This window comes from Parasteatoda tepidariorum, chromosome 10 (genome assembly GCF_043381705.1).
Source record: "Parasteatoda tepidariorum isolate YZ-2023 chromosome 10, CAS_Ptep_4.0, whole genome shotgun sequence".
Lineage (NCBI taxonomy): Eukaryota > Metazoa > Arthropoda > Arachnida > Araneae > Theridiidae > Parasteatoda > Parasteatoda tepidariorum.
In genome coordinates this window covers 34752162-34824250 of record NC_092213.1, presented here as the reverse complement: position 1 = coordinate 34824250, position 72089 = coordinate 34752162, and the positions used below count along the sequence as shown (strand labels likewise).

General features: G+C 29.2%; 1 protein-coding gene across 1 annotated transcript; it reads right to left on the bottom strand.

Annotated features, from left to right (window-relative positions):
• Positions 1-26777: 26777 nt before the first annotated feature.
• LOC107457420 (GTP-binding protein REM 2) lies at positions 26778-32844 on the bottom strand. Its single transcript, XM_043044284.2, has 4 exons — positions 31950-32844; positions 30540-30628; positions 29400-29589; positions 26778-27930 (listed from the first exon to the last, which is right to left on the bottom strand). The coding sequence occupies exons 1-4, from the start codon at positions 32677-32679 to the stop codon at positions 27659-27661; spliced, it is 1281 nt and encodes a 426-aa protein (XP_042900218.1). The 5' UTR covers positions 32680-32844; the 3' UTR covers positions 26778-27658.
• Positions 32845-72089: the final 39245 nt, after the last annotated feature.

The window sequence follows — 72089 nt, the reverse complement described above, 5'->3', positions numbered from 1 at the left end:
TAAATTTGCTGTGACTTACTAATTTTAATTTAAAAAAATAAACTTATTAATAAAAGTTATAAGTTTTCTGAAATCACTTTTAAAGTATTTTTGCAATTGTTTTTAAACTAATTTTTTTAAAGAAAACAATAAAGTTAGAATGTATTGAAAAAAAAAAATTCATTTAACACTTAATTTTTTTAAATTTAATTATAATTTTCATAAAAATATAAAGAAATAATTTTTAGAATGCTGACCAATATTATTATAAATCTAAACAACCTAATAATGATTAAAAAATGCTAAGGATTTATCCTTTTAAAATAATTACAATTAAAAGAATAAAAACAAATTTGAACATTTTCAGATCGCAAAACTATTTTTCAAGTATTTATCATTCTTTTTTATTTTCCACTGTATTACTAAACTATTATTATGCAATTAACAACTTAAATAAATTCAACATATAAATGTAACTTACTATAGGAAAAGAAAACCACATCGACTTTCTAAATAGTTTGTAAATAATTTAAGCTTCTGGAGCTTAATATACTATAAAATGACTACTCGTGATTCTTAACTTATCTGGCTTAGCAACTTTAAATAGATTATTTACGTGATAAAAAAATTGGCTGATATTGCTGATTTATGTGACAAGAAAAATTAATAATTTTTTTCATTTTTTGAAAATAAACTATTTTATAAGAACGTGCAAAATCAAGTTACATTCAATAGATAATATAGATGTAAATGATTATATAGATATAAATTATAATATGTTATAAATTGTTTTATAATATAATGGGGATGCGTTAGTTATATCCGTGTGGTAATAACGTTATGTACCACACGGAGTAAATGTATGAGATGTATGTATATTTTTAATGTATGAGATTCCTTAACAGATCTTAGATACTTTTGCATCGCTGATTTTTTAATCTGCAATCAGAAATTAAAAAGAAGTTTCTTAATACTTCCTGAAGCATTACTTTTAAGTTAATAAAAAACATTGCTGGACTATTTTAAACGTAAAATTGTTGCTTCAAATATATTTAAAATTATAATATTGACAAATTTTAATAAACCCATACAATTTAAGTTCTAAATTTCTATTTTGAATTTTATACATTTAAAATACTTACCATTTTAAAATTGCAATAATCATAATAAAAATGCCATTATCATTAATAATTTATGCATTAATAATAATAGAATTATTATTACTATATTAGGAAAAATATACATCTGAGCTATTCAAAATAAGGGAGGAAGTAATATAATTAGAAAATAATTAATATTTTCGAAAATAATTATTTAATTTTCAGTAGTAATAAGGACTGTAAAATTACAGAAAAACCTGCCGATAAAAAAAAAACGATTTGAAATATGCGCATTAACTATATTATGTTTCACAAAATCTTTTCTTTCAGCGTTTTTTTATAAAATATTTTAAAATTTACAATGTGTTCGAATTGAACTGTATTTCAATTTTAACAAGGATTTATTACCTTAAGTTCAATATGAATAATTTTAATTTACATATAAGGATATTTATATACCATCTTTTGTTCAGCAAAAATGTTGAGGGATTACGCTTCTTTTAATTCTCTGTAACAGAATTTATCCTTTTTTTATTTAACAGGTGTTGAAAAAATTAACAGATTCTTCTTTAATTTATTTAATATTTGGGGTCATATCGTTTCCCTAAATTATCGACTGATAATTATGTAATTTGACGGCTAAAACTAAATAAATTTCCTTACTTAGATGCATTTATCATATAAAAGATTTATGAGCAATATACTGTGATTATTCTAATATAGATTGTATAATACAAAGGCCTTGAAACAGCAAACTTTTATCTATGTCGAGCTTTGTTTTCTTAATGTCAATAAAAACTGTATTAATTAACTATCAGTGTGAAATTAATAAATTTGGTATTTTTTCATTTCCCCTGCACAAGTAAATTCAGCTATTTTATTTATCTGTTTGTTTATATTTTAAGGTACCCGAATACTTTTTGAGACAAAATATTAAAATTTTTCATTTATGAAAAAAACTGTTTAGAAATTAAGGGGGAAAACTGATAGACAAGTCCGTAAATCAACCTTGTTTAAAAATCAAATAGCTTTGTTGAAGTTTATTAGTTCTTCTTTATTAAAGCTTTAAAACACTCTTTAAAACTTCATTTACGGAAAAGAAACAAACTACGCATCGTACATAATAATAATTCTTAGATACTTTACAACAAATATCAAAACTAATCTGACAAAAAAGGCTAAAAATTGCAATTAGTTCTTTTTATTCTAGTTGTAAAATAATTTAATCGACTAGTCTGTAGTCTATTCCCTAGACCAGTGATTCTCAACCTTTTTTTTTTGCGGCGGCACACTTTTAACGATTACGAAATTTGACGGCACACAATGAAAAAAATTAGTTTTAAAATTGTTTACCTACCTATAATACATTGCGTTAAATAATTTGTGATAATAATTTTGAATGCGAAATAAAATAATATGTACTACAAGAGCACATTTATTAAGGGATTAATTATTTCTTTCGACTAATTTTTTATTAGTTAGTAACAGTTATTTATTTTTTTGCTAGTTATCAATTGTTAGCTTGTTTTCTATTGTTATTAACTGTTAGTTTTTTACATTAATTATTATTTTTTTGTGATTTCTTGTTAATTAGTTTTATTGCTAATTATTAATTGTTAGCTTATTTTTTGTTAGTTATCCTTTGTTAATTTGTTTTTAGAATTATAAATTGCATAGCTTACTTTAATGATTAGCTTTTATTTCCGTTTGAAAGTTAATACTCAGCTTGCTTGCTTTTGTTAATTAATAATTTTAATAGTCATTAAGTTTTCTACTTATTTCAAAATTTTTTGTCAAAGACAATTTAAACTCTTCCTTCTTATTTTAAGATTGTCAGAGACAAGACAGTCGCCTACAAAGATGTTCACGTAGTTAAGGCGTGGAAAAATTATAAAAAAGTATATATATAATAGCATTATATATACATTTTTCTTAAATTTAAACTTTACTCGCAATGAAAAAAAGCATTATAATTTTTAATGTATCATTTCTAATATTTGGCGGCACATTTTAAGAATTTGGCGGCACACAAAAGTGCCGCGACACAGTGGTTGAGAATCACTGCCCTAGCCTAATATATTTAAAACATTCAGAAAATCTAAATTCGAAATATAATATCTTGATTTATTCCATTTAAAACGAAGGAAAATAACTGAATAACTAGTTTTGAGGAAAAAGACAAAAAATTCATAATTATCATTGTAATAGCCAAAATAAATAATTTTTTAAATTTTCGATTGAAATAAAAGAAAATAAATAATTTTTTAAGTCTAACTACTGTTTGATTTGACGTAGAAACAAAACTCCAAGAACTTTAGAAAAAGAAAATTTTAGATTTATTTTATATGAAAAGCAGAAAAATGATTTTTCTGTCAAAATCGTCTTAAAAAAGTTAGTCGGGTACCTAATAAATGATCTTGAACTTAAAAATAAAAAATAAATAAATAAATAATAATGAATATAATAGTAATAGTAATAACAAATGGTAAAAAATTTAATATAAAGCAGCTGAATTTATTTACACTCGATGACTTTACAATCTCTACTTAATCACCTGCATCAGAGAAATGGAAAAGTATCATATATTTATTCTCTTTAAATGCATTCCTTTTTATTATGTAAACAACACAGCAAATTGTGCAGCTATGTTAACAGCACCGGTGCTGCAGGTTCAGTAGCATAAATATTCAACTCTGACTCCGAACTTTCTTCAGATATCAACTCCAACTCTATTGAAACTTTCACAGAATTCTTGGAAAATATTAACATTATTAAACTAAATGTTAATTTCAAATGAAGTAATTTCAATAAGCTTTACTTAGCATAACATTTTATATTACATCATTAATAGCTGAAAAATAAACATTTTAAAACAATGAGTTTTTTTTCAAAACATTGAAATTTTGCAAAATCATTATAAGAAAAGAACGAGATAATATTTATTTAACACATTTACACATTTATGAACTTCTTTTAACAGGAAGATTCTTTGTAGAACATAGAAGTCCTCTACGTATATTTTTAATTCACTCTTCAACTGCTTTAAATCAATTTATTTTTTAAATTTATTTACTTTTTCAAAACCTCTTTCTCACGTATTTTCAAGAAAGTTCATAAATTAAATTTGAAATAAGCTGTGATTAAAACAGTCACAATATTAATTTGAATAATATTATTTGTTCACGTACTAAATTTTAAATATTTTTCAGAATTATTTTCAGAAGTTCAAAAAATGTATCCTTTCTTTTAGTCTTTAACTAGCCGGAGTATTATTCTTTACTTCATTTACATCACATTAGAGTTGCACAATGGGCTATTGGCGACGGTCTGGGAAACATCCCTAAGGGTAATCCGAAGGCATGCCATATCACTATTTTGAGAAGATGACTCCCCCCCCTTAAGTAGCCCAACGACCTGCGCTCGAAGTCGAGCACTTTACGGTAGAACAGTTTCACGAGGACTGATACCACACACCCACGGTCCCAACGCAGGAAAAGTGGTCACACACCTGCTTACTGACAGCAGTCAGTGATGCTTAACTTCAGTATTTTACTGGGAACCGTGTCTTTACTATCAGTCCAATGCGGGACCAGCCAGAGTCAGAGTCGAGCAAATATTTCCCACTTCGACTCCTGAAAAATTTTCACAGACATGGTAAACATTCATAAAATAAATTTGAACTCATGAATTTTTGTTTCAATATTTATTTTTCTAATAATAATAACTCATGAATGACTGGCTTTTTTAAGTATGTTCCAAAATATTTTAACCCCTTCCTTCTCGCTCCCGTGATATTGACGGGCTGGAGTGTTCAGTAGTAAAGCGCCAATAAGAATAAAACTAATTGATTTCTTTTGCCCGGAAAAAATTTTATTTCTCACTTTACACACCTGATGGCAAACCCAGAATATTTTTAAGATAATTGTAGATAGTTAGTTTATTTTAAACTAGTTGCCGCACTATTTAAATACGTAATACAAATACAAAAGCCAAAAAATAGGCACTTTTATGACCGTTTTCTTGAAAATTAACTGATAGTTAAGGGGTTAAAGCTCATAGAATACACGACTCCTTCCACGGCCTAAGCCAGGGTTCAATTTTCTGCGATAGAGGCTGGGTGTTTGATAGGATTATATTTTCTTCGATCAAAACTGGATAATTTCTNGGGGTGACACAATGCGCCAAGTGCGCCTAAACGATCGCCAAACAGTTGCCAAACATTACAATATATATATATATAATATATATATACCGAGTATCGAACCTACTACCTCCTCATTTCATAGCAGTATTTTTCAACAACACAGTTTCCGGAATGCATTATTTTAATCCGTTAAAATCCGTTAATGCGTCCATAATCCTTAGTTGCAAACTAATAATTAATGAAATTTGTGGTACCGGTTCTTCTATTTGACGAGTGTTAAAAATTCGTTCGTTGTATTGAGTATACAAGAGCGTATATGTGTGTCAATAATTGAACAATGGGGGTTCCGTGGCATCCTCTGATAATGTGGAAGTAGTGGGATTGAATACCGCTGTAGCCCTAAATGTATATTTCCTCTGTTCTATTCTAAGATGCACTATCTGCCTTTAACTCAACAAGCGGTTTATAAGCCTTTTCTGTATTGAGCTCACAAGCCGGCTTATGTTTGTTAAGTAGATTTAAGTAGTAGTAGATGTTAAGTTTATTAAGTTAATTGAATGTCTAGTAGCGGCTTCTTGACTGTGTTGTCCGAATGTCAATAAATAAATAACATAGAGCTATAACGGACATCCCTTGCAGCACGCTATATTCCGCCAAACGTTTTTCAGCGTGGAGGTAGCGGGTTGGAATCCCGCCGCAATCCTGGATGCGTCCTTGTGCTGCTCTTCTCTGAACTGTGCTATGTTTCTATTTGACAAAGCCTTATAAGTCGTATTAGTATAATTGAGTACACAATCATCCATATATGTGCATAAAAAAATGAAAGAAAAGAATACAATAAAATAAAAACAAATATAATTGGAGAAACATCTCTGACCGGGTGGTATCACCCACCAAATACTTTGTTAAGTGTGTAGGTAGCAGGTTCGATTCCCGACGTAACCTTGGATGCATTCTTTATGATGTCCTTCTCTGCATTGTACCAACTGTCCTTCTACTTGACAAAGGCTTATGAGTCTTAATTGAACACACAAGACTGCAAATGTATATTGTACCAATAAATAAATAAATAAAATATAATTGTTAAAGTTAGGTGTAAAGTTTTCAGAATAGTTGTGAAAGTTAAAATCTTTTATTTTAACAAAATATTCGTGAATAAAAATTTTCGCATGAGAATAACCACTCTTCTTAAAAATTAATTGATGAAGTTACGAACAATCCTTGGATACCTCAGCTATATGAAATTGCGTATCAGCAACTGGAATTTCGAATTACGCTACTTAATAACGATGACAATATGCTGGTAAAATTTTGTTTTTATTTACTTTTTATTGCTTATTTTGTTGATTCAATCCCAAAAAATAGTTTGGCATGATAAACTAAATGTGAAATAGGTTTAAGTCAAATATTATAGCAAAGTTTTTTTGGAGAATTTTCATAAATAAAATGAAATTCAATTTTGCGATTTTTCACGTAGTTAAAACAAGTGACTCTATTAATCTAAAACTGTTACAAGTGAATTTTATACATTGACTCTGCTACAAAATAATAATCGTTATGCGTGAAATTGGACAGGAAAAAAAAATTCTACTAATACCAAGAAACTTCTTAAAACTTTTCAACGTTGTTTTCATATTTAGATCGTGTCGCCATCTGTTATATCTTATGGAAAAGTATAAATGCTTGACTTGCAGCAATTAATTACAGAAAAATGAAATTTCTAATTGTGCCAGTTTTACTGAATTGGTCAATTGTATCTCATTTTTATCGACTAATATCCTGGCTATTCATTGAAACTCAGGAAATAGCTTGATTTTTTTTGGAATAGCTATGTTTTTTTTCCCTACACTTTTAAATATTTTATCGAAACATAGTTAAATGTTATATGCAATTTTGAAGGAAAAAGAGAGAACCAACGTTTTGAATGTGCTTTCTGATAACGGCAAAATGCATCAAGTTTTTTCGTGCTTTAAAACGCTTTTTTTTTCTAAAATATAGTTAAATTAGGTAACTTTTTTTAATGTTAGTTTTAAACAAAAGAAAGATTCATTTTTTAAGTCTTACCATTTGAACGCATATTTTATTAAAACTATATAAATTTCAAAAGTTCTTCCTACCAACGCTAAAATCTTTGTCCCAGAAATGTTTTTTTCTCTTGTTTTTCATGTTCACGGATTTAATGTCACCCATGAATTTCCAATATCAATAATGTTAAAGATCGGAATTTAGAACATTCTCTCAAACTAAGGTTCCCAAATAATATAAGCAGTATAAAATAAAGTGTATAAGACCAATTGCGAGCGTATTAACCAATAAAAGATGATTTTGAAAGTATTTAATACAAAGAATGGAATTTTTTCATAGTTTTTTACATTAGTACTCTTAAATTAGACAGTTGGATTCGCGCTGCTGGAGTTGCATTAAATTTAGTTTTAAGTTTGTTTTTGGTATAAATACATAAACTAAAAATGAAGTAAATAAGCCGAATTATGGTTTTCGTTAAAATAGAAAGCTAAAAGAACTATTAAACGTTGAAAATGGTTACCCAGTTAAGCATATTTCTTTATTGACGTTATTTAATATTTATTATAAAAGCGCGATAGGAAATACTAATGCAGTTTTTCATAAATGTAGATGTCCCGCAGTGGACATTTTCATAAGTGTAGATGTCCCGCATAAATGTAGATGTCCCCCATCGTTAAGACACGGTTCCCGGCAGATCACCGAAGTCAAGCATCACTGACTACGGTCAGAGTGCGGATGGGTGACCACTTGGATCAGTCTGCGTAGGGACCGAGGGTGTGCGGTATTGGTCCTCGTTAAACTGTTCTACCGTAGAGTGCTCGACTTCGCGTGCAGGTCGTTGGGATACCGAAGCGGGGGTGCCATCCCCTCTGCAGAGGATCAAAATTGTGATGGCATGTCTTCGGATCATCCTCAGGGGTGTTTCCCAGACCGTCGCCAATAGCCCATCATGCAGCTCTAGTGCGACGTAAATTAACTACAATAACAACATAAATGTAGATCTTTGTCATAATGTATTCAAGATTTTGTTATTTGTAAAATAATGATTTAATTATTTTTAGCATTTATTTGTTATCAGATTTTTATTTGAATTTCATAAAGAGTTCTGAAATAATAAATAGAGTTTTTAATTATATATAATTATAAATACAGATTTCAAATATCATAACCGTGAAGTAAAAACAAGCTTTCTCGAAACCTCTTTTATCCTTTTACGAAACCCTAGCGTTCCGTGGAACAACATTTGGGAACCCCTGCTAAGGAAAAGTAATCCCTACTAACTATCTGTTACCGATTTTATGTAGTATTCACAATATGATACCGATTTTATAACGTGTGACTAAGGGCCGGGGTATCCTAGTTGGTAGGGTACTGTGCCCATATCCAACTGGTCGTGGGTTCGATCCCTACCGGCCGAAGATTCCCTGAGTAGTAAATGGTGACTGATGCACGTTGAATCCGTCGAGTCTCAAAGTCCTCCATGTTCCCATAACAAATCATACCTCTAGGGGTACTGAATCAGGAATTTCCTTGTCTTCTGGATTAAGGCTACCGAGTTGAACATTAGTAGTCGTAAACCCAAAATTGGACCGGTTGTTCAAAGACAGTTATAAAAAAATTAATAAAAAATAAACTCGTGACTAAAAAATAACCCCTATTTTGAAACTCCTACTAACTATACCGACTGTATGAAGTATCCACAATGTGAACACGAACTGTTGTGACTGAAAAATAACCCTTTTTCTAAAACCTCTACTAACTAACGAATACCAATTACATGAACTATTCACAATGTGGTAACGATATGAAAATTTGACTGAAAAGTGTCCTCCATTTTGAAACATCTACTTACTGTCTGATACCGACTTTATGGAATATTCGCAATATGATAACGATTTGATAACTTGTGACTGAAAAGTAACTCCTGTTTTGAAACCCCTACTAACTATCTGATACCGACTCTATGAAGTATCCACAATGTGATAACGATCTGATAACTTTTGACTGAAAAATAACCGTTATTTTAAAACCCCTACTAACTAACTGATACCAACTACATGAAGTATTCACAATGTGGTAACGATGTGAAAATTTTACTGAAAAGTATCCTCTATTTTGTAACCCCTTCTTACTATCTAATACCGACTCTACGAAGCATTCGCAATGTGGTAACGATTTGATAACTTGTGAATTAGAAGCAATTTCAATAGCTGAAATTATGGAATCTTGGAGTAATGAAAAAGACTGCGATTATACGTAGCCACCATAATTTAATGAAGCAGCAGTTCTGTTGCAGAGATTGAAAATTTTCTTGGATGAAAATTTTCAATCTCTGAAATGATGAACGAGATGGAGATGGATGCTTTGGAATTACCGGAAAATACATTGAGTTCTGTAGAACAAAAAATGGTAAACAAACAAAATTCTTTTTCGTTAAAATAATGCAAGTTTTTCGTATTTATTACATAATAATACAAGTTTCAGATTAAATTTAGGTATAGTATACCAAAACATTATTTGCTGCGTACGCATTTAAGTTGAAATGTTCATACGAAATATCATGTCCCTGATATACTGACGTCTCAGCATTTACATTTTTTTTCTTAGTCCCAAAGAGCGTCATTAAATAGAGATTCAACTGATTTAAAAAATTAAAAAAAATTTTAAGTTTCAAATATCCAAATTTGTACATTTTTATAATAATAATAAGATTCGTTTCTTCCTGACTTAGAAGCATTATTTGAATGGTCAGTAAAATTCATAATTTTGAGTTTTTCTGAATTAATCGAGATTTGAATGTCGAATTTTTTATAAAATATACATATTTAAAATATGCATGCTTTATAAAATATTAGAGTAAAAAATCAAATAAGATGGAAGAAAACTAATCTCAAATAATAGTATTCATTTTTTTTTTAAATTGAAAAATAAAGTTTAAATTCTCAGCAATAACAGTCGGACATCAAAATTTTATTATTTTTTTAAGGAAGGGGCATTTTTTTAAAAATATTTTTAACAAATGTAAGTTTTCAAGTAAAAAAGAAAAACGTCATCAATATTATGTTTAACGCATGTGCTCAAAGTGTATACTGTTCCTAAAATCAAAGACTTTTTGGTGCTTACAAATAATCAACCAAGACCACGCTTTGGTATGCAGTAGACAAAGGAATAAGAGGGTTTGTTGCAAAATAAAATTTAAAAAAATATAATTTGCAAGTCGCAACCAGTTTTATAGTACTGTGAAAAGGTTACATACACTCTGGAACTAAGCCTTTTAATTATTTACAGATTATGGTAGTTGGATTTCTAATTTGTTGTTGGCAACTCCTTTAAACATAAATATTATAGCAGTTTAACTAATTTTTTGAATATGTGCACTTCAAACCCTACAAATTTTGGACAAAACGAGTTTCTACGCATGTCATTTGGCTTAATATTAAAAGCATAAAACTCTATTTTCATTGTTTTATTACAATTATTCAGTATACATAAAAATCAGATAAAAACGAAGGTTTAGTGCATTTTTATTGGACAGATAAATGGCTTGGCATGATCAAGTGCTTCCGCATGAAGATTCAGATTGCTTTGGTTGTCATCAGGTAAATATTAATATAAGTTATAAATATATTGTTTAATTGTAAATTAAATTTTATCCTTTATTTAGAAATATTTGAGTGTAATATTTTTTAATCCTTAAACTTTAATTATAAAACTTCGTAATCATAATATTTTAGTATAAAACTCTATCTTCATTCTTTTATTACATTTATTCAATATACATAAAAATCAGGTGAAAACGAAGGTTTAGTGCATTTTTATTGGACAGATAAGTGGCTTGGCATGATCAAGTGTTTTCGCATGAAGATTCAGATTGCTTTGGTTGTCATCAGGTAAATATTAATATAAGCTATAAATATATTGTTTAACTGTAAAATAAATTTTCCCCTTTATTTGAAAATATTTTAGTGTAATAATTTTTAATCATCTTTTCTTAGTATTATTCTCTAATATTACGTTTCTGCTTTTGAATATTGTTCCAAGTTAGAGTATTATAACCAAACACGGTATTTATTGTAAAATGTTCTTATAATATTACTTTATTGTGCAACAATTTATGATAAACACATTTAAATCGATATTTTAAATTATTAATATTTACAATTAATTAACGGCAAACGTTTTACGATTGCTTAGCGGCAATTTTTGCGAAAAACTGTTTCTATTCAACCAATGCAATGAATTGATGAATACAAAACTCTTCGTGCAAATAGTAGAGGTTGGTAAGCAAAACGTAAAGGGGTAAAGCACCCTTGAAAAAAAATTCATAGAAAATAGTTTAACAGCGAATTAAAAATATATTTAGTTCAAAGCTTTTGTCTCTTCTTTTGAGGAATAGCAAAAGTCTGATTTTATATTTTATGTAAGGAGCTCGCTATAATCATCTAATATTTTTTTTCTTATTTGTTTCTTTCTCGATTATTGCAAAAAGTTTATAGACCTAAGTGCGCATGCTTTATCACTTTTTATATTTTTTAAGGGCATATTTTTAAAATCGAAAATTTAAAATTGAGGCTGCAGAATCACTGGCTGCTAGATTGTTTTCTTATTGTTTTCTTAAAGTATTTAATCGTATTTTATTTAAAATAGAAAATTGATTTGAAATTGAAAATTTAAAAAGAAGCATTTCCGAATAGTCCCTATTTGCGAAATCGTCTTCTTAAAATGTATGTTCCTAAAATATTAATTCTTTATTTAATTCTTAACTCATTTTATTTAGTAATATATGTTCGTAATTAAAATGCTTGCTTAAAAAAATGCTTCCGAAATATTAATATTTGCGGATTGTCTTCTTAAAATAATATGGTTTTAAAATGTTTCGTCTCATTTTATATAAGAACATCTGTCTGAAATTAATAATTTAATTTCAAGGAATTTCGCTTTCTACAAAATCGTTTTATTTCAAGTATTATGTTAAGTTCTTTATTCTAAAAATCTTTTTTGGAATAAAACAAAATCTTATTTAAACACCTTTTGGTGGACTTATGATTCTAGTCTGCAAAATTTGATTTTAATATATCATTTTTCACAAAAAATGTTAAAGCTTTCTGCACTTTATCATTAAGAAACATCAATATTTTAACTACCAAAATTTTTTTAGATTTTTATTTTTTTTTTATACTTCCAAACGTAATGTTTCTTTTCACACTTTAACATTTGAGTACACGATTTATCACAACTATTAAGAATTATTTTCATTGCTTAATATTTTCATCAAAATAATAAATAATATCAGTGAACTGTCTGGATTAAAAACTATTCTACAGCAAAAGATTGCAGTCAGCGCAAAATTCAGAGTCTTATTTTAAAATATTACTTACAAAAAAACTCTCTTTTTTAGACTATTTAACACTAGAAAAGAGCATTATCGCAGTCGCTCAGATTTATTAAATGATAATTATTCTCTCAAAAAATTGACAATTGCAAATAGGCAAGGAGAAAGAAACGAAACAAACCCTTCATCAGGTACAATAGTTTAATTAAGTATATTAAATCGCAACCGAGGAATTTCGATAGTTTCAGCTCTTCAATATCGATCTCATTTCCATCGTTCCCAGGGTTCATCCCGAAAACTTTCGTGAACTTTGCCATTTCGCGCCAAAATTGAGTTTCGTCTAGGTAATAAGTGCGTTATAACGAACGTTTGAATGCTCTTTATGTTAGAATGAAAGATTAAAATTTGCGCAAAGTTCACAGAGCATTTTTGTGCATAATTTTCATGACCTTCTAAGTGGATGATATTTTTAGAAGATGTTATTTATCTCCTGCCAGTCTCCGTAATTCAATTAGATCCAAAGATGATTCAATTATATATTTAAATTATTTAATTGTTTAATTCAATATGGAAGGGAGTTGTTGGTTAGTAATAAAATTTCAAGTTACTTTTAATGAAGTTCGGGCCTAATTTGGTTGCTACTTGCCCTGATTGCATTTGCATGTCAAAATAAAAAATAAGATTCAGGATAACTAAATGTTTTTTGCATAAATATATATAGCACAATAAAAAATATAAAAAAAATACAAAAAGAAAAGAGAGAAAAGCGAAGAAAATTAAGAAAATCAATATCTATCTGTCTGTCCTGTCCTGTCAGTGTTGAGATCACGTGACTATTCATTAAGCAAATTTTCTAATTGGAGCTAACGGTATGCAAAATTATGAAATCACACGTAAAAATTTTTTTCTGAATAAATAACCTATTTTTTCAGTGGATTTGGATATCAGACCACTAAATAGGAGATGTAACTGTTGTCTAGAAATTATAGTGCAAATAATTTCAGCTTGCGAGTATTTGAAAGCTTGCCCCATTTAAAGTCTTTTCTAATTTCATAACGGTTAAAAGCAACTAGTGTACTATAAATGCATTGTACTGCGCACAAAATAAATAAATACATAAACGGATCACCTTAAATAACAATTGATCTAATGATCTGATCTTCCCGCTCTAGGACTCTTAAAGGGTTCAACCTCAAATATGCATATTAATTAGTGTATACGATATTTTAAGTTACGAAATCCAACACAAAAACGTGCTTTCTCTGAAAAAACTTCTTTTTTCGATAGATGCGGATTTCTAATTAACAAAACATAGGAAAAAGTCCCAATCTGAGAATAATCCCAACAGTTTGATCTAGAGAGCGGTCTTAAGTTTTAGCCCCTTAAAGTTAATTTTACTTTCTGCGTACTTAAGCGAATACTACTTTTAATTACTGTAAGTGAATTGAAAAATTTTTGCTCATAATTGCAAAATTCTTCTATTCAAAGGTTATTCTATGCAGAAAAAAAAGTTTTTTTAATTGTATTTATCAATAACAGAGAAAACTTTAAATTGAAAGATATGAATTTTTCACGTCAGTTTGAAGAATCTAATTTTATTTTGCAAAATACAAAATTTGAGAGAAATCGGTCGAATTGTTTCTGAGTAGTCGAATTTTATAAAAGTTGCTTTTGTTATTTGTCATACGTTTTTGTATCTAATTTTGTAACTCAAAATAAGTCTGCTCTAATTAGTTAGCATACATGAAGTCGCCCTCTCAAACCAGAATGTGAAGATCGAATCCTTAGATCAAAAGTTATTTGGGGTGATCTGTTTATCTATTTATATATATAAATTTGCTCTCAGTGCACCACAAATTATCATTTGTAATGCACAATATAAAAAAATACATCAACGCATCACATAAAAAATTACAACTTACGTCCTCGCTGCCAAATGATATCTTTTTTCCTTGAAATCTCAAATGATTTTCCAATAAAATTTTATGCAATTTATTCCCATGTTTATCATTTATTACTTCCATGTTTAATATTAAGAAATATTAAACTAATATAATAAATATAATTTTATGGAATATTCCAAATTCCTTTTTGATTATACTTAAAATTCACAAAATTTAATTTTTCTTTTTGCAATGTGAAACTAAAGGCATCGTTACAGATGCAAATGTTATATTCACATTATTTTTCACATTAATTATGCTGAATTATGAATATAATATATTTATATTAGTAATTCAAAAAAATTTTTTGATTGAGCATAAAATTGGACGAAAGTTCATTTTTCTTTTTGCAATGTGAAATTAAATGGAGCATTAAAAATTCAAATGTTATATTCACGTTATTTTTCATACTAATTATAAATAATTATGAATACAATATATTCTTATTAGTAATTCAAAATTCCATTTTGATTAAGTCTAAAATTCACAAAAGCTTAATTTTCTTTTTAATATGAAACTAAATGCAGCCTTATAGATGCAAAAGCTATATTTACATTAGTTCCATATTTATTAAGAAATATGAAAAAATGTATTTATATTGGTAAGTGAAAGTTCCATTTTGATTAAACATAAAAATGCATAAAAGCTTATTTTTATTTTATAACTATAAAGTTAAATACAGCGACGTGGCCTGGTAATGTTACTCGTATGAAAGTGAACTTTCTACTTTCTGTATTTTACTTACGTCTGATCAATGTAACATTTTACGGTTCAGCGTAAGATATTCGGTTCAGAATGGTTTCTATGGAAACGGTGCGTACTTGTGACGTAATAGTGACGTAAAAGAACTTCCTCGCCGGACCCCCAGTTGCCGAAACTAGAGTAAAATGATTATATTCTGGGAAAGTTCGATTTCAAAAATAAACCAATGCTCAAAACAGACGTCCTGAAAGCAAATTATAGATAAACTGAAGACGAATTATGTATTTTAAAAAAGAATATCTACTTTTGGTTTACATAGCCAAAGGTTTATTTGGATAAATATATCGCGTATTCTTTCAATAGATCCGGTTTTAAATTGGGAAATTTGCTATTATGAGATTAACTTGGATATTTATTCTTAATATAGAACAGTAGTTTATTTATATAACAAAACTGAAATAAAGGAAATTTAGTTTGGTGTATCTTATATATTTTTAATTTTAGAACTTGCGTTAAAAAAAGGAAAAAAATTCGAATCCAAAATAATTCGCTATATTTATATTCTTTGAAAAGTGCACAGTTACTAAAGGTTGCAAATATTACTGTAAAAATAGCCCATACAGTACTATTTAAATTTTACTGTAAATTAAATGGAAAAAGTAGTCCAGATCAGAGGTTCCCAAATGGTGTTCCGCGGAACACTAGGGTTCTGCGAAAGAGTTCTAAATAGTAAAACAGTTTTCCTTACATTTTAGAAACCTGTAATTATATTTAGATCCAATGCATTATTTACTTAATATTTTGGTTGCCTTACGATATTTTAAGTGGAACGCCAATAAAAAAAGAAATACCACCTTTTGCAAAAAATACATACTTTTGCAAATGACAAATGTAATAAACAAACTATGAAAATGGCATGCATTTATAAAATATTGCATAACTATTTCCCAAAGCACTTTTCAAACCAAAATAAAGTCACTAGATTGCTAATAAAGAGATATGTTTTCTTACTAGCCCTTACTTTAGTTATATATTCTTGGTGACGTTGAAGAAATGTTAATCAAAAAGGGATTCATATTCGAAAAAATTGGGAACCACTGCTCTACTTTAATGTTTACAGACGGCCGTAGTATTTCATTTCATACCAAATTTGACGTCATGATATCGCATTTCATCTGATTTTTAAAACGTCTAGACTGGGTGATGGGACGATACAGAGAGTGTGTCGGCTTTTTCGGTTTTGAATCTTAGTGATAACTGTTCGTTGCTTTACTTGCTTTTTTCCCATTTTCCTCTACAGTAAATTTTTTCGATAGCTACTGAATTTATGGTAAAAATTATCCTGCTTGATGCTTCATGATACCCTAACTTTTCAAGGCTTTTATTGTTATTTTTTTGACAGTGTTAGTAAAATTATTTAACATTCCAGTTAGTTTAGTAGTTTGAAAAAAATTCTATTATGCGTCAACAGTAGTTGTTACACTATACCCAGGGAATAATATCAATTAAAAAGAACACGAAGACACCTGCACAAAATATAGAGTTTTTATCGTTTTAATTTTTAATGTGCAATTTTGTGAACCTGTATAAATAAAAAACCTATTATGTGATCAGAGGGTTTTCTTTCTCTGTATTAAAACTAGGGGAGAGTAGGGTCAATTGTAACATTTTTACTTAGCTATTTTTAACTAACAAAAATTCCAATATATTATTAGTATTAATTGACAGAGGAGTAAAGTAGAATATCCTCCACTAGAAAAAAAATAAATACCTGACTTTAAATATTATTATATTAGTTATTAAAAATTTTTGACAGTCGTGCACTTGTTACAATTGTCCCCACTTACGGGGTCAATTGTAACAGTTCATAAATTCAACTAAAACATAGTTAATTATACATATTATCATAGTTGTGATATATTTTTTTATTGATCAAAATAGTAGTGATATTTTAGGAGTAAAAATAATAATGAGCAGAGACCTAAAGGGTTAAACTTTTAACTTTAAGGGGTTAAAAATTTTAATTTATGCTGTGAAAGGTGACAAATAAAATAATGCACATGCAACATAATATAAATGATATAGGAAACTATTGGTGGTTCTTAAAGAGTTAAGTAATGGTTTGTAAACATAAGATTATTTATTTTCAGCTGTTACAATCGTCTCTTTACTTATTGTTGCAATCATCCCCAAGACGCCATTTCAGCTTCATTTGTTAAAAACAATGCTAGTTAATTAAAACAAAACTAATATTTTTTCATTGAAATGTTAATTAAGGTGTCCACTTACATATTCGGTTAATGATTTTTGTTTGTTTAAACAAAATTACTTTATTACAATATAATATTCTAATACCAAAAAAAGTACTTACGTAGCGTGAAAATATCTTTTGTGATGTAACTCTTTCAAAAGTACATAAAAATGGTTGCCAGCAAGAGTGTACATGTAAATTTATTAAATACACCTGTGCGCCACCTAGAAACCAAATCTAGAACCCGACACTCGAAATTTTTGTTCTGTTACAATCGTACCCTGTTACAATTGACTCCACTCTCCCCTATTATTTAGTTATAGTTAAGTTAATTAAAACTAATGCTTCTTCAAATTTATATAGTTAATATAGCTAATAAAGTTACAATAGATCTACATTGTTATAATATAGTTTATATAATTTTAAGTTTTATATAGTTCATATTAGTTTTCATACTAGTTAATTGTAACAATACGAATACATCAATACAATGCATCAATATAATAATACATCAATTCAAATTAATGTTGTTATTATTAAAAATTATAATAAAGCACTGGTGTGTTTGGGGAGCTGTTAATTTGAATTGTCTTTTTGTAAAAGCTTACTTAATTTATATCAGCACCTAATTAAAATTTAGTTAAGTATCGTAAATATATGTTGTAATGAGTTAGCGACTAATTTCTTGATATCAAATTCAAAACAAATCATTGCATAAAAAGATTATAACATTCATCTCTAAATGATACCAATCAATGATTGTCTGATTCATGAATCGCTTCCTCGTCGAAGTTTATAAATAAAAATAGTTAAATCATATAGTTAAAAATTGTTAAAACCATATAAACAATAACTTAAATTGAAATTTTAGAAGTAAGTATAAAGTTTAATAGTTGTAGAGTTTTAAAGTTCAGTAATTGATATGTAAAGAGTTTAGTAAAATATGTGTATGCAAGTCAGCAACTGATGCGTAAAAAAACTGGCATGTAGGTAGCAGTTAAGTAATTAATAATTTTTGGGGTTCGGTTATTCATTTGTAATATATTCAGTAAATGATCTTTAATGAGTTCAGTAGTTATTATGTAATAAGTTTAGCAATTGATATGCAAGAAATTCAGTAATTGGTAAGTAAGGAGTTTTGTAAAATATGTGTACGCAAATCAGTAACTGATGCATAAAAAAACTCGCATGTGAGCAGCAGTAAAGTAATTAATATTTTTCGAGTTCCGTTATTCATTTGTAATAAATTCAGTAATTTATCTGCAATGAGTTCAGTAGCTAATATGTAATAAGTTCAGCGATTGATATGTAAGAAATTCAGTAATTGATGTACTTGACTATCAATAGCTCGTAGATAAAAATTTCGTAACCGATATTTGGAAAGTTCAGTAATGGATAAGTAAGGAGTTCAGTAATTGATATCTAAGAAATTCAGAAATATGTCTGTAGTTTAGTAATTCATTTATAAAGTGTTAAGGAATTGATGTGTTATAAAACTAGAAATTGATGTGTAAAGTGTCCGGAATTGAGATGTAAAGAATTCATTAAGTGATATTTAAGAAGTTCTGTGACTGGCATGTAACTGATTCGTGGGCTATACCTTTAATTTAAAGAGTTCAGTGATTAATGTGTAATAAGTCTGGTAACTCATGTGTTATTCAGTAATTGATATGTAAGAGGTAATAACTCATAAGTAAGCAGTTTTGTAAACGATATCTAAAAAGCTCACAAATTGATAGGTTTTGTTTTATTAATTGATATGTAAAGTATTTAGACGTTGATATGTATTAAGTACAATGATTGTTTTGTGCGAAGTAATAATTGTAACTTTTACGGACTTAATTTACATTCAATTAAATAAAACTATTTCACTCAAAATACATAACACAAAACCATTTTGCATCATTACTCGTGACTGTTGTTGACTGACCTGTGCAAATTTCTGCTTAGTCCAGGAGCATACAAAAAAGGCTAAATTTTTAGCTGACAAAACAAGAGGACTAGTGGAGATTTTTCAAGCAAATTAATGAATAAATAAGAAAAAAATGAAATTTCACTTTATTATATTTCACTCAACTCAAGCAGAATGAAATGTGTTTTTTTTTCTTAATTAATTTCGGAATAGCACAAAAGATATTACAGTGTTTAGTAAATTATTTTTTGTCCGAAATTTGAAATTTGTCATTTTAAGTTTGGAATTTGTTAATTTAAGTCCGAAATTTGAAATAAATATAGTTTAATAGTTTTCGAAAAAATGAGAATTTAAAAATACTATGCTCATTAAAATTTTCCCATTGATCTTTAAAATTAATTTCGAAATTTCTCTAGAATAAATTATAATTCTCCTATATGTGGGAGCACAATCTTTTTGCATCGCCTACATTCGACCAAAAATAGAATCATTTTATCAATTTGTTAAAACTTTCCCAGAAAAACCAAATTCTAAACCAGAAAAAAATCATCCTTTACTGAAAAATTTCCATATAAATAGAACAGATTTATAAAAGTCAAAGAAAATTTCTGTGTAAAATAATTTAACATTTTTAAAAAAGAGGGAAATGGCATGCTTTGTTGATTATATTTGTAAATCTAGTAAAGCTTGAAGGTAGTTCAATAGAACGTTCCTTAGTTTTATTTTGGTGAAAAGACGTTAATTTAATCATTTATTGTCTGATATTTACTCCCACGTTAAGATAAGAATATGAACTATTTACAGTTAGTTTTCAGTGAAGCTCTTCAGTTGAATTCCGCCAACAAAACTTTTAAAAAATATTTTTTAATGCCTACGCAACGGTTTAAAGGGCCTAAAGTATATCACGTGGTTTATTAATAAATGAAATATTTTATTTGTTCTCTAGAGAAAACGACTTGTACTTCCAAATTATTTATGCGGAAACGATTGTTAAACTATTTCATTTTATTTTATATTACAACTGGCGTTGAACAGCCACTTAATTCAGAGTTTACGACTTTTAATGTTCAATTCCTTAGCTTTGCAATTTTGAATCTAAACCAAAAAAAAAGGTAGCTCCTGCATCAAGCATTGGGACAAATTAGCCTTCTGGGAGGAGTTTTGATGGAACTAACCGGAATTTGAGTTACGTGGAGGGGAAAACCTCCAACGGTAAGCCTGAAGCCCATGGTTCGTCTACTGTTAAGATATTTTAAGTTAGCACAGTGGTCGGTGATCACCGGATCAAAGTTCATATCAACCACCGCTATGCTCCGAACCTGGGTCACCTTATTGAGAGGCGATTGCTCCCTTCCCTGGCCACAGTGGCTCGAAAATTGTTTNTTCCAGCAAATTAATGAATAAATAAGCAAAAAATGAAATTTCATTTTATTATATTTCCCTCAACTCAAGTAGAGTGAATTTTTTTTTATTTTGGAATAGCCCAAAAGATATTACAGTATTTAGCAAAATATTTTTCGCACTAAAGTCCGAAATTTAAAATAAATTAGTTTAATAGTTTCCAAAAAATAAAAATCTAAAAAATACTATGCTCATTAAAAAATTTTCCATTCATCTTTGAAATTAATTTCGAAATTTCTCTAGAATAAACTATTATTCTCCTATATGTGGGAGTGCAATCTTTTTGCATCGCCTACATTCTACCTAAAATAGAATCATTTTATCAATTTGTTAAAACTTCCCCAGAAAAACCAAATTTTAAACCAGAAAAAAAATCATCTTTTACTGAAAAATTTCCGTATAAATAGAACAGATTTATAACAGTCAAAGAAAATTTCTGTGTAAAATACTATAACATTCTAAAAAAAAGGAAAATGGTATGTTTTGTTGATTATATGTGTAAATCTAGTAGAGCTTGAAGCTAGTTCAATAGAACGTTCCTTAGTTTTATTTCGTTGAAAAGACGTTAATTTAATCATTTATTGTCTGATATTTACTCCCACGTTGAAATAAGAATATGCACTATTTACTGTTAATTTTCAGTGAAGCTCTTCAGTTGAATTCCGCCAACAAAACTTTAAAAAAATATATTTTAATGCCTACGCAACGGTTTAAAGAGCCTAAAGTATATCACGTGATTTATTAATAAATGAAATATTTTATTTGTTCTCTAGAGAAAACGACTTGTACTTCCAAATTATTTATGCGGAAACGATTGTTAAACTATTTCATTTTATTTTATATTACAACTGGCGTTGAACAGCCACTTAATTCAGAGTTTACGACTTTTAATGTTCAATTCCTTAGCTTTGCAATTTTGAATCTAAACCAAAAAAAAAGGTAGCTCCTGCATCAAGCATTGGGACAAATTAGCCTTCTGGGAGGAGTTTTGATGGAACTAACCGGAATTTGAGTTACGTGGAGGGGAAAACCTCCAACGGTAAGCCTGAAGCCCATGGTTCGTCTACTGTTAAGATATTTTAAGTTAGCACAGTGGTCGGTGATCACCGGATCAAAGTTCATATCAACCACCGCTATGCTCCGAACCTGGGTCACCTTATTGAGAGGCGATTGCTCCCTTCCCTGGCCACAGTGGCTCGAAAATTGTTTCATTTAATAAAACTACTGAGATTTAACTAAAATTCTTCATAATACTTACTTACTTCACAGTTCTACTATCTAGGAGGAATCTTGACCTTCTCTACAATGCAGCTTCACTTTTTCCTACTATTTTTTGATGATAAAAATCTTTTTTCTTTTTTGAAGCGTTAAAAATATGTAATTTTTTTGCTATATAATTTTTTTAATGGACCTAAAAAAAACTTTAAAAATTTTTTGGGAGGGGGATTTTGCGAAAAACACATGCAAGTTATTGTTAAATAGCATTTTTCAGTTTGCTACATTATAATAAATAATTTCAATTTTATTTTTGCTTTATTTAAAGTTATTCTCTTTTGATTTAATATGAAGGTTAATAAATGTTTAGTATTTTTGTTCGAGTTTCTGTTTTAACTCTATTCTTTCTTGAACATTTTTAGAGTTATTGGTTTCAAGCTCTCTTTTTACTTTCAGACTAAAAAATTTCATTGAATTTGTTGAGTGAAAATTGCTTGATAAAATTAATTTAATGAGAAATACGGTTTTTAATAATTATTTTATTAAATTATTTTGAATAACTTAAAAAATGAAGTAAAAAATATATTATAATCCGATTATAGGAACAGTGATTAATTTAATCAGGGAATCTTTTTGCTATTTATTTTTGATTTATTTTTTATCCCATATTAATTACATAAAATTCTATTAGTATCTAATATATTCAACTGTCTTTAAAAGAAAACGAACATTCGTGTAAAAGTAATAAGCAATTCTACTGATATAATAACAGAATTAATAATGAGATTTACTTTACCCAAGTTAAGCCAATTTTTCAGCTGCCTAACATCGAAGAAATGATCACAATAATTAAAAATTTGATAAATACTAGAGTTTACTTGTAAGGTATCTTGGTGATTTTTCAGAAATTTATGACAAGAAAATAGTTAAGATTAATGCCAATGATTTTTGCAAAAAATCCTTTTCACAAGGCATATATTATTTCTTCTAAAGTACATAGATTTTTGTTCAAACATTTTCCGATAGTTCAAGTTTTCCCGGTCATTCCATTTCATTTTGATGCATGAAAATTCAGTTCTTTTTTCTCCGATTTCGAAATCTTTGCACTTATTATATTACTAGCCGCCTAAGGCGGCCAGCTGTCCGCCACGCTGAAGGTTTTCACAAATAAAGTTTTTTAAAANCTATTAGTATCTAATATATTCAACTGTCTTTAAAAGAAAATAAACATTCGTGTAAAAATATTAAGCAATTCTACTGATATAATGACTGAATTAATAATGAGATTTACTTTATCCAAGTTAAGCCAATTTTTCAGCTGCCTAACATCAAAGAAATGATCACAATAGTTATAAATTTGGTAAATACTAAGGCTTACTTGTAAGGTATCTTGGTGATTTTTCAGAAATTTATGACAAGAAAATAGTTAAGATTAATGCCAATGATTTTTGCAAAAAATCCTTTTCACAAGGCATATATTATTTTTTCTAAAGTACATAGATTTTTGTTCAAACATTTTCCGATAGTTCAAGTAGAACATTTTTTTCCCGGTCATTCCATTTAATTTTGATGCATGAAAATTCAGTTCTTTTTTCTCCGATTTCGAAATTTTTGCACTTAGTATATTATAAATTTCATCCACTAATTTTTTACGATTGTTTTAAAGATTTGAACTCATCTTTTGAAAACTTTTTGAACTAAAAATATGAACTCTGAGGATGAAAACTGTATGCCTTTAACAAAAAACTTAGATCATTATTATTTTTTAATTAAGACGTTTCCATGTTATAAATTTTTTGGAAACCATCAGTCCAATTTAGAACGTCCTATATCATACTTATAGAATAATTTTTAGCTCAATTATTAAAAGTATTTAGTTCTTTAAGTGAGGAGAAGAAAGAGATTTTCTGAGGAAATTATTCTATTAGGTTTTGATTTCAGAATTTCCTGCGTATCTTTTTTTTCTCATTTTAGTTTGTTATATTGCAACCCATTTTGAGTAATAAATTGCAGTACTATGATAGTTTGTAAGTTCTGCAATAGATAAAAACTAACTTAACGGTTTAATCATGAATTTAATTACAATTTTTCTTATATGTTAACACATTTCATATCAATTACATGTTTTACACATGTTTTGTTGCTGTATTAAGACGTAACATCTATTTACTCGTATTAAACTGAAAATTTGTTTTTAAAAAAAAACTATAATATATAAATGTTCACAATCTCATATCTTTAAAATCAAATTTTTTAGATATGTAATGGAATATATGTTTATTCATTTATTGAAGTAATTCTATTATTCATCACGAAATTGAAATAAAGAAGGAACTTAATTCTAATTGTTCCAAGAGAAAATGCTGTCTTAATTAAGATAATTTTAATTTTTAATTTTATTGAAAATAAAAATGCTGTACATATTAAGCTGTAAACTCTCAACAAATTTCAAGCTTAAACTCTCAACTTGCTGAAGCATTGTAAATATTACGTTGGATTAGACTAATGACAAAATATTTTTCAACCACTACTTTTGCTTCCCCTTAATTGTTGTTATCGCTTTTTAAATTTTTTAAAAAAACTAAATAATCTGTTTAATAAAAAAAAGGAGGAGTAGTTATACATTGTTTTTTATTTTTCAAAATCATACAAATGATAAATTCTAATAAATTCTATGTTTATTTACACATCTGTGACTTATTAAAATACTATTTACATTTGATGGATCGTACATCGCACTTATATATATATAATTATAAGGTGGTTATCTGATCAACAGATGAATCACAAAATTCACGATACATCACAAAATTAAATTTAAAAAACATCATTGGCACAAATCGAAAAAACACGTTACATAAGTTCTGTTTTTATCATAATAAGTCAAAATAATTTTATATTGATGTCTTTGTAAATTGAATCTGTAAGAGGTGACTTCCAATAGTATTAATTTTTCATTCATAAAGTCGACCAAAAAAGAGTACCGCAATAAATTTCAAATTGGAGGGATTGGAGGACTTCATACAGTTTCAGTTTAGAAAGACACCCTTTCTAACATAAAAGAGTTTACAATATATTCACTATAATGTCACACAAGCTTATTACATTTGTTAAAATCTAATTGTTGAAAACTTGTTCGAAATGGCTAAATTAACATTAATTTTTACATCTCATTTTGTATTGTAATATGCACTTATAGTAGTAAAGTTTCACAATTTCAATCTATTTGGTCATGCTAAATCTAAATTATAGATATTTTATTTATTTGACAGGTTTATTGCTTCATTTCCCCGTCATTCAAAAACCTTTAAATTGCAGTTGCTGTTTGCTTAATTGAAAAGTATATCATTCAATAAAGACTATTCTTTTCATTATAAAGCATTAATTATATTCATAGTTCAATTAAAAATTCCACTTTTTTCCTTTTAAAAAAATTATATTATCAATACAATTCTTAGAAAAATGCATTTCTAAAAAAGTATATGATTAAACAGAAAATCATACAAGTTGACATTGTTTTGCTTACAGTATACTATTTTAGAGAATAATGACTTAATAACTTAAATTCTTTTTTACTTCACTTACATCTTAAAAACTTCACTTTAAATATCTCTTAAGAAACATAAGCAACTTAAATTTTCACTCCATATCTGTTTTAAACAATTTAAACCAGTCTTTCATATAAGTTCTTAGAAACTTAACCTACCTCAAATATCGTTTAAACAAGTTCAAACTTTAATTCGTATGAATCGCAAACAACTTGAACTACTCAGAACTTTACTTCAAATATATTTTAAACAACTTAAGCTACTTAAACCCTTAGTTCATATGTCTTTACATCTACTTAATTTTCCCCAACAATTAAGCACTTTGTTAAGATTAAGCACTTGGTTTCGATATTCAAGTATAAGATAAAGGCATTCTGAAGGCTATACTTTACTTTGGTCCTTTAAAATCATTAATATTAGCACCTATTAAGCTATTCAATAGACATTCTGTAGATTTAAAAAGTCTTACAAAGAATTTTAGTATGAAAATTTTATTTCGGAGTTATTGAAAAATTTCTAAAGGATCATACTTATTTATACAAATATTTTTTGTAATGTTCGTTGGAATTTTTTTTTACTTTGAAACATTAAAACACCTATCTCTATTTAATTAGACTATGTGCTACAAAACTTTAAGTAGGAAATAGAAATCTCAGTCGGTTTTTTTAAATTTAAAATACTATAATTATATAATTAATAGTAAAATGAAATAAAATTATATTTTCCAATAAAATATTCATGAATTTGTTGACAGTAATATAGTAAGGGTCTTTTTTCGACTAAAGATGTTAGATGTTGTAAAGATGTTAGTATCAATGGGTATTTTAAATATACCTGCAAATATTCTACATCATAAAAGTATCGAAAACATTATTTTTAGAAAATTATTTTTCTTTAAAAAAATTGTTAATTTCATACTATTATATGTTAAAACTTATTAAACAATTAATGTAAATGGAAACAATCTAAGAAATCTATAATTCATGAAAACGTGTCCTTAATATTCAATAGAACTATATCATCAAATGTTTGATAGTGCAGCTATGATTAATTAATATTGCATTTCAAAAAGATATCTTTGGTACTATGACACTTATAAATAGATACAATCAAATTTTTTAAAAAAAAAAGAATTCTTGATAAATTATAATAAATTTTATGTTTATTTACGCATTTGTGATTTAATCCTTTCACGCAGAATTTTTATTGAACATATTTTTGGTAATTTTTTTCATTATTTTCTATTAATTTAGGATAAATTAAGTGAAAAAAATATTATATATAGCATTTTAGTAAGTTATGGTTGCGAAATACAGCAAGAAACACCGATGTCTCTTTCTACTTTAAAAGGAAAATGTTCCAAACACGGCTCACTTCCAAGCAATAAATTTTCAAATTTGCACTTATTAGCACTAATTAGCACTTATTAGCACTATTATTTAGCTCTAATAGAAACGAGTTATTTATGATTAATTTTCAATTCATTATAGATAAATTTCATTTCAGTCAATTATAGATAAATTTTAGAATATGAATGAAAAAAATTATTTCAAACTTACTTTGTTTTTGGATTTCATATTTTAATGAAAATATAATTCCGATAATATAACAGCTTTTTTTAGTAATTATAAGACTGCTTTAAATAATTAAAAATACCAAAATATACTTTTTCTTGAAATTAGTGTCAAAAATATATTTGTATATATAGGAGACACCATTGTCCCATCTGCGTCAAAGGGTTAAAGTGATTATAAGAAGTTTCGGTTTAAAAGTAAAATATTCAGTTAAAAAATCAAAAGGGAAATGCTACCACTCACTCTTTTTTTAATATATTCAGTGTGTTTTTAAATCAATTTACACTGAAAAGTTTAAAATTGCAGTAAACAATGCACAGCAATTGAAATTGCAATCCTTTTTTTTTAGATACGAATTCTTTTTCTTCGATTACAACTCAATTAGGAATAATACAAATTTTACTCTAACTTATAATCACACTCATCACTTTATGAACTCATCGTGCAGTAAACAACAATTGAACCAAGCATACATTTACAATTTCACACATTCATGAAGGCACTATATTTACTTTTAAGAAACTCTAGATTTTTAGAGAACATGCAAATTGTCACACGACTTAGATTTCATACACGCTTTTCTCAAAATTTTTTTCAACACTCCTGATGCCTTAGAACCGGAATAAATGGAAGATCTCCTGTTGCCAGATTGGGAATCTCGTTTCTTTTTTAGTTTTTCCGCCACCTTGGCCTTGATGCGGATTTGAGATAGTGTTCCAACTAGGAGTTCATCAACTTGATGATTGATAACAACAGATATCTCTATAAATTTGCACCCACGATCTTTTGCCAGCGACTTTCCTTCTGTAAATATATATGAATATTCTTTAAAAAAATCATAAAAAGCTAGCTTATGAAATAGATCTGCTTAGGTTAATTCGAAAAATTCGACTTTTTTCTAATGTAACCTGTATTTTTTATTTTTCCAGACTGATTGGAAGTCTGATATATTTTAGATTTATTACAATTAGCCTAAATGTTTTTAGACTAATCAGTAAATGCGTGAAGAATTACTCAATCTGACAGGATTTTCTTTTATTATTAGGCTTATACACAAGACATATCTAACTTAAAAGTTAGATTTATTAAGCTAATAAAAAGTTTTTCAAAAAATATTCTAATATAAACAAAGTTTAAATAATAGTTTCAAATAGTTTGAAAAAGCAAATAATAAGAAATTTAACTTCATTGAAAATAAAACATATTCAATTATGATCAAAATATTCGAATTTTTTACTACAAGATTTTTTACTACAAGATACATAAATCGAATTTTTTAACGACACGAAAATCTGAAATATAGTATAGAATATCTTAATAAATACAAGTAATCTTTATCAATCCAAATAGCAATTATACTAACAATTAAAACTAATTTAAAACTAAATTTCGAATAAAAATATTTGACTTTATTATATACAAGATTTCTGCATCTTGTGTTATCATTAAAAGAACATTGTAAAAAACATCTACTTAAGGGTTTTATTTGTTTTGAGTTATTCATAAAATGTTTCCTTTTTTTAAGGATACAAATTTATTTAAAATGTCCCTCTTTTTAAATTTTTTCTGGACTTCTTTGTGAACATTCACTAAAAGGCAATTCATGAAAAAATCAAAAAGAAATCTAAAATTTAGTACAGAATATTTTAAGGATGAATAAAGGCAATTATTTTATTAAACCAAATAATAATCATATTCATAATTAAAACTAAATATCGAATCAAGTTATTGAATTTAATAATATACAAGAGTTCTATATTTTATCGTTACGCTAAGAGAAAATTGTAAAAAACATCTAATTAAAATATTTTATTTATTTCGAATTATTCTTAAAAAATATTCACAATTTCAAGATTATGAAATTATTAAAAATATTTCCCTTTCTAAAAAGTATTTTTTGGGGGTATCTGTATGAACATTCACTAAAACGCTCTTCAGAAAAAAATAATAAAAAATCTGAAATTAAGAATAAAATATTTTAAGAATGAATATAGATAGTTTTTTATTAATATAAATAATAAACATATTGATAATTGAAACTAATTTAAAGCTAAACTAATGTATTTTTATCTCGTTTTCAAGAAATTAAATGTAAAAAAGGAAATTAATACACTTTTTATCTAAACAAACTTCATCTGTAAGCGTTTTTTATATTCACAAGCTTTTCAACTCAAATTCTATGTCCAATTTTGGTATAATATTTCACTTTAACTTTCGTGTTCGAATGTTCAAATGTTTGAATTGTTTGAGTTAATTGTTTTAAATGTACTCACCATCAGTAGAAACTACTCTCAAACGTGCAAGATCCGTTTTATTTCCACACAGAATTACTGCTTTTGTATCAATACATTTCTCCATAAGGCAAAGGATGTGTCTCGCTAGTGAGTAACTTTTCCTGTCCGTCACTGAGTAGACTATCACGTAAGCGTCAGTTTCAGAATTTTCAGATTTAGGAAATACAGTCTGAAAAAATAATAAATAAATAATTTTTTAGATGAGAAAATAATATCTACACATTTTTTATTATAAATTTTTACCTATGAACTTTTCTTATAAATTTTATTTTTAAAATTTATAATTTTACTTGATATAGTTAAATATAATTTTAATTATAATGTAATTTTAATTTTATTTTATATAATATACAATTTTAATTATAATTTTTTTATAACTTTTTATGAAGATTTATGTTTTTTAAATTTTTCTTAAAAATTTTCTTGTTAATTTGTATGATTTTTATGTTCTTTTATATTTTTCTTATAAAATGTTTAATTAATTTTTTCATATGATGAAAAAAGGAAAAANTTTATTTTATATAATTTACAATTTTAATAATAATTTTTTATAACTTTTTATGAAGATTTATGTTTTTTAAATTTTTCTTAAAAATAATTTTCTTGTTAATTTGTATGATTATGTTCTTTTATATTTTTCTTATAAAATGTTTAATTAATTTTTTCATATGATGAAAAAAGGAAAAAGACTTTTGGAAAAGTTTAGTTTTATAGATGATTAAAAAAATTTAATGCAACTTAAGATTAAATCAAATTTAATTACTTTTTAATTTATGAAATATCCTTTTTACTTACAAATCTTTTATTATAAATTAAAACTAATAATATTGAAATAAATAATAATCTTGAAAATCATAGGATTTATTTACATCTTTAACAATTTATAGTTCAATATTGTATTCGTTAATAGAGCTCCTAATCATCCATTTTAATTAAAAATTTTTGAAAATATATTTATAGCATATGTTGTTAGTAAAATGTTTTTATTCTATTTTGAAATTTTCTTAACTATCGAAATATAATATGCATTTAATATGATAGAAATTTTATAAATTATAAATATAATATGCACTTAATATAGTTTTTTTTAATATCATAATATATATATTTAATACTTACAGTTCCTTCATGAAACGTTTGCTTATCAAATTCCATCTGAGATTCTTCTGTATTTAGAATAACTGTTACTGCTCTGTCTACTTCTTGATCTAAATATTAAAAAAAAATCATTAGTGTGATGTAAATAAATTATATACAACGCTATTTGAATTAAAAATTTAAAGTCTTGAACGTATGAGCGACTTGAAACAAGCATCTTATGTTTAAAGTAATTTGATTTTAAGTTTAAAAGTTTTTTCAAGTAATTGCAAAGAATTAATAGAATTAAGAGGTACTGATACTTTATTTTATTTTCATATATTCATAAAGTACATTAATTAATCAAGTTTATTCGGTATTAAAGTTACTACTTAAGCGATTTACCTTTTTTTTAAAAAAAGAAAAAAAAGAAAACGAGTCCGAAGACAGAGATTTGCGCTTTTACTTCCTGTTTCATATCTTCCTTTTTCATATTTCTTCCTTTTAGTTTACAACATCCTTTAACTTGGTTACATACATAAATTAAATTTATTGCCTTGAAGTGGATTCCATTTATTTGGCCGTTAGATTCTACAAGTTATTTGAACTATAAGTTATTTATAACTTACGAATAATCCGAACTTCTCGTGATATAAGTTATACTTAACTAATTAAAATAATTAATTTAGATCACAATTTTTAGTGTTACTGATCTACTGAAGAATGTGAGTAAAATAATCGTCAAAAATATTTAATAATCCACTACTATTAGCTATTAATAATTATTTAAAATATTCAAACAATCTTATAAGCACCAGAAATTAATACTTTACTAGTTGAAAGTAACTATCTTCATTGCGTCGAGGACATAAAATATGCTATTAGGCATAATAAATTTAATTTAATTTCTTCAAATATAAATATTGAATTGATTTTCGGTTAATATTTCTTGCATGTTATTATTTAACATTTGTATTCTTTAAAATTACGTCGCTGTCAACAAAATTTTTTTAATTAATTTCACTACTTTTAAAATTAAATCGAAAATTACAGTTAAAAAAACATTAGCAATTTAATTTAGATTGAAGTAAATCACAAATATTAATGACAAAAATATTTTATTAACCAATTCATATTGTTTACTCATTACTTTATTTTAAAACTTTATTAATTTTTATCATCTAATTCTATAGCCTCAATCATTACAAAATAAGACTTAATCACTCGCATGTCTTCTTTGGTAAACTTATATTCAGAAAAACTAGATATTACTGATAGCAAAAACATAACAATTGACCATTATTATCGGCAGTTATCAAAAAGATCATGTTTATTACATACTTTTTGCTCTATAATATTAAAAGAAATAAAATTGAAAGTTGAGTCTGAGTTTCCTAAAATAAGTTAGAATTGCATCAGAATTGCGTTAAATAAGGTAAGCATGACACTTACCGCTAGAAACCTCATCAGCGCAAATATATTCTGACGTTAGAAACTGTTTCCACATAGAAGATTTCCCTACTCCTGATGCACCCACGAGAAGAACTCGATACGATTTCTTTGGTACTGACAATTCCTTTTGTTCGTTCCTCAGGGGTGACGCATCTTCAACGGTGTCTTTTCTTTTCACGGTCTTCTCCTCTGAATCAGCAAAACGTGGATTCGATTTGCATCGAAATGAGTCACCCCTGTTGACGACTCCCTTAGAAGTTATACTAAAATTTCTCAGCCTGCAGTAATCTGTCTCATCACCAGGAAGAGGAAGAGATCGGTTGGACACAGTCCGTTCCTTCACCTTGACACCTCCACTTTGAGTTGTATCACTAGGTATGCTTGAACCTCTATGCCTCTGCCTGGACTCCGCAAGCTTCTTAACAGATTTCACTGAATAGGACCTAGAGACTAGTTCTGGAGTTGTGGTCTCTGGATGAGTCTTGGGCGAAGCTCTGGACAGTCTCCTGTAGAGGAGACCATTGTGCTCTCTGTGGTCACCACCATTCAGTTGCAGTGGTCTCAAAATCATTTTTCTGTCGTCTTTGCCAACCCATTCACTGCATCGCCTTCCTCTTTTTTGCAAAAGAGCTGTTGCTAATCCATCATAGGACGTATCAGATTGGCTTCTAGCAACGGATAACATATCGGGCAAAAGTGACATTTTCCTAAAGTCCGACACTGGTGTCATGTTAATGTCCGTTTGGCTATTTGAAGTATAAACTAGTACAAAGTAAGCTCTAGAACACGCTTTATAACGGGACCGTCTAAAAAATAACTCTCGTCATCTGTAGTTCTCTAATTACCATCGCTTTCTGTCCCGCTTCCTCGGAAGACTGGATTAAATAGTGATTGAATCCGAGAGACGGAAAGATGTCTTATTTATAGCATCGCGCGGGTCTGTTACGTCACCTTTGACGTCACGAGACGAAAGTTAAAGGCAGGGACTGGAGAAAGAGGAAACTCACGTGATGTGACGTCATTTATAAATGATGCGGAGGAGCAGGGATGGACAAAAAGACGATCTTTCTTTTTCCTCCCCATCCTCCGTTGAAAGGGAGAGGAAGGTGATGTTGGAATAAAATAAAAAGAAAAACGTACTAACGTCATGATTGCTCTTTTTTCTTTCTTTTTATCTTTTTTTTTTACTGTTGATGTTAAGTTTTGTTTCGTTTGTAATCTGGACTAGGAAAGAGACACGATTACGGGAATTTCTCCTGCGAAGAGTGACTTTTTTTTATTTAGAATTTCAGGGAACTTTGTTTACTTTGAAATAATTAGACAATTTTCTGAAGAAGCTGAGAAAGGCATATTTGATTAATGTAAATGTGAAAAATAGCTGCCGAAAAAATTCTACTATGTTTTGTTTAAGGGGTTCATTAGTTCACGTAAAAGAAATATTATTTCAGCTGCTATTATATGCTTTTTAGAATAAGAATACAAAGAGCTAGAGCTGAGCTTCACAGTTATATTTTGATGCATTAGCTGCATTCTTTCATTTAACATTGCATATTTTAATAGTTTTTTATTTTTGGTCATTTTTTCGAAGTATGTTTTTATTATTAATTAAATATTTTTGGTCGAATTTCTATTGCAATTAAAGTATTGCGTATTAAAATATTTAAGTTTTGAAAAAAGTAAAGTGAAATAGTAACATCGAAAATAAATTTTGTGAACTAGATCTGTATTGCATTTATTGAACTGAAATTTGCATTCAAATTTTAAACATGCAACAAAAAATATAAAACGTATGATACAATTTTGTAATTATAAATTTTTCGAAAAAAGCATTTAGGTACTTTTTAATATTTAGAAGTATATATTATAAGAATAATTAATCTGTGTAATTCGATATCTTTTATTTTATACGAGCTTTTAAATGAGCGATATTTTATACGAGCTTTTAAATTTCTAAAAATGTCACTTATGTTTTAAAATTTCAAAAAATTTATAATTTTAAAATAGAATAGGCAATAGAAAGGAAGGGAAGACAGAAAAATATAGTTTTTTCGAAAGCACTATTTTTGGAGTTGGACATTATTTCCCAAAACTTAATAGCCAGTTCTCATTGAAATTTTTCTAACTTTCGATGAGAAGTTCTTGAAAGGAGTGAAGATGAATCAGATCTTATAACTGCAAGATCAACGTTTAAGTTTCAATTTAATTCACATTAAAATTTAAGTAAATTCAAAAATCTATCTACTGTCACGATTTAACATAAATCAAAGCAAAACTTAATAAAATTACATTAAAATTAGACCTGAAAATTTAAATTCTCAGTTAGTAGCCAATGGCCGATAGACTCGAATGTCTTAGTATCCACTTTTCCAACTTAATGAGACGGTGACTCATGTTGATACGTCCTTTCTTAATTAATAGACGCTTTTTCAAACTTTTTTTGTGCTTGGATTAAATTTTATTTTTAAAAAAAATCTCCTATTGGAAGTAATCTAGGGCTATAAAAAGTTAATTCAACAATAAAAATAATATAAATGTGTGACAAAATTTGATTAAATGTACTGACTTTAAAGAACTGTAAGTAAAAATATTTTTAAAGCAAAACAAATTTAATGTATGCATTACAACTTTTAATTATGCAAATTGTTAAGGAACTCTCTTTCCATATGAATCTTTCAAACACAAATTGAGGAATTCTGAAGGATCAAAATTTTGATAGGTGCATTGGACATTTTAATAAAAATTCTGTTTTCAAGAGTTTCTTTCTACTTTGGTGTACTTTTATCATTAAATAATTTTTTTTAAGAAAGCGATAGCAAAAAGTGACTGGTTGCTTATTTAATTTAAGGCGCTACTTTTTTTGTTAACTAGCCACGTGACGAGTGGTTATTTTGAATTCTATTCAAAATACTTTTTTCCAAACTAAAAGGGCTAATTTTTGGCATTCAATGCTAACGGAGCAAAATTTTGAAGAGTTTACAAATCTTTAAAAATGCAAATGAGAGAGTAAATTTTCGATTGTCGGATTACTTGATAATGACTACAACAAATGTCAGCACTTGTTGAATTATATCTATTTTACTTTGTGAAAGGTTAGCTAAAAAACAGAAATCTAGGAGTGTACTGATTTCTGTAACTTATATAAAAAGTAAACTGTAAATAATATAAAAAACAGACAAATACACAGTATTGAAATAATTTAAATATATATACACAGTATTGAAATAATTTAAATATATATACACAGTATTGAAATAATTTAAAATTTATTAACCTTTTGACACAGATGGAACGCCGGTGTCAGCTTTATATACTTGTATTCTTTTCTGTTACTCTCAAACACGCGAAAATATAGTTTGATATATTTTATTTATAAAAAACCAGTCTTACAGTTCCTTGAAAAAAATCTGTTAGATTATCGGATTTACATTTGCACTAAAATATAAAATCAAATAAAAAGTAGCTTGAGAAAAAAGTTGAGAGTTTTATATTCAAACATTTATCTATAATTGATTTTGTAAATTAAAAAAATTTCAATAAGGAATTATTACTTTTCTTAGATCTAAATAACTGCGAATAAGTGCAAATGAAAAATATATTGTTTGAAAGGAAGTTGTATTTTAATGATTTTACCTTTAACGCAGAAAAAGACACCGGTGTTTAATAGTGATCATAAATTATTAAAATGCTAAGTATTTTTTTATATTTATTTTGATCTAAATTATTGTAAAATATAATTTAAAAATTGTGGGAGAAATATGTTTAGTAAAAATTCTTCGTCGAAAAGTTAACCGCATAATTTCATTGTAGTATTATTATACCGCATTTACGGTATAATATAATTATATCGCAGAGAAAATTTTCATTCAAAAAAGTATAAAGGGCTTTTTCTTCTTATTTATTAAAGCAATACCTTAATTTTCCACTTTAGGGATAACTGTTATTGATTGATAATCTATCATTAAATGTTTCTTACAAACGTCGATCAAATGAAAATCAAAAATTTAATCTAATATCTAAGAGGAGTTTGATAAAGATGACTCTAGTTATTCTTCAAAGAATTTTTGTTATATGAAATAACGCTATTTAGAGAAAAATACGCTGTTATAATACTTGCTGTCATTTTTCAGCACTTGTTCTTAATGGCTAGATTTAGTTTTGCTCAACAGCTTTCTGTTTTGCATAACGAAATGAGTTAAAATGTCAGTATGATGAAAAACCATAGTTTTGTGAAAATGAAAAGTCATTCCGATATTTTTTAACTATTGGTATAATGGGTGCTGTTCTAAATGCTTTATCTATTGGGATAATGAGTGTTCTAGATTTTCAGTGTCCGCACACTTCGACTAGACCTTCTTCAGTGACTAAATAAATTTCCTCACTATAATCGCAAATAAAGAGTTGTAGCATTAAAGATCGGGTTAACGTAAGTATTAATAAAAAGGTAGAACAATAAGATCAAGTAAAAAAAAGCAGACGATAAATTTGGAATATCTTGTTGATTATTCTCCAGTCTGAGTTTTTTCTTTCTATTTCAACCTTCATTCATTTTTAATATTTCCAAGCATTATTGATTTAAAGTATTTTATGAACTTTTTGCTATTGACTTATTCCCAATCACTGTCTTAGAGGAGATTTTAATGAAAATATGAATTCTGAGGAAGGAAATGAATTTTGTAACGTCTTAAGAAGCGTGTGTTACATTGGCTGGAATTGAAAATCAATCTAAACCATTGAACGGCTAGAGGGCAATTGTATACTTGTGAGCAACGTCAAGCGTTTGTCAACGAATTAGGTTCGACGCAGACGAGGGACGTCGCTTGAAGGTATCCAATTAAATCTGATCTAAAAATTGATTCAGCGGGATAATAAACCCAAGCCTTCAAGCTGTAAATAGTTAATACACCATGTACAACTACGTGATTTTAAACACAACGATGAAATTCGTTGCAAATATCCAATTGATGCAATTTTTTAACCCAGGACTTGCAATTCTGTGGCATTTATAAAAGTCTTCACAGAAAAGAAAAACCTATGACAAATGTAACCAATGACCGCAAAAATGCGATCATAATTTCTTACTCTCCTTAAAATTAAGAATTATCCATTGATTTTGACATATTGATTGGTTCAAATTAGGGAAGGGAGGTTGGAGAATAATGCTAAATTGATGATTTTTTAAGTGAAAGTTTAATACTTTTTCAAATATTTGAAAATATTTGTCCACGTTAAAACCCACACGATTAATCCTTTTCACCAAGATAATGTGTAAGGTTTAAAATTAAAGCTTCGCTTTTGGTTATTTGGTATTCAAACCGCGGGTATTTTTACTTTTTCTGGACGAAATAATTTATAAAAACATCTCCAAGGCAACTTTTACTTCAGAAAAAGTTCAAAGATAAAAATAGTTGGTAAAAGTTTTATTTTTAGAATTTTGATTATAAGCCTTCAATTTCGATTTATAAAGCAATTACTGGTGATACATCTCTTTAAGGAATTACAGGAATTTTCAAGAGAAAATCGATAAAGCCTTTTCTTGAAAGCACTAATTAAGTTTTATTTCCACAAACATGTCAGGGGTAATTTCTGTTAAATTCGCAGCTTGAAGGGGGGAAAAAGAAAATTTTGTATGTAACTGAAAACATTTTTTCCTTAAAAAAAATATAATCTTTTTTTTATTGGACTTTTAAACTTTCTAAGAATTCCGCGCCTTAAGTTTTTTCTTAATTGCTTTGTACACAGAAGATTCTTTAGAAAGGATGTTCTTATTTTTATTTTTTAAAGAACAGTGATAACATATTTAGCAGAGAAATGGATCATATTTAAAATGTTAACTAATTCTTAACTTTAGTCAGAAAGTAAGTTGCAACAGCAAAGCTAACTATGGCTGATAGTATATATTATNAAACTTATTGTTTTTCTTAATATTCTTCGTGTTTTTTTGTATATATATATATACTGAAGAGCCATTACATTATGACCACCCTTCATCTATGACAATGGGCGACCCATAATCCTCATAGAACAATCCCTAACGTCTGTGAGCTGCTTGAACATAGTTGCAGACCAGGTTCACCCATTCATGGCAACAGTTTTTCCTGCGGAGGGATGGTGTTTACCAACAGGATAATGCACCATGTCATAAGGGTCGAATCGTCATGGATTGGTTCGAGGAACATTTCTATGCCTTTCAAGTCATGTCTTGATCCCCAAATTCACCTGACCTGAATCCAATAGAGCATATGTGGTCCAACTTGGAAAACCAAATTCGTGCTGCCACGCTACCCCCTCGCAACGTAAGGGAATTGCAGGACCAGTTGGTGAGCGCTTGGTGCCAGATACCTCAGACTACCTATCAGCACCTTGTGGAATCAATGCCACGGCGGGTGCTAGCAGTTTTGAGGGCTAAAGATGGTGCTACATGTTATTCGCAGGGTGGTCATAATGTAGTGGCTCTTCGGTGTATATATATGTGTTACATAGATAGAAGATATTTTATATATATGTAAATACAAAAAAATATTTTTCGGATTTTTTATTAATTTTTTTTCCTTTTTTTCGGATTTTTTTTCTTCCGGTCTTTTGTTTTCTTTCACCCCATGGAACCCTAGAGTTCCGCGGAACGCTATTTGTGAACCGCTGCAATAAACTAACATGACGGCAAGCAAAAAAATTGGAAACTTTTTGAAGCCTTGTTACGCTGTTCCTAAGTTAAAGTTTAATTTTATTCCTTATCGAAAATTTATCAGGGTCGAAATGCTAGAGGCGAGCTGTCAACAAACTGCTAATGAAATATGTTTTTACAAAAAATTGAAAATTATATAATGTATCTAAATTAAAGAGAAATAGAGTAGGGGTTGTCGAACTACTGTTGCCTTAGTAAGATAGGGCTCAGACGAGGTTAAAAAAACACCCAAAATTTGACGTTCGCTTTCTATTCGTAAGGTCGTAAATTTCGTCCATGTTAACCAGTCTGGTGGAAACGCGATGATGTATGGCCGACCAAGGTTAAACTTGCATTTTCGCACCCCCGATTTAGAAATAGAAGTCGTGTGACTGATTTATAACTTGCTTTCTTTATAAAACAGCACGCTCCTACAATATTAGAAACATGTTTTGTTAAAAACCATTTGGGTACTATAAAGTAAAATGTAATTTAAGTAACAACTAAAATAAACTAAAAAATAAACACACGTGGATTATTAGACTAAAAATTGAACGAATGATAAATTATTGCTCTATATTTATTAATAAAACAACTTAGCCTCAACTTGTCAAACTACAACTGTCAACTTGTCTACTAATTAAGCGTGCGGCATTTGAAAAGCAACTAAAATGAATTGAAAAAATTAACACATGTGAATTATTAAACTAAAAATTGAATGAGTGATTAATTATTGTTTGATATTTATTAATAAAACAGCTTAGCTTCTACTCTCTTATTTAATTAAATGTGCCGAACCCTTACGTGCAAAGAGCTTAGTAGGAGAAATTTATAATTGATATATTTGATATAAAGTTAAGATTTCTGGGGAAAGATCGTATTTTTGCTTTATTTGTCTATATAACATTAATTTGTTTTTTCGAGTCTTATAGCTTATCTCAGTGGATGAAGGGTCAATAAGTGTTTTCGCGGTTGAAGAGGGTTCCAAGTGCATTTGGCTAAAATCCATTGATGAATAACCTCAAAATAATCTAAAAATTCGAATCATAGAGTTCATGTATGTTTATATAAATTAGTAATCCGTAATTTCTTTTTAGTCTTTCAGAACATCCTACGTCATTTTTTACTTATTCCAAATTTCTGCCTTAAATTCCTCAAGCTAAGTTTTTCCATTTCAATTGTAGATTAATTAAATCAACTTTTTTCACCAAGTATTCTACTCTCTTCCTCCTTGACTGTAATATATAACATGCAAAAATTGTACATAAGCTTAAAACTGCACTTTTTCACTCAATATCATAGCCAGTGCAAGCACCGAAATGAATGGAAATTGTCACTCGGTGCACATTGGAATGTTCTTTCAAATTAATAACCCATCATTATCACTGGATGGTCCAATCATTAGACTAATCTCTTATCCGAAATGGTCCATGTTGCTGAAACAGTTCCTGTCTCGGTAAGGCGTTTTCTTCCATCCTGTACTGAAAAAATTTCTTTAAATGCGAAGTGCCTTTTAATTGCACCATTGCATGCCTTTTTCAAGCGTATTGTACTTCCATCTTCCATTGAAGCAGCAATCGAAAGAGAGAGAGAGATAAACATACAAACAAAAAGCATTTCAGTTATTAATCTATTACTTTTTTAAACTTTTTTCGTGGTCTTTTACCCGTTCAGGACTAGCACAAGGAGAAAGAAGCGCTTCCCCAGGTCAGAACGCTCGGAGAGAAGTATACGAAGTATAGAGTATGTATATTAACTAATGAGATGTATGCGAAAGCACCGAATAAAGATCACGTCCGTGTGGTCTTAGGCCGTTGGAGTCTGTAAGGTTCGTTTTATATATGATACAGTAAACCGTGAAGGAAGAATCACGTGATCACGGCTCTGAATAATGTAAATAAAGTACACTTTATTGAGAGGTAAATACATTAGGACTCCTATTCAGAGGTATTAGGACCAACTGAGTTATCACGTAAATAGAGACTGCTTTTTATTTGGAATTACCCCGTATAGTTCTAAACAGTGTAAATAAAGTGTACTTTATTAAGGACTAAATACATTAAGGCTCCTATTCAGAGGTATTAGGACCAACAGAGTTATCACGAAAATAGACACTGCTTTTTATTTGGAGTTGTCCCGTATAGTTCTGAATAGTGTAAATAAAGTGTACTTTATTCAGAGGTAAATACATTAGGGTTCCTATTCAGAGGTATTAGGACCAACAGAGTTATCACGTAAATAGAGACTGCTTTTCATTTGAAATTACCCCGTATTCCAAATGAAAACCCTAAACAGTGTAAATAAAGTGCACTTTATTAAGGGCTAAATACATTAGGGCTCATATTCAGAGGTATTAGAACCAACAGAGTTATCACGTAAATAGTTAGACGTGCAGACAGAGTTATCACGTGCTTTTTATTTGGAGTTGTCCCGTATAGTTCTGAATAGTGTAAATAAAGTGCACTTTATTGAGAGGTAAATACATTAGGGCTCCTATTCAGAGGTATTAGGACCAACAGAGTTATCACGTAAATGGAGACTGCTTTTTATTTGGAGTTGTCCCGTATAGTTCTGAATAGTGTACATAAAGTGCACTTTATTGAGAGGTAAATACATTAGGGATCCTATTCAGAGGTATTAAGACTAAGAGAGTTATCACGTAAATAGAGACTGTTTCTTATTTGGCCGTATATATTGCCCGTATAGTTTGTCTAAAGTAAGAACTCCCCTAGCCATTCGTCTGGATCCGTGGCAGTGACTATGGTGTCGAAGTATAGCTATTTCAAGTAGGGATGTGAGGTCATTGTTTAGGACAAGTTTTGGATCGGTCTGGTCGGCGAGAGCAAGGGAATCTTTTTCTTCGGTCTATTATGTTCGCCTTAGAATAAAGAGAAGCTACCCTCCCTGAAATACACTATTCTTGTTTCCATGCGCTAATTTACAATCCAGCGACCTTTAACGACTCGCTCTCTTTTTTGGCGAGTTTCCTGTCCTGTTTTGGCGAGTAAATTGTCCCAATTATAACGCAAAACTTTAATTCCTTTCAAAATTTATTACCCGAAAATTCCATTCTATTCTATTTGAAATTTATTACTTGAACTAAAAAAAGTCAAGAACCAAGATTTTTTTTTATTTAAGAAAAAGCCCAACAATTGAAAGGGTCGTTCGTTAAAGGTCGCTGGTTTGGAAAATCGCTTCACGTACCGGGAGTTCTGATGCATGCATTAAATTCGGTTCGCGACATATTCCATAAAAAAACTGATTTTTAGGTTTATGCGTAATATTTTTAAACAATACTGTGACTGGAGTTCTATAAGCCGAAAACGAAAAACTCCATGTATTTTTTTAAAAAAAATAAAGGAAAATATTACATTAATCATATATAAATACGTGGTGGTTGCTAGATGCTTATAAAGAATACAATAGAATTTTTTTTTTTACTCATGACTTGCCTAATTCATAAACTTTTTGACAAGATGAGCAAAACATTTTAGTAAATTAGCTACTCTACAAAAATACTCTTTGTTCCAAATTTAGTAAAGATGAATAACTATCGTTTGAATCATCCATTTCTTTTTTTTCTTTCTTTTTTTTCCTATGTTGATATTTTTTATGCTCTTTGGCGCACTTCTTTGGTTCTTTTCCTCTGTTGCGGGAACATCAAGTAGATGAATGTTTTCTTTGGTTTGTAAAAAAAAGTTCTAAAAATAGGAGGCCCCATAGTCAAGAATTCATTTTTTATTCGAGCCTTACCCTCAAGCTAAATAAAAACTAAGTAAAGTAAATTTATATTGAGTTTGCCTGTATTATTTCACTGGAGCGAATAGTGGAAAAGATTGCTTCAACAAACTCCGTTTCCGCACGGATTCAGTTTAAACTTAGGAAACTAATTCCATAGTCTTCTAATTCACTCGAAATCAATTATGATAATGTTATTTTAGCATTCCAATTCTTGACGAATGTTACCGCCTGTTGATCGGCTCGTATTTTTTCCAACAAGTGCGACAGTTAATAATTCTATAATTATCGAATATTGAATTTTTATATTTCATTGTACTTTCTGCATATCTTCGTAATTACTAGTTTTTAATTTTTATAGTTTGCGGCAGAACAAAATGTAACTTTAAATTGAGCACCCGAAGCACAGTTACAATTTTTTTAATATAGTAAGATAACATCAGAGAAATTTGCTAATTTTGAATTCTGTATTTTTTTAATGAATTTTTAGCACAATCTTTAATAATAAATTATTCTTCATTCGTTTAGTCAGATAAGTTCAAGAATCAAGTATGGTGCCCGAGGGGTACGTCGCCGAATAATGTCTCTTTAAAGTTACTTCAAAAAACATGTTTATTTTGCTTTTACTTAAGATGTTAAATTAAACTTTATTACTTTATTTTAATATTTTAATAAGTTGAACTTCTAAAATAGAGTGCGTGTTTTGCTTAATTTAACAATGACGGGAAGTGTTTGTCTGAAATCACCTGAAAGGAGTAACAGAGAGAGCCGCCAAATAATTTTTCATTGTTTTTTATATCTTTCAATGTCCTGTTCAACGCCTCAAGCGAATGTTTGTGTGCCATAGTGATAGATCCCAGATGATAATTTTACAGTGTTTCAACACTGTGGACATTGACAATTGCTTTTTTAAGTTGCACACTGCATCTGGATTGTTTTAAGTATTTAGTGGCAGCTAAAATACTGAATGAGTTGTTCTGCCTGCATCCAATAAAGTTGCCACAATGCCAGATGATGAAATGGCCAACGCGATGCCATTATTTGATCGTATTTCAGCGAGAATTAGCGATATAATAAGTGTTTTGCCAGTTCCACCTGGTGCATCCAAAAAAAATTCACCTTGTCCTGCCGAAACTGCGAGCATAATGCGGTCATAAATGTTCCTTTGTTCCTCATTCATTAGTGGAACATTGCGAGTAACAATCGCTGCTATTTCTATCGTATTGTATTGAAGTTCGCGATTCATGTCAGTGTTTAATATATCAGATGCACTTCGATTTGGCGGAGGCACACCGAAATGACTGAGTGGCAAGTTGGCAATAATAATGCAAAGATCCTCAATAGCAATCAGTGCTTCATTGTACATAGCATCGCTGAATGCTATCGTTAGAACGTTGCAACGTGTGCGATGTTGCTACCGTATATCATCTGTCGTCGAATTTTTGTGATTATCCCATAACGTTTCTATACGGGCAGGGAAGCATGTAGTTAATACTATAGCAAATAATAGACGAATTTGCTTTGCAGTACAGTTCAATGCTGCTTCAGCAAGCATACATTCCCACTGGTTGTCGTCTTCCAGCAAGCAGAGTGCAAAGCATGCATCTTTATACGTTGGATGCTGATGTCCATCGACTTTACGTATATCTTAAAATGACAATGAGCCGGTGACNTGCAAAGGCACCAAAAGCATCCGCACGATTACACAATTCAAAAAAATTCGGTCAGTATAGTTTTTGGTGGATTTATAGCTCGGTCAATCGCTGTCTCGTTCGTGAAATATACGCTCTGACCGTTTTCAAGATGGACGGCTAAATGACTAACGGTTGGATCATGAATTTGGAATCCAAAGTTACGCCAAACAGCTTCATTGGAGCTGATGTACCGGCCAATTTGGTACAGCGTTATTTCGTCGTTGTTATTCACTGGAAGAACAGTCACATTAGTATTTTCAACTCGAAATACTGCCATATTATATACTGCCATTATTCACATACTTGCAAATATATTTGATGCTCTTCTTTTAAGGGCGAGCATAAGTATTACAGTTTAATATGACTTGTTGCAACGTGCGTGAATGTTAATTTTGATTAATTATGTTTCTATGTCAGGTTTGGAATCGTTTAAATAAAGATATATTTAAAATATACGTTAAATTTGTCCAAAAAATGAAAAAAATTAGTTATAAACCTATTCTCAGACCTACTGAATATACATATAAAATTTCATCAAAATCGGTCGAGCCGTTTAGGAGGAGTTTAACCACTAAAACTGTGACAAGATATTTATATATATATAGATATATATATATATATTTTGTTAGGTAGCCTTAAGTTAAGATTTAAGTAGTGATGAATACTTAAGTATCATCACTACTATAAGTATAGTATAAGTAGTTATACGTAAAGTATTTATGTAGAATAATTGTGTACTTTAATGGAAATAAAAACTTAGTTATGAAGTAATTACTTAGATTTTTTTGATTTTATGATGCTTTCTAGAATGGGTGAAGAAATTTTAAACGTAAAAGATGCTATGGTGCCTGATACTAATTATTGGTGACGGAGCTTAGCTTTTTACGAGAAATGGCATATATATGCTGTACGAAACTGAAGTTATGGCTCGAGAGGTGCGTGAGGAAGTAGTACAGCACATATTGAAGTACGTAATTTATCTTACTACAGAGATGGAAATCATTTTCATACTTCTGCTGTTTAGTATGTTGAAATGTCTTGAACTCGTACTTATGGTGGTTTGTGTACAATGTACAAGATAATTTTGAAAGGTAACCAAGCATTTTGACAAAGAAGGCTAGTAAATAAATAAAACTCTGAGTTGTTTTAGCTTTTTAATCACATCTATGAATGCAATTCAGTTTTGTTCATGATTTTTTAGTGCTGACTAATTCCTATTTATTGGTTATTTAATTTATTTTTAACCCGTTTGAAATGCAGGTATTCCGATAATATAGAGTAAAATTGCGAAATTCACCAGACCTCGTTTTTACTTCTTCGCATAAACCTCTTAAATCTAGATAAATGTTTAGAACTCTAACTTTAAATCATTGTTCTTGAATTATTTTATAAGAATTTGAATTAAATTTTGCCGACTGTCAGTTCATCTTTTGTCGCGAACCTAATCATATTTATTGCTAGATATTGTTTATAATACCACTGAATTATTTTCCTTTAAATAAGAATGTCTTAAACATTTGACACAGTATAAATGATACTAACAAACGAATAAATCAGCTGCAAGTAAATAAACTGAATTCAGTGGTTTTAAGAAGAAAGCTCCTATCAGCTACTTAATGCACTCAATAAGTATTTTTTATCAAAGGTTTTGGCAAACTTTTTTTTTTTTAAAAAAAAGAACTTATTTCTTAGAAACAACTCGTAAAGTCAAAGAGAAATAGAAATATACCACCTGCTGTTTACGTTCTTGGAAATGACTTTCCGGACTCTTCGACATTTTATACACGTCAAGTAAAAAAATATTTAGGCACATAATCAACTATTAAGACAATAAAAAAAAAGATTTTGGAATTTTTAATGAATATCTATTTTGAAATTCACATTAAGTTTGTAAAAGATTTTCCAAAGTGACGCGTGTTTCACAACCATTTAATTCCTTATTTTTTTAATCAGCAACCTGCAACACCTCTTTGTGTGCCCCAAATCGAAAGTTATTGAAAAATTGCAATTTAATTCAATCATTTACGTTAAACTGACGGCATACTTTCGTCAAAGGTGACAATATTCCACGTTTTTAGACCAAAAATTACGCTTTTAATTTTTGCTAATCGAACTCTGACCGTTCTAAAGCAACTGTACTTTCTTTTTCAACTTCATTCGAAAAATTTTTCGCTTTTTCAAAATGTCTTCATGCCACTCGTTAACCTGTTCCTTTTAGTGTATTTTCCTAAAACCTGTAAATTTTAACTGAAACTTTTCTCTAGCAGTACTGCCCCCAAGAAACTAAATATAAATATGCGTATTAGTTGCATTACTTTCGCTCCTTTAAAGAAATGTTTTACTCAACTATTCATTCAAAGAAATTTAACAAAATCAGGATGCTTTTCTTGAAATTTTTTCAGAAATCCTCGAGTTATACCAAATAAATTTCTAAAAATATTCGAATATTTTTCTTAAAAAATTAAGCTGTGGTTAAAGTATTGAAAAGTTTATTTTCATTACTAAAAAGTTAAAACTGTGTATGTGTTTTCAATTCTTAGAAAATAATACATATTTACATAATGGATAAGGGGTTCAGCTGCACAAAATGACCTCTCGAAACTAATTCCACTATTATGCTATTATTTCACAACAAATAAACGACCATTCAAGTGCAANTTGGTGAGCGTTAGCGAGCAGGGGGCGGAGCCTCCTAGTATTTACATAATGGGTAAGAGGTTCAGCTGCACAAAATGACCTCTCGAAACTAATTCCACTATTATGCTATTATTTCACAACAAATAAACGACAATTCAATTGCAATTTTATCTAACTACTCACAAACAATTTGATCCCCTTATTATTCCGAAGATGCCAACTACCACCATTCCATCATACCATTCTAAACATATATATGTTTGTAAAATGTTTGATTTTCTACTTAAAATAATATAATCGATCTCTAAGCATAAACCAGGTTGCTGAATCGGCATAAATTTAACTGTTACAGCACTTCGCCCAAACAAAAAGTAACTGTTTTGAATATCCTTGAGGAAACACCTATCCTTTTCCATTACGTGGAATTATTGCAGAAAATTGCGACATCTTGTTCGAAATTCTGCCAACAGTTCCGACGACGGCCTAGCAGAAGTAATCTGTCTATTTTTTTCGACGAGTCCTTGCTGAAATGTTCTTTTCGATTTCACATGGTTTCGTGGGTAGGGAAAGGGAGTCAGTCAATTCACTTCTTGGCTCCAGTATCCATAAGGATTACCGGATACTGACAGAGGCAATTAAGCATGCGATGTCATTGTCGCCAAAGTCTTCCAGCCCTTGTGTCTTAACTCAATTCTGATTGCATGCAATAAAAAGCAACTCAGACATCGTACATCTTGTTGCAAATAGAGGATTGCATTTGGTATGGCAATAGATTAAATTCTTAATGAAACATTTAGCAATCCTTCAACAACAAATTACTTTGATAACTACTTGATTTTATTTTTTTTTGATATTACGAATAAAATAGTACGATTTTTAAATAATAAAAAACAAATTTCGCCGTAAATTTAGCATTTTGCTGTGATTTTGAAAGGAAAAAAAACTGCGCATTCAATATCTTCTATTTATAATATAAATAAAAGAAATTATTAAAATTATTAATAATATAGTTATTGTTAAAAAAATATTTAAGCAAATGCTAAATTCTTGGGAAATTTCAGTACAATTTGCAACCCAAATGATATCTTTATATGCTTTATATCATTAAAAAATAACATTTTAAATGAGGGAAAAAAATTTCTTTTAGAAAATGGTTTTAGAAATGAACACATTTCTAAAATATTTTTGCTTGGTTTATATTAATAACTTCTTTGTTTAATGAAATAGAACATATTAAAAAAAAATTTAAAAACGTAGTAGTAAAACAGTAAAGAATGTCAAATGTTAAACTTTATTTTACCATGTTTCTAACAGAATTTATGGACGTGGAGTTTTCCTTGGACATTGAAAAATGTCATTGAAAATTTCCAGAAAGTTTTCCTTCTTAGCTATTTTTTTTTCTTTTCTGTTTACCTCATCCATAAACTTTTTGGCTTTGGCATTTTTTCTTCTTATTTTATGAATACAATCAGAAGGTATTTTTTCCGATAATTTTGGATCTTATCAGAATTAAGATTCTGAATCTTTATTGAAATTAAGATTTAATTAATATCTATTCGTTCCAAACGTTATATTGTACTTCCTCTTGTGGTAGTTATGCAGTAGTTATGTATCTAATCAGAGTTAGGGCTCATTCAAAAGCTGTTTCTTCCAAGTGTTATTTTGTTTGTAGTAGTTATGGATCATATCAGAGTTTAAGTTCATATTGGAGCTATTCTGTCCAAGAGTTGTTATCACTTTTATGGCAGTTACGAATATTATCTATCACTTTTATTGTTATTTCTTTTGTAGTAGTTATGGATCATATCATATCAGAGTTTAAGTTCATATTGGAGCTATTCTGTCCAAGAGTTGTTATCACTTTTATAGTAGTTACGAATATTATCTATCACTTTTATTGTTATTTCTCTTGTAGTAGTTATGGATCATATCAGAGCTTAAGTTCATATTGGAGCTATTCTGTCCAAGAGTTGTTATCACTTTTATGGTAGTTACAAATATTATCTATCACTTTTATTGTTATTTCTTTTGTAGCAGTTATGGATCATATAAGAGTTTAAGTTTATATTAGAGCTATTCTGTCCAAGAGTTGTTATCACTTTTACGGTAGTTACGAATATTATCTATCACTTTTATTGTTATTTCTTTTGTAGCAGTTATGAATCATATCATAGAGTTTAGATAGGATCGTAGTTTAGAGTTCAGATAGGAGCTATTCTGTCAAAGAGTTATCACTTTTTTTAGCAGTTACGGATATTATATATCATAGAATNGCTTAAGTTCATATTGGAGCTATTCTGTCCAAGAGTTGTTATCACTTTTATGGTAGTTACGAATATTATCTATCACTTTTATTGTTATTTCTTGTAGCAGTTATGGATCATATCAGAGTTTAAGTTCATATTGGAGCTATTCTGTCAAAGAGTTATCACTTTTTTTAGCAGTTACGGATATTATATATCAGAATTTGTTTTCAGTTATCAGCAGCACAGTGCATAAATATAAATTTTTAACACTTGCGTGACTGCTCAGCATACTATCCAGATGAGAATCCGTTAAACTCTATGTTTTTTACACTCATTATATTGTCTCTTTATTCTCTTTATGATAGATGTGATACATATAATTATATTGTATCAGCATTATCTTCATAATATGTATATATGATGCATATAAATTATATTGTATCATTATTCTTTTTATCATAAGTATGATACATACATTACATTGTATTGTTTTTTCTTTTCATGACAGATATGATACTTATAATTATATTGTATCATAATTCATTTATGATAGATATGATAAATACATTGCATTGAATCATTATTATTTTTATGATAGATCCATTATAGATATCGTCAAACTTTTAATAAAAAATTAATGAGTTATAAGTAAGTGTGTACTTTGTTTCACACTTTCATTATTTTTTGCGATGCAAATTTAATTATATTTCCATTTTTTCTAATAGAAGAAAATAAGATTTACATGTTAAAAATTTATAACGTTGCTTTCCAATAATTCAAATATCAATATTTGCTAGAATATTTCATTAACAATTAATTAAGTTCAAGGCCCAAATTTGAATTACCTCACCCTTACCACCAGTATAAAATGGCATCAAGCAACATATGACCTCATTAAATAATAGTAGGGCCAATATATGTAAACCACCTTTTGTTCCTCAAAAATTAGTCAACGAATTTAAATTTTGACATTTTTCTTTTAAAGTTATATTTTCTGTTATAGTTTAAAGAATTTAAAATAAATTTTCAGCTTTTTTTGTTCTTATAATTTGAATAATAAAAGTTTATAAATAATTACTAAAATTTATTTTTTGTTAAGATCATCTTTGGATAGTAAGTGTATAAAAATGCTCAAAGCATTTTTTGAAAAAAGCGTGGTTAATTTCAAATATATGACTTAAAACGAAATAAGAAAAACCTACAGCGGCTATGCGTTACTCAGGTTCTGACAACCTCAGTATCTTGAGAATCAGAAACCCAAACTCATTCAAAAAGAAGATATGTTTACTTAAAGAAAATCAGTTTTAAGTCACATTCAAAGTTTTGTATCGGAAAGCATGTTATGGTTTTGTGTGACTTTAAATATAGTCAGCACGATGAAAGTATGTTTTAAGCCAGATTTACAGTTTTGTATCAGAAAGTATATTACTGTTTTGTGTAACTTAAATTTTGATGATCACAAAGATAATAAATTTATAGTTGCTGATTTATAGATCGTTAAACTTTTATGTACATGATTTTAAACTCATCCTGTATATTATTTAACAAGAGCATCATTTTAAACTCATCCTGCCATGTAAACACATCATGATTTTAAACTTATCCTGTATATTATTTAACAACAGCATCATTTTTCCAAAAAAGCAATAAAGATGTAATTTTCTCTGAGTTTGCAAGTAACAAAACATTGTATATTTATAAAAAAAAGATTTTTTCAATTTTATTCCATAATCAGCGTTAAACTACAGATCCAATTCTGAGTTTACGACTATCAAAGTTCAACTCCATAGCCTCGTAACTCTGAATCCAACCCAGAATACACAGGAACTCCTGGTTCAAGCATCGGGAAAAATTAGCTTTCGTGAGAGACCTTTTGATAGAACTAACCCACATTTGCATTACATGAAAAGGAAAACCTCGAAAACCTCCCACAGATATCCCGATGGCAAAAAGATTCTAGCAAATAATTCGTCTAGCATTGAGGATATTTTACGCCAGCACTGTGCAAAGTCCGAGCCTGGGGCATTGGGAAATGAAAGCTCTATCACCTGAGCCACCGTGACTCTATTAAAAAAAGTTTTGTTTTACATGCATTTCTGAAAGAGAAGGATTTATTTGAATTGATGAAAATGTCCCTTCAGACTCGGAAAAGAGGAGCACGCCTACTGTTATTTTTCAATGCTAAAGCGCTCACTTTTTAAGAACCGTATCATATTATAAACCAGGCATAGAATTGCATTTAAGTAGTACATAAATTACATGTCCTTATATCTTCCGCATTCTGAAATGCCAGAATACAGTTCACAACAAGTCCTTCGGGATTTGTTACAAGCATAACTTATACTTGTTTAAAAGCCTTAGCTGTCCTTTTCGCCGCGAAATTAAATAAGTATTATCACTATCCAGGGAGAAAGTTTTTAAGTGTCTTTTACATTCATCTTGTTTTCAGATTTCGTGGATAAATGCCAAGGCACGTGGAAATTCGTTTAAGGTTGTTAGCTTTACGGTTGCGGAAGTTTTTTCTGCGATTGTCTCCGCAAATTTTTCAGCTACCAAAGAAACAATGTTCTTTTATTTATTTATTTATTTATTTATTTATTTATCAAATTTTGTTGCAATAACGATAATAACACTTTTAAATCCCTACGACTATTTTATGTAGTAAGACTATAATTCATATATTCATACGACTATTGTTGCGACATCAGTGGACAGTTAGTTTAAATAATTGTTTTGAATCGTCTGCCAACTCTTGTAAATATAATAACTACAACTCTGGCTGGTTGCTAGGCAACCCAAACGATTTTTCATCTTTTTCTTGTTAGTAATGTTTTATAGAGTGTTAATGTTTATATGATAGCAATAAGATAATGCAGTAAGAGATAATGTTCATGTGACAACTACAATTATGCGATTACAGTATATAATATTCATTTAGTACAAATTCATTTAGCCCTTAGTATACAATATTCTACCGTACTTCAATTTGAATATTCATCATATGCATTATATTCCATTAATACATTACGTTAGTATTAGTACTATTAGTGTAGATATATTACTTTTGTTTAGTACGGTATATCCGTTTAGTATATTATACTCATTTATAATAGCATATTAATTTAGTATATTACATTCATTTTGCACATCATATTCGTTTAGTATATTCTATTAAACTAATGTAAGTAAGGCATGCTCGCAACAGTCCGTTGTGGGCCAGAAGGTTCATGGAAGTTAGGGCTCTACAATTTGACCAACGGTATGATTATGGCAGTGTGGTCAGCACTTCGCACTCTGCTTTCTTTTTTTCCCAGACAACCTGGTATCCATCGATACGAAGCTGGTGACCTTCAAGTCGCCTCTGGGTATCGAACCCCATATCTTTACAATGACAGCTCAGGGCCTTAACCATCGAGCCACCGTGGCTCAACATTCTAATATAGAGTTGTATAATATACAGTATATACAAACAAATAATATTTACCTGGAAAGCTAAATTTTTAAAGTTTCCATACAAATTTTCAGAAACTATTAACCCAATTTTCATTTTGTATTTATGAAATTATTTGTCATAAAAATTTTGTCAATGTAACGTTAAATTTTTTAAAAGATTTATTTTTCATTTTTATTTTGAATTTGCAAAAAGAATATTCACAAAAAATGTACAAATAAAGCTTTAAAGTTTGATAAAATAGATAAAAAAATAAAATCATTAAAATGTTCTAAAGTTACTCGAGCTTATCGTATGGATATTATTATAGTTTCTGTTTTTTAATAATATACTTATGCATTTTAAAAGCACAAATTATTCTTTAAAATAATTCAAATTAAAGTAAAATTAAATTCGAATCAATTTTGAAAGATTGGTATTAGCTGTTTCGGAGGAAAAAGTAAAATATAATGCTTGTTGTTAAATGCTTTTCCATGTTTAAAANATAAGCTTTAAAATTAAATAACTATAATTTATGGTAATTTTTGTTAGCATTATATAAAAAAATATTTTACAACCGTCGTTGAACAGCCGGCCCAATTTTATGGGTTTATGACTACTAATGTTCAACTCCGTATCCTTATAATTTTGAACTCAATCCAGAAGACAAGGAAACTCCTGGAACATCCAGAGGTATTGATTTGTTATGGGAACATGGAGGACTTCGTGACTCGACAGATTTAACGTGCATCAGTTTACTACACGGGGAATCTTCGGCCGACGGGGGTCGAACCCACGAGCTCTCGGATATGGACCCAGTGTTCTACCAACCAGGTTATCCTGGCCCTATATCAACATTTTGAAGAACGTGCAACTAATATTAAGCAAAACTGCGCAAACCAGAAAGTTATATTCGTATAAAAATGATTTACCTCTCTCTTGCTCTGCCTGCTTTTGTCTGCCTGTGTGCATCTGTCTACCTGTTACCAAATTGTGAGAGAAGTATAGGTTAAAAGTATGATTGCGCAATGCTGACTTCAAAGATCTAATTATGCCATTTGTCACAAAATGCCGGAGCCTTCTGCTGTAGTTTAAATGTATTGATATTATGTATTCCAGTGGTTTAAAACTCAACTTATATCATCATTTTTACTTGATGGTCAACTTAAGAAATTGTTCTCAGTTACGACAAGATCTTAATAAGTTGGCAAGTTTCTTATACCACTCATGTTTTTAGTTACTAGAAGAAATTAAATTATAAGTATACTATATGAAAAATCAGTCCAGCGCTAAACCCTAATACAGTGCACTGAACCGTAATATTGTGCAAATTTTTTGTAATCGTTGCAATGCGTTGAATTGAACCCTGCTTCACATTCAGTTGGACCACAGTTTCGTGTAATCATATTTAAGATATACAGTGCGCAAAAAAAAGTAAACAGACCATCCTAAATAACTTGTGATTTAATGATCAGATCTTCAAGCTCTAGAACTCAATATTTATGTTTCAAGAGACAAATTAATTCCTGCAAACAATATTTTTAGTTAAGAAATCAGACAAAAAAACGTACCTTTTTTGAATAAACATACCACTTTATCAACGGATTCAGATTTTCCCCCTCGAATATATAGGGGGTTGCCGAAATCTGAGAAATATGGTCCCAATAGTTTAATCAGGAGAGGGAACCAAAGATTGGACTTCTTAATGTTAATTTTATTTATTTATTTATTTACTTATTTGCGTATTTTGCCATAAATCGAACTTTTGAAGGGAAAATTTTTTGCACTTGATTATAAAATTTGGTTATCAGATAATTCCATGCGAAAAATAATTTTGAGTAATTGTTCATCATTTTATTTAATAATAGTCGAAAAAAATGGTTTGTGTAAGGTATAAAAATTTTTTCATCGTAATAGAAAATTTAATTTTGCATGGCAAAATAGAAAATTTGAGCTCAATCAATCGAATAGTTCCTGAAAAATTGAATTTTAAAAATACGACTATTCGACCTATTTTTTGTGCTCTGTACTATAATGTGGTTCAAGTCAGTACCATATAAAAATTGCTGCAAATGTGAATGATGTTAAGGTTCCATACGCTTCACAATTTCCAACAGTTTACTTTAATCCGGAATCTGTTGGAAACTAAGAGAAAAACCGCATAAAAAGATTATAAATAGAAAACGAAATTGTATGTCTGAATTTTTTTTAAGACATAAAATACTGTCTGACATTTCCCATAAAACTAAATACCGAAGTTCTCGTCTTTCTGCAAAATGACCTCTTTTTGGGGAATTATTTTATTTATATAATACATCTTTTAAATCCTCATTCATGACGTCATTTGGATTAGTTCTACCCACATCGCCTTAATCTAAAACGCTATTTTTGTCTGCAAACAATTTATGATTCCTCGAAATTAGTAACAAGTCTACATTCTTTGTCATTAAGAGGAAATAAAAAAGAGCAAAACCTCCCAACGCGATGTTCGCTCTTTTACAGATATTGAAAAGAAAAAAAAAGTCTTGTTGCCGGAAAATAAAGTAAATGTGTATAAATAAACAAGACTTTTAACTTTTTTTTTCTGAAACATTTTCAGAGAAATCATTTTTGTTCCTTCGTATGACCCGATGTGCGCGCCTAGATAGGGCAACGAGGAGTCTTGATGCCTCTGTCAAAATTAGAGAAAGAACGGTAAAAACTAGGTTAAAAAGCACCCCAGCCTGGGCTTTATTCTATTTTTACTTACGGCTAACGCGGAAATATCGAATGAATATTTCCCAAACAAATTTGGAAACAAAGAAAAGAAATACGATATTCTAGTATCTTGTCTAAATATCCTTTAAAAAAATTAAAATTTTATAATAAAAGTTAAATTTAAATATAGAAAAACACGAAATAAATTAGAATAAAATGATAGAAGAAAATCTTTTTTGCAATAAGATTCTAGATTTACTGAGAATTAATGATTAATTTATTGTGCATTAAAATAGTTTTTGAAACTTCTTTTGAATTTTACGTAGGAAGCAGAGAAAAAATTAAAAGTACGAATACATTATCTTTTAGTGTGATCGAAGATAACTTCTATTTTTAACTAAATGGAAAACTAAAACTTTAACACAAACTAAAGGCGTTTACAAGCAACAGATATTATTCTGTTTATATTAGATTTTATTTCAGCTCAATTCTTTCTGAGCTACAAAAATTGCTAATTCATATAAAAATCAACTAATTATTAAACAGATATATTACACTGGGGAACAAATTTTTTGTTGCAGTTTTACTAAGACTCAATCATGCCTAATTCGGGTGTGGATCTTCAAAATCTGAAATTAGTTAGGGTCCTAAGGATACAAATTTTTTAAATGACATTTTTATTCTATTTTTTGTCGAAATGTTCAAAATTAAAAGCGCTATAAAGGGAAAGGGTGTGGCATGAATGTTACAACAAGTTTCTATTGGACTTAGAGCACATCATCCGGATTAAAATTGCATAGGAACCCATGCCCGGAAATGTCATCGTACGCGCCTTGGGGCGTTTCCTTATTATGACCTGTTCAGAAACACACAAAGAAACGGTTTATACTAGGAAAGCACTCCTAGCGGCGTATAACGACGTTTCGAGATATGGGTTCTCCTGTAATGTCATGTAATACTGATGATGTGCCCTAACTTCTCTAGAAGTTTGTTGCAACTTTCATGCTACCCTCTGTTTTATACGTTTTAAAACTAATACGTTTCTAACATTTTGACAAAAATTAGACGAAAAATGCAGTTTTTTAAAAAACTAACTCGAAGAGAGAAACAGATTACAGATTTGAAATCAGCGATGCGAAAGTATTTAAGATCTTTTTAAAAAAATTTATGCAACAGAAAACAACAAAAAAATTACCCCAATGTTATCCATGTACATTAAAATTTATTACTTTGAAATTGGAGTTGCAAAAGATGTATTATTCATACAGCTGGAGTTTACTTCAGGTGTACTACTTTTTGTAGCTGAAATATGCACTACATAGTTGTAGTATGATATACATCAAATGTATAGTATAATATCTATTCAGTTGTAACATCCATACATCATGTATATAGTATATTATCCATACACTTGTAGATTATCTTTATAGTTGATGTTAGGTATATTAACCATAAAATTGGAATATAAGTAAGGTATATTAACCGTATAGTTTTAGTACGCATTATACATGTCCTATGTAGTTGATACATCAAATATCTTTAAAACTTTGCAACTGATAGAGCTTGAACAAAATTTTCCTGTTTTTAACGATTCTGGATCAAATATTGTTCCAATGCTTCGAATAAATTAATTTTCATACTAACAAAACTTTTCCTTCACAAAACAATAGCTGTGATATATTATAAGACATTTGATTAATATTATTGTTGGTTACAATATAACTGTTTCCAATTCTAATAAAATATTTTATGATATAATTGCACAACTATATCCATTAATTTTATGAGACAAAACAATTACACGAAATAAGAAAGTCATCATATCTATTTCTATTGTTGACCCAAATCGGAAAAATGTTAGACTAATGGAAAAAATGCATCTCAAATACTAGAAAAAACACCTCATTTGGGAAGCCATTTGCAATAACGCCAAAGTAAATCACGTTCAAGTCTATAGTGATTGTTTTGTTAGCATTTATCATTACGATTTGACGTGATGTTGGCGATAATTGGCTATAAACTGAGACAGTGACCGTAATAACAAATAGATTAATGGGAAAATGCTTAGTTTACTTCGTTGGTCGTTTCTGTCGGTGAAAACAATTGAAAAGTAAACTTCGTTAAAATTAACTAATAAAAAGTTTACTGTAATTATTAAAAAAAAAATATTTACAAAATATTATAATCGAGAAAAGAGGGAGTGATAACACCAAAACCTGTTTGATTGAAAGTGCAAATAGAGCAGTTGAAAGGCGATAGTAAGAAACACCTCAACGTTTCATCTGTCAATTAAACTTGTTTTAATGTTTATCACCCTGCAACCCTCTCTGGTGATTCCACAATTATCATTTCCAAAGCACCCTTTTTACTTTTTTTATGATAAAAATTAGAAAAATATTTGAGGATTATTGGAACTTTTTATATAATCGGAAATGTTGGTTCGAATCAGGAATAAGATATCGAAAATTTAATAATCTTCATATTCTTAAAATGTCATAATTTCTTATTTAAATTTTAATACACGATTTACACACTCTTCAACCCATGAAAAATTCGCTCAATTAATAAGTGAATGATATTATAATTTTATTCCACAATTATTATAATTTCAATGATATTATAATTTCAAAGATCGTTTAGTTTATACACACATCAACCTATAAAAAATTCGCTCAATTAATAGGTGAATAATATTATAATTTCATTCCACAATTATTATAATTTCAATGATATAATTTCAATGATATTATAATTTCAATGATATTACAATCATATTATAATTTCAATGATATTACAATCATATTATAATTTCAATGATATTACAATGATATTATAATTTCAAAGATCGTTCAGTTTATACACACATCAACCTATAAAAAATTCGCTCAATTAATAAGTGAATGATTTTATAATTTCAGAGATCGTTCAGTTTATGCACACATCAACCTGTAAAAAAATTAATAAGTGAATGATATTATAATTTCAAAGACCGCATTCAGTTTATACACACATCAACCCATAAAAAATTCGCTCAATTAATAAGTGAATGACATTATAATTTCAAAGACCGAGTTCAGTTTATACACACATCAAGCCATAAAAAATTCGCTCAGTTAATAAGTGAATGACATTATAATTTCGAAGATGTAATAGTATACAAGTTTATCAAAAAATCTCCAGTAAAAAATAATATCGCCGCATTTCGAACCATGGAAAAAAAGCCTGGTATAAAAAACAGTGAAAATAGTGAAAAAATAAAAAAAATAAAAAAAAATAGTGAAAAAACACACAAGAAAATGTACCACTTTCGTATAAACTGAACGATCGATTCCAACCGGGCCGTTACATATAAGTTCAATGTAATGAAATATTTGTTAGAATGTAAATAGGTATTTTTGAAGGAAAAAAACTAATTAATATACAGTACAGAGATTAATTTGAAGTTTATTGGAGGGAGCGTTAAATAATTTATAATATTATTATATAGTACATGAAAGTATCGATTAAAGTAAAAAATAAGTAATTAGTAGTAAGTAAAGTAGTAAATTAAAGTAAAGTAATAAAAGTAGAGTCTCAATGTTCTTTATCTTGTGATAAGTAAAAAATATAAACATTATGAACTTTTTTTTTGAATTGTAAGATCTGCAGTTTTTTACATCATTTTAAAGAATTTAATTACACGCGACAAAATACAAAATTTGAGTAAACAAGGGCGGATTGTTCCTGAAAATTTGAATTTTAAGTATACGACTATTTTAAAATTCGATTTTTCAGAAACTATTCGACCGATTTTGCTCACTTTGCATTTTGGCATGTAAAATTACATTCTTAAAAATCATGCTAAAAACTACATACTTCACAATTTATTTATATTTTTTAATAAAATTAAATAAAATAATGAAAAATAATGAATATATATATACTAAAAGTAATTTTTGCACAAAGTTATCTTTGGATAAACTGATTTTATAGTTGTGTGCAAACAATTTTCAATTGACTTAAAAAGTTTTCGGGATATGGGGAAATACGCAAAAAGTTAAATTAACATTAAAAGATACAAACAATTGAGACCATATTTCCTAGATCACTGCTACCCTCTATATTTTGGAGGTTTAGAAATCCGTATTTATAAAAAAAGTATTTTTATTCAGAGAAAGCACTTTTATGTGTCTGATTTCGTAATTTAAAATATCGTCTGCACTAATTAATAAGTATATTTGAGGTTACCCCCTTAAACCATTAAGATTAAGTCCTGGAGAGTAAAGATCCGATCATTATATCTTAAGTATGGTCCGTTTATATTTCTGTGCACTGTACAAACATCTACATCAATGGGGGATTACGTAAAAGTTTTTCGCATTAAAAAAATTCTTAACAAAAAGTTTTAAAAGCCCTTTTCTAAACAATAGGTACATGTTTAAATATCTGACTTATCTGAATCTCACATACTTATGAGTGGAAGAAATAAATTAGTTGCGAACTTTAACCGCAACCTAAAGTATACGTTGAAAGATTCTTGGCGCCATAACACACGATGCTTGTCGGAAAAATGATTTAATGCCCCTTTCTGATTCTAAAAATTTCACCAGTCTTAGAAAATTGCATATGTTTTAAATCTTGCTTTTAATGTATTTGCCTCGTGAAGAAAGTCTAACAATGTTCTTCAAAAGTTATTTAAACAGCACTGATAAACTCTTATTAAAATGGATAAATTTTGATGTATTTTTGTGTGATAAATTTCGATAATTATTTATAACTAGCTATTTTGAACTAACAAACTTTAATATTGTAATAATAATTTGATATATTATAATAATAATTTATAAGAATAATTATAAGAATAATTTATAAAAATAATTACAATAATAATTTATATTAATAATTATAATAATAATTTATAATAATAATTTATAACAATAATTATTATAATAATTATAATAATAATAATTCAGAACAATAATTATAATAATAATTATAATAATAGTTTAATTGTGCAATCAATCTGTACTAAACCGATAATACAGAAATTTTGCCATGTCCGGGAACCCAGTACCCATTGAAAATTGAATCTTTAATCCGACCCGTTCGGGGTATCTGACAAAATTTTATTTATTACCTTGTGAATTGATCCTTATACTTTTATTGACTTTAAATATTAATATAATTCCCTAATTATTTTCCATTTCGTTATAATTAGCTATTTTGAACTAACAAACTTCAATAATGTAATAGATAATATTTTGATACATTATAATAATAATTTATAATAATAATCATAATAATAATTTATAAAAATAATTGCAATAATAATTTATATTAATAATTATAATAATAGTTTTTAATAATAATTTATAATAATAATTATAGTAATAATTTATAATAATAATTATAGTAATAATTTATAATAATAATTATAATAATAATTTATAAAAATAATTACAATAATAATTTAATAAATCTGAATATGGCTGTGTTAAACATAAACGTATATTATCCGGCACTATGTATCCGGTAAAACTAGTCCAGTCCGGGTAGCCGATACTGGGTCTTACAATTAAAAACCAAATACCCTTACCCTGAATCGGGATTTTGCTGGATCGGGTAATGAAAATCCTGCCGAGTACCGGGAATACGGCAATTACCCGGTTCCCGGACAGATTTCCTAATTTATGCATTATTAATTAGTGCTTTTTTTATTCATCTGTGTTAGGAACAATAAAAAAAGCTACTTTGAATTTTTTTAATCAAGTATAGAATTGATGATAATATGGTTCAATTTAACACCATATTAAGGTACAGAAAATGTAAACACTTTTATGGTTCAAAGCATTCCAAAATTTCTAACAGTATAAACGACGTGGGGAAAAAAGCACACATAACATTTATAAAGAAACAATCATTTCGATGCTATAATGAAGTACATATTTGAAGGTCGAAGCACAGAATTGAAGAAAAAACCCAAAGATGCTGGAAAAATTACAAGCAAGTTACATAAAAGAAAAAAGAGGATTTGACAAATAGAGTTGAGAAACAGCAAGGATATAAAATGTAGACAACAACAATTAAAATATAAGATAAAAATATCTCACCTTTGCCATGACTTGTTTGCGATTTACCCTGCATCTTCATATTTCATTCTTTTATTATTTCGTTTTAGGTTGCTCTAAATTAAAAGAATTTTTGAAATGAAATCGAATCAATAATAGATTTATATCTTATACCGTAATAGTAATAGGATTTGGCTCATATCGGCGACAATCACACAACGGTGGTTGGCGGCAGATTATATCCCTCTCACCGGTTAGCCGACAAAATCAGTTTGCATATTTGACCGATTCTCCGATAGCACGATCATTTCACTGACATGACTATTTTTTTTTTAATTTTATAACCGCCGTGGAGCTCAATGTTCTATCGTTTCTCTACGAAGAAAAAGTGAATAATTAACAAAGAAAGTTTGACATAGAAACAGAATCGATCCGAATGATCACATCGGCGAAATAATCGTGAGCAGCGAAATGAATGAGTCAATGAAAAGATCACATCGGCGAAATAATCGTGAGCAGCGAAATAAATGAGTCAATGAAAAGATCACATCGGCGAAATAATCGTGAGCAGTGAAATGAAAGAGTCAATGAAAAGATCACGTCGGAGAAATGAGTTGCAAGCGTAATGATCGTTTCGGTGTCTTTGATCGTGTCTTTGAGCCGCATTAATTTTTCCTTAATTTTGAATAGGACCAAAACTATTCATTTATCTGTATCAAAAGTATCTATTACTGGGTATACATGATTGACATATGGCTTATAGTTAATAAGATAATTGAATTTAAGTTATCATGGTCATGATCCGTTGGTCATGAAATCGAGAACCTTCATGATCCCTTTGACCCACGAAGGGCCATTGGGGGAATGCTACAGTATTCAATATTTCAAAACGTTACATTTCAGCGAAAAAATTTTTGTGCGTTTTGGTGACGTCATGTTGATGAATAAAGCTGTTTTTCTCTTCAAGTTCTCTTTCTTCATTTAACACAAGAAAAACCGAAATACCTATATTGGCCTAAAGCAATCAAAATGACTGCATTGTGAAAAAATAACTAATGTATAAAAAAAAAAATTTTTATTAGTTTTTAATATTTTTGAAATATCAACAATAAAAACAAATGTAAAAGTCACAAAATTCCAAGAAATTGCGTCATTATATACATCATTGTTTTTCTAATTGAAATTAAAAAGCAGTCAAAATGATTTCCTTGGGCAATCTAGTGTTAAAAAGTTTTCGAGGTATTCTAAAATACGCAAAAAGCAAAGTTAACAACAATGTGCCCAAATTTGGAACAGATCTCCATACCAAACTATAGGGACTCTATTTCCCAGATTGCGACTACCACCTGATATTTTGGGGGTCAGAAATCTGAATCAGTCGGAAAAAAAGGATTTATTCAGAGAAAGTACGTTTTTGCGTCTGATTTCGTGACTTCAAATATCGTTTGCAACAATTAATTAGCATATTTGAGGTTACTCTTTTGAACTATTGAGTCCTAGAACGTGAAGATCCGAACACTAGATCAAAGGTTATTTGGGATGGTTCATTTATTTATTTCTTTATTTTCATTTTCTTTCTTTCTTTCTTTATTTATTTTTACTTTTTTCGCCCACTGTACACTTATCTGATCTACTTTCGGAAGAATTCTTAAAATAAACAATGAAGGTATTTTATTTCGGTACATCTTGTACCAGTTAGAAGCGCTTAATAATAAAGCTCCATTAATCTATACTCCCTTATATTTTGTTAACAATAAAACTCCTTGTTAATTGTACAATAAAGTGTGCAAGTTTTATTCACAACATATGCTCATCGCAAGTTTGAAAGACCGAACTTTCAATCGCGCCGATTTATGAATTGTTTACATCTCACTGTATATTTAGAATAATCTATAAAAAGCTTTCTAAATGCAAAATAAAAACGGTACACACTGTCCATCCAAGTTTTCTTTTCGCTATATTCTGACATATTTCTAAACATATCTTTCATCTGTTAGAATCAGCTAAGAGACGCCGCTGTTCAGGTTTTTCGATTATTTTAGCCGTTTGAGAAGAACCACTGGAGGACTTTTACTTTAAACACCAAGCACTTAAAAACTTAACCAAAAATAACACGTGTTTCCATCTTCACTGAGTTTAAAGTTGTAAGATGTTCTGTTTGTGGTTCTAAATTTAACCATTTCAAAACGAATGAGAGTTCTCTTTTAGAAATCTGTTGAGCACATTTTAACTCTTAATTATTCACAGAAAAACACTTCCTCATACACAAACTCCGTTTCAAATCTCTTAAACGGCTGGTTTTGAAAACAATGGGAAAAAATTATCTTAAACTAGAATTTTATGTTTTTACGCCAAGATTCAGATTCACGTAAATAGTTTTATGTCAGAATCTACCTTTTCCGATTTGGTTTTAACAGCACCGATTTAAATTGTAGCGCTTGGTTAGAGAAAGTGACTAAAAGGGTAGTTGCTTCAGTTTTTTTCATACATGAACTATGACCAATCATTAAAACAACTTTGGTTTTATATTTTTAGAATCTATGTTAAAGCAGATGATATACATAATGTATACATGTATACAAATATAATATAATCAAGCATATTTGTAATAAAGTAACATACACATTAAGGGATTCAAATTATTTAATTTATAAAGCAACAATCATTTCGATGCTATAATGAAGTACATATTTTAAGGTCGAAACACAGAATTGAAGAAGAAAACATTTGATTAATATTATNTTAGATTTTTTTTCAAAACAGTTCTTGTGTGGATTCTCGAAGCCAAAAACAAAATTCCCATAAAAGCCATTCAACCAATTTCTTCCATCTCGCAGCTATTAACATATTTTGTCGCCAACTACAAACAATTAACTTAGCATTTCTTGTAAGAGGGTAACACATCCAAGAAACACAGCTCCAATTCATTCGAATTGAAACAAAAAAGAACGTGGCGATGTCCCATTTTTCAAAAAGCTGCGCCAAGTATTATATGCTGAGATAATCGCTTATCTAACGAAACCTGCCAACCACACAGATCCACAAGTTGCTAGCGCATGCGACCGCTTCTCATTTAATGCTTGTTTTTCTGTCTTAGTTCTTTGACCTGCGGCAAAATTTGACTGAAGGAGAAGCCGCCATTTTGTTTTTTATTCTTCAGTTTCTGTTCTTTTTTGTTCCATGCAAAGTAGCACTTCGCAGCACTTTCTATTCGGTTGATAGTAGCACTTAGTTGAGACTAGAAGATAGTGTTTTCCTGCTTATTCTGGTTGTTTTGGCAAAGAGAGCCCACATCTCCGGATGTCTTTCTGTTTGAAATATTACGCCTCTCGCCCTTTCATCTCTTTGAAAATAAAAATAAAAAGAGGAAGGAGAAGCTTATTTTGGCGGATGTTTGGAATTAACCCGCATGCGAGCAGAGATTCCCAATTAGATGAGAGTGTCAAAATGCTTCTTTTACGCACTTTAATCAAAATAGTCAACCTGCTTGCAAAAGTTAAGCCGTCAGCAATTTTTAAGGAAGTCGCATTTTTTTTTAATAACCAAAATTTAAAAAACGAGTTTTGTTATTTAGAAATTATCGAGGATATTTGATTTATAAAACGTTTTTCATGAATTCTTCCTATCGTAGGCAATTAAATAGCTGAAATTAATTCGGTATCAAAATTTAACAAAATACTACTGTGATATTCGAGACTAAAAACACCAAAAACCTGCTTTATTGGAGGAAAAAAGCCGAAAGGAGAGGTCCTCCGAACTTCTTAGGGCAGTTAAATTGGCTTCGATATTTCCATCGGCGGTACCGCTTTCCTTCATCGTAATTCAACAGATTTAGATCAAATTTTTGTTTTATTGTAGATTAAATATTAATTATCGATTCCTGATTTGAATACTTTTTCGCGACATATTTTGAGAGTTCGAAAAAAGGAGATCATTTTCAAGACTCGCATGATGTGACTGAGGAATAGTAAGTAATTAGAAGAAGAAAAAAAAACGTAAAATTGCCAATGAAAAGTAAAAGTGAAAAGCAGAACTAAAAAAGCCGCGGTAGCCTGGTGTGAAAAAAGAACTATTTGGAAGCAAGGGAAATCTTTTAGTCATCAAGTATTTCCTTTTACGTTCCACTTCTGTTTCTTGGGATTGTTCATTCAAAATATTAAGGGTGTTAATTACAAAACACCCTGTTCAGGTATACTTGCTATAGAACATCTTTATATTTGCTTTATATTTTCGAATTTGTGTGTTTTCATATAAAATTTCATTAAAGCAAAAACTGATTATCTACTGGTGGTCGAAGCATATAACTTTAAAAAAAGCACGATAGGATTTAATTTGTAGAAAAGGATGTTCTCACGAAATTTAAAACTCATTCAGTCTCATCATATATTAGTTAGTTCTGTGAAACAATTAGATTTTTTCATACTTGAAACTTTTGTAAACATAGCCGCAGTTTAAAACTTTCAATGTCTCACTTAATAAAATGTCATTAAAGGTGCTCGTGAAATATTGTATTAAACAGTTCATAAAATAAAGTGTCTTTAAACAATATTTCTGAAATTTTTCAATATAAATTCATTAAAATGTAGACGAAATGTTTTATCAAATATTTAATTAAGCAATGTTCGTGAAATGTTTTGTTAAACAGTTCATAAAAAACATTATACTAAATTATGCATTTTTCCTTTATGTTTTATTATTGGCACAGACTATTATCTTTATATTTATGGTGTTGTGTCGTCAGAGGAAATAAATGTCCGCATCAGTTTGACTTGACTGTCATGATTACTTCCTTCACCAACGATCAACATATAACCAAAACATTACTTAAAAACGCTATCCAAATTGCAATATTGTTGGTGACTTCAATAGTAATAAAATAAACTAATAGACATGAAGGTTTGCAACAAAACAATTTTGGTTGAATATTTTTGCTATCGCATTTAACTGCAAAAAACGAGAACGTCCCACCTAACGTGTCATAAAACCCTCAAAGAAACCTCAAAATAACCTCACGTCTTACTGCAATAAACACCTCACAGTAACCTCATACCAAGTGAATTTCACAAGTCGTTTTCTCCTCTTGTAAGCCTACATGGTTATCGGATTTCGGTAACTGCATAAAAATTGTAATCTTGAAAATTGATAACCCCTGTTAAATAGTCACTTGAAATAGCTCCTCAAAAAATTAAAATTTATAAAGCTGACTCTTTTGAAGTTTAATTGCTCCGAAACTATTTGGCTGATTTCTAACAAATTTTAAATTTTTGTCATTTAAAATTATATAACGTAAATCGTTGTAAAAATATGTATGCCTCACAATTTAAAAAAAAAATTCTAAGTTTACAAAAATAATTCGCGATCGCAACGCTCGAGTACGCCGTCTAGCGGGAGCCTGTAAATATCAGACATTAATTTATATCACGTTTTCATTTAGTTCCATCAAAGTCATTGACTGAATCAGACGCCATTTTTTAGCAGCAAATAAGAAACAAAATTTCCCTAAGGAAAAGGCCGAAGAACTTGAAAAAAATCTCCAGAATATTAGTAAATCTTTCAGGAACAGAACACGCCAAACATTTGANTTCAACCAATTTCTTCCATCTCGCAGCTATTAACATATTTTGTCGCCAACTACAAACAATTAACTTAGCATTTCTTGTAAGAGGGTAACACATCCAAGAAACACAGCTCCAATTCATTCGAATTGAAACAAAAAAGAACGTGGCGATGTCCCATTTTTCAAAAAGCTGCGCCAAGTATTATATGCTGAGATAATCGCTTATCTAACGAAACCTGCCAACCACACAGATCCACAAGTTGCTAGCGCATGCGACCGCTTCTCATTTAATGCTTGTTTTTCTGTCTTAGTTCTTTGACCTGCGGCAAAATTTGACTGAAGGAGAAGCCGCCATTTTGTTTTTTATTCTTCAGTTTCTGTTCTTTTTTGTTCCATGCAAAGTAGCACTTCGCAGCACTTTCTATTCGGTTGATAGTAGCACTTAGTTGAGACTAGAAGATAGTGTTTTCCTGCTTATTCTGGTTGTTTTGGCAAAGAGAGCCCACATCTCCGGATGTCTTTCTGTTTGAAATATTACGCCTCTCGCCCTTTCATCTCTTTGAAAATAAAAATAAAAAGAGGAAGGAGAAGCTTATTTTGGCGGATGTTTGGAATTAACCCGCATGCGAGCAGAGATTCCCAATTAGATGAGAGTGTCAAAATGCTTCTTTTACGCACTTTAATCAAAATAGTCAACCTGCTTGTAAAAGTTAAGCAGTCAGCAATTTTTAAGGAAGTCGCATTTTTTTTAATAACCAAACTTTAAAAAACGAGTTTTGTTATTTATAAATTATCGAAGATACTTGATTTATAAAACGTTTTTCATGAATATTTCCTATCGTATGCAATCAAATAGCTGAAACTAATACGGTATCAAAACTTAACAAAATACTACTGTGATATTCGAGACTAAAAACACCAAAAAACCTGCTTTATTGGAGGAAAAAAGCCGAAAGGAGAGGTTAATTGGTTGTTAATTGGCAGTTAAATTGGTTTCGATATTTCCATCGGCGGTATGGCTTTCCTTCATCGTAATTCAACAGATTTAGATCAAAACTTTGTTATTGGGAAAGGCTGTTATCTTTATATTTATGGTATTGTGTAAATAAATGTCCACATAAGTTTGACTTGACAGTCATCCTTCACCAATAAAGCTACTTCCTTCACCAGTGATCAACATATAACCAAAACATGACTTAAAAACACTACCTAAAGTGCAATATTGTTGGTGGCTTCAATAGTAATAAAATTAACTAAGAGACATAAGGGTTTGAAACAAAATGAACTCAATCAAAATGATAATTTTGATTAAGTTTGAGCAGAGGTGAATTTTACTTAACCGCATTTAACTGCAAAAAACGAGAACGTCCCACCTAACGTGTCATAAAACCCTCAAAGATACCTCAAAATAACCTCGCATGTTACTGCAATAAACACCTCACGCGTTGCTGCAATAAACACCTCACAGTAACCCCATACCAAGTGAATTTCACAAGTCGTTTTCGCCTCTTGTAAGCCTACATGGTTATCAGATTTCGGTAACTGTAGAAAAATTGTAATCTTGAAAATTGATAACCCCTGTTAAATAGTCACTTAAAATAGCTCCTCAAAAAATTGACATTTATAAAGCTGACTCTTTTGAAGTTTAATTGCTCCGAAACTATTTGGCTGATTTCTAACCAATTTTAAATTTTTGTCATTTTAAACTATATAATGTAAATCGTTGTAAAAATATGTATGCCTTACAATTCGAGAAAAAATTTCTAAGTTTACAAAAATAATTGATGATAAAAATAATTATAGAAATTATTATTAATAATTTTTCTTTGGAAAAACAAGTTTCAGTGAAATTGTTTCAAAGAATTCAATGTTGAATTAAGTGAAATTGTTTCAAAAAGATTATTTTGTATATTTAAAGCCTAAACCGTAAACCATTCGATTGCATTTTATCAAGCGAAAATCCAATCATTAATATAAAAGTTATTAAGTATTACACATAAACTCTTATAGATATTTTTAGGAAATAACATCTGTATAAATTTGCTCCTTTGTATTATTCACAAAATACATTACTTTAATTTGAAAAGGCATTTATTAAAGAATTTATAATTGTCTCCCTTCACTATTTCAAAGGAAAGTTTCTAATTTGCGTAGTTATTTTTAGTATATTCCAGGAAAAACTCGTGATTTTGACAAAATATTTACTTAGCTTATTTGCTTTTACTGTTTTCATACCAAAGCACATATTCTTCGTCGAATGCAAATATATTTCCCAAAGCTTCTAAATATGTCTCAAAAAACATTCCTATTTCTAGAGTAAACCTAAGAATAACGTTAAAGACAAAGAAGAAATTATAACAAAGGAACGCAATTGTGTTCCTCAGAAAAAGGATAAAAAACAAACAGGAAATCGAAGATTTCCGGGAGTAACGCTCTACATGTTGCCATTCTCCAAATCGCAATTCTTATTGGGTCCACTTCATTTCAAATACAGAAGCGTGTATCAATAACACACAGTGCTAAAAGCAGACTATTTACTGAAGAGATTGTGATAAGTCTATTAAGTATGACAGACAATGGTTTGCTTTACAATCACGTTAAACTTTTTGTTGGTATGAATTGTTTTCTTGAAATGCGGAAGGAATAACATTCTTATCAGTTAGATAGATATTGCTAGTTTAACAGGAGAATTTCTTTTGGTAGGCTGTACATAGCTTTTAAGTTAGCATCGCCTGATAGATCTTAATCTATAAAATGAAATTCGATGTTTTTAGAACAAGAATAGCTTTAGAAATAGTAAGGCTTCGCGCCATGTTTAATGCAAAGATATTTAAAAGTTTGGTTTTCTACTTCCTTCATTGGTTTTGCTGTTAATACACCGCTCTAGAGTTTTACACCAATGAGCTAGAAAGGACGGTTTGGGATACTTTTTTAATGATTATACGAAGACAATACTGACGCATGCGCATCCTACACTATCGCAATTTAGATTGTCCCTCAAATCGTTGCAGTTATTGCATGGCCTCCATGCAATGTTTCCGAACCACCCGTACTTACTTCCGGCTCTGATACCGTATGGAAATTTACATTAGAATGGCTTTCAAATCCAGCATCACTGAAATACGACCAGATAAAGTACAGTCTGATTAAACGCACAACCTTTAGAGCGAAAAATTCTTCCTCAACCAAGGTCATGGATTGGGCCGGAGGGATGTGCCGAACCCCGATGCTTGGGGCATCCACCCACAACTAAATATTTATATTAAAAAAGTAAAAATGTAGTTGTACCTAAATAGGCATCAATATCTTTACATGTTTAATGTAAAAAAATAGTATACACCACTCTGGTTAAAGCTAAATTCGCCAACCGACGCTGTGGATAACTTACTCCGTTAACACTAGATTGCCCAAGGAAGTCATTTTGACTACTTTTTAATTTCAATTAGAAAAACAACGATGTATATAATGACACAAATTGTTAGAATTTTGTGACTTTTATAATTATTTTTATTGTTGATATTTACTAATAACTTGTCTTACTAATAACTTGTAACTGAAAATAATATAAAAAATATTAAAAATTAATTTTGCACACATTTCCTTATACATTAAGTATTCTTTCACAATGCAGTCATTTTGACTGCTTTTGAGTAATATAGGTATTTCAGTCTTTCTAGTGTTAACAAAGTACTTTATTTTGCAACTGTCGTTGAACAGTCCATCCAAATTAGAGTTTACAGCTACCATTGTTAAACTTCCTAGCCTAGTAATTTTGAACGCTATCCAGTAGAAAAGGGATCTCCTGGAACTGTACCCCCAGAGGTATTGATTTGTTATGGGAACTTGGAGAACTTTGCGACCCAGACAGATTTAACATACACCAGTCACTTTGAATCTCCTGCGAAAAATTAACTATAATGGAAATCAACAAAATTAAACTGTCAATTTTCCACTTAAAAGTTAACATTTTACTACGCAATGATCAGCATACATTTATTGCCATGGTTATTTCGTATTGAAATATCTTACACATATACAAATACTAAATAACCATATACACCAATACATCATAACAATAAGTGCATCTTAACCGAAATCCAGTAATTCACACATGTGTATCATAAAGAAATATATGTAAATTTAACGCACAGATACAGTACTACGCATTTACAACTATAGATATGTCCAGGCTAAGAAGCTAAACTAGATCTGTTAAATTGCAACTGTTCATCAATTGCTTACGTCTTTTGGTTGATAATGTGTCTTAAAACAATTCGTTTTCCCCGATCACTCAAGTAGCCCTCGGTATAATCAGTTGATTAATCGGTACACAATTGGAGGAATACCAAAGTAAAGTGTCTTCAAGCGCTGTCTGTTTGGTAATCTCTATGCTCACATAGAAAACAATTAGTATAACGAAACCTAAAATTTGAACTTTTTTTCTCAAACTATTCGAAAATTTATGTATAGTCATAATAAAAATTCCATATTGTGCTTCGTAGAATAATTTCTATGATAGTTAATAATCTTACAAATTTATAAGCAACTGCTTAGTAGTAATAATAATTCACATGCAAAAAAATATAAATAGTTATTGTTTTCAAAAAAAAAATTTATTTAACAGCATGGTGAGCATAAATTTTAAAAAATAAGTCATAAGTTCAACAAATCATTAGCCTTGACAAAAAAAAACATTGTTTTACCATAAAAATGATTAAAGGATTCTGCGCGGATTTAAATTTCAGCTTGAAATTTTTCACTCTAGACGCAACAATATCTAAGTTCTTCAAATACAGTGAGTTAATGTGAACCACAATTAACTCGGATAACGGAAAATCTCGGTTAAAGCGAAGATCATAAAAAAAGAAAGAAAAACAGTAGGTATAAATGTAATATATTTAACAAATACAAAATTTATAAGAGTACAATTCGTATTATTATTAGAAAGCTTAATTAAAAACACTTAAAGAGCGTACTTTAAGAGAATTAAATTGTTTTAACTTAAAAAGTTCTCAATCGTGTTTAGTTTTCTGCAGTAATGTTTCGCTATTTTTTAAGGGATAACTGGAAGGCTGGTATCGCCTCTTGTTGTTCTATATATTCAATAGCACTTTCGATAGCTTTTAGTCCATCTGTATGAGAGATCTTTATATGTTGATTTTCATCGTCACTGTCTGTATCATCTTCGCTAGATTTATTTTCATTATTGACGATATTAACCATCATCTCATCGGTAATATCGTTTTGCCCGTCAGCTTGTTTTCCTGAGTGTTAGGAAGATGAAATTCAGAATTTTTTCATCAGTAGTTTCAAAAATAAGAAATAAACTAGAACAAAAAAAATCCTTGAAATATTTGATAACTCGGTCAAAGCGGAAACTCAGATAATCTGGGCTCCGATAATCAGGACTCTACTAAAAAGCGATTTTTTTTT

Bases quoted from the DNA above. Each gene is read 5' to 3' on its own strand.
- LOC107457420 (XM_043044284.2), bottom strand. From the start codon at position 32,679: ATGACACCAGTGTCGGACTTTAGGAAAATGTCACTTTTGCCCGATATG. The intron at 30,629-31,949 runs GTAAGTGTCATG...TTTAATATTTAG, and splicing joins CGCTGATGAGGTTTCTAGCG to ATCAAGAAGTAGACAGAGCA. The intron at 27,931-29,399 runs GTGAGTACATTT...ATATATTTACAG, and splicing joins GAGAGTAGTTTCTACTGATG to AAGGAAAGTCGCTGGCAAAA.